Here is a 72,089-nt window from a genome sequence, read left to right as displayed (position 1 = left end):
ACATATTCTTAACATAGTTCATCATAGGTTTTTTCAGTATATTAAATAACTGTATCTTTCCATACTATTAACTTATACTTTACATTTTGTTTACATTGTTTACAACATTTCTGACATGTTTTACATGTGTATTAATTTTAAAAAAAATTGAAAACATTTATTCATTTTTTTTTACTTGTTTTCCCATTTATTTATATGGGTAGGTATTCCTTTTTTTAGTTTCATTTAAGTGGACTTTTTTTAACCACTACCTTCTATTGTTAAGTCTGTTTATCTCATTTTAAGTCTAATTTTCAGGATTAATTTCACGGTAAGCTATTTGTCAGAACACTAAGGTCCTCATTATGATGTTGAACGGAGCTTCCTCCGACCAACACCGTTGCGATCTCGAGAATGACCGACCTCTGGTCGGCGGTCCAAACTCCGCAATTACAATGTGACTGCACAGGGTGCATACTCCCATTTGTCTGTGGGAGCTTGTGCTGTGGATGTAAAACAGATGTAGCACAAGCTCCCATAGAGGAATGTGAGGATCTGTTAATCCAGCACTGTGTGCAGGCACCTCAGGGTGCCTGCAACATGGTTCAGGGATTAACAGGGAAGCCCCCAACTGCAGGCAACAGGGTAAAGGGGGCCCAGGCTTCCATGTTGGAAAGCCCGACATGGAAAGCCTGTCGGCAACTGTCATTGTAATCTCTATGGCGGAAATGCTGCCCATAGGGATTATGGGCAGTTCTCTGACTGGCCCCCTGAACCCATTAGAATCCAGCAGAAATGACTGTCCGATTTGGATTTTGACCATAGTATTCATAATACAGCGGTGGGATTCAAACTGTGGATGTTGGTCGGAAAGCCTCAGGTCGGAAGCTTTTCGACCGACATCCAAATCGGCCCCTAAATCCGTTTAAAAAGTTTTTAGGGTTTTGAGAGTAGAGAGATAGATATAGGATGGAGGTCTAGAGGTTAGTTATAGTTTTGTTTGTGGATTTTTTGTAGATTTAGTTAAATTAATTCTAGTGTTTTCCAGTAGTGTGCTGGGTTAGGTTTTGGTACACTATATTAGGCCCGATTACGACTTTTGCGGAGTGGGAGTGCAGCCACCATGTGCCTGCTAGCTACCACACCACCAAAGCCATGTGAGCACCACCTGTCAGATTGGGAGTTTTCTCGTGTCTGGTGGGCGTTTCTTTGGTGGTCCCACGGCGGTGCCTCTGAAAAAGGGCACCGCAATGGGAGCTTCAAAGGCAGTTCCTGCATGGCATGGACTCTGCAGTCCATGCCGTGCAGGAACTTGGGGTGCATGCATACAGTGGGGCACAACATGTGCCACCCTGCATGCACCTCATGACCCTGAGGCAACAGAGGGCCCTGTAGGGCCCCTTCTGTTTCCTCTCCACCTCATTTTTCATGGTAGGCCATGGAAACTATAGTGGAGAGGAAACTCGTTATAGGCTTGGCAGTGCCGCAGTGGAACCGCCAAGCATATTGCGGACTCAAGAGCACCATCAGGGATCTCTGATCCCTGGTGGTTGCGTTGGTCCCATGGCAGTCCAACCGTCCAACTTGTAACAGGGCAGTTGGAATGGCGCTGCCCGCACCACCATCATGGCTATGGCAGTCCATTGGACCGCCGTAGTCATAATTACGCCCTTAGTACATTTTTGATAAGTAATATTATACTGTATTATTTTAACAAAACAAGATATGGACAGTGGACCACTCCTATTTCAAGCACCAATCCTGATATCCCCAATAACATTTGTATTACTGATTCTAAGTGTACTAGCGTGCAATTTTCAAATGCCCTCTGTCCACAAGAGCATATCCAAAGATTTGGAAAAAGTCTATATTTTTGTGTTGCAATCCTTAGTTGGATTGCAACACGCGTCGGAGATCTGAGACGCCACCACAGGGGTTGGTGTTCTGACCACACGGGCAACTGCCATATGGTGATATTGTTTTGGAATTAGAAAAATAAATGGAGGAGGGACAGTTTTAATCGGCGACAAAGGCTTTGCATTTACTGAGAAGGGTAATACCGGGTTCATAATTGAACATTTTCAGCTCTCTCCACTTTTCGATAACCGATTGATAATATTGAACGGCACGGGTTTATCATAGTGAGGCAGACCTAACCGAATAAACATATATTTTGGATGAGGATTTTGGATTGGATATAATCTACGCCTTGAAAAATTGCGCCCTGAAGAAGTTCTGGTAACAGAACGAAACGCGTTGCCTGGTGTTTGTATGGACTATTAAAAGAACATTGAATTTCACATTTTTCCATCATCATTTTTCATGAATCGGCGTCTGTACATATGTGAATTAACCAACGAGTGATTACTCTCCAACGAACTTTGGATACTTACGATTAGTAGCGGTGCTTTTTCATTTATAACAAAAATTTATACTGTATTATGTTACTTGCTTTTTGATGATTAAGTGTAACATATCTGTACAGGTTTTGCAGGTGGGTTTCCTGTTTTACTTTTCAGGTTTTCTTTATGAATGTGTCCTATGGGCATTTGGCTTTATCATTTATCAGGAGTGTTTCGTGTTTTAATTTTTCTTTTTTTTATGGTTCCTAGATACTTTGGATTGCTCCGATAGATTGCTATTGGATTGGTTTTATTTTTGCATTTTTCTTTAGCTCTTTGGAAAATATTTTTCCCATTTTTGATGGAGCATATTTTTTAACTACATGGACACAGAGGCTGACCTGCAGCTACAGAACATTAATTTTATCACGTATGTAACTGTTATGTGATTGTAATTTAGAATTGTGCAGTTTATGTGTTGTAATTATTTTACGTAACAAATTGAGTTTGTTCTTTGTGCCTTTTTGATGCACTTCCATGCACTGTATGCCATGCAGGACATGGTGCATGGCACATGGTCCAGGGATGTGCAGGAGGCGGCTTGTGCTGTGGCCCTTTTCCTTTGCCGCAGCACAATCTGCTTGATAAGGAGCACTTTCCAACTGCCAGCACTGCATTTGCATCGTAATGCGGCGGTCAAACCACCAACTGCTTGTCAGGCATTTTCCTGACTACCGCTATAGCTGGTGGAGGTCTGGCTGACTGCCATCATAAATGACCCCTTAGTTTGTGTTCATTTTGTTTGTTAGAGTGGGCTTTCTATTAGTAAATTGTAGTGGTAAGCTATCTCTGTGATAGACATAAGCTAGTGCCATAATTTTTGTTATTTCAAAGGCAAATTGACTGTAGCATATTCCACACTTAGGGGCTTATCACGACTTTGACTGTCCGAATGCTGGACTGCAGAAGCCTCACACGCCTCAACATAGCAATGCTGGTGGGTGGTCTTTAGGAGGCCGCATTATGAGTGGACCACCGGGCTGGCGGTCTGATGTCGGCAGTCCGAGGTCGGTGGCATGGCTCAGGCATTAAGTGAAGCCGCAGCAGATACCACTGGGGTGCGGCTGCGTCTGCATGCCTGTGCGATGTGTGTCATGCACCATGTCGTACATGGCACATGTTGCACTAACTTAGGTTTTATTGCAAGGGGGGCTCGACATGAGCCCCCATCTACAACCCCCTGGGCTAAAACGCCCAGTGGCCCTGTTTTTTGGCTTCCTCCTCTCCTTTCTGCCTTTCTACCAGCTTTTTCATGGCAGGCCATGAAAGGTTTGCGAAAAGGCAAGCCGCAACATGGATGGCGGTGCTGTGCTCAGCACTGCCTCCATTCCTCCCCACTTCGCACACCGCTGGAACAATGGGAACCAGGATCCTGGCAGTGCCTGCGGAGTTGTGGCGGACCGGTGGCTATCCGAATGGCAGACTCGTAATCAGGCAGTTGAATCGCCACCACGGGCTCAGCAGTCTTGAGACCGCCGTATTCGTGATAAGCTCCTAAGTGCACATTGCTGGGGGTGTCTCCATATGCTTTGAGTGAAATGGTAGTAAAAACTTTGTGTGGCTGTGTAGGGGTAAACTTTTTAAATTGTTTGAATCATGGCTTGTTCAAAGTCTATGATAATTTTTCGCGTGTAGTAGTTATTTGTTTTATGTCTAATGTGCTTTGAAAGCTTGTAGTAAGCACTACATTTGGTAGTAGGGCATACATAAAAGGGATATTTGTGTTTTGATATTCACCATGTATGGTGTTTATCAGACTGAATGGACTTTGGACACATTTCGAAGGCCCCCTCCATCATACAAATTTGAAAATGGATTTGTTTTATTAGGAATAGGCTATCATTGTTTAGGTTGTCATATAACAGGAAGGGTTCCTCATTATGTGCCATTTTTAAGTGTTCAGGTATTTTGATATCTTGGCATTTTCTAGGGGCAGGAGGAGTATCACTGGTGTTTTTTTCTTTGCTCATACAATTAATCATTTTAAAGTGGGTATAGGTGATAGTTGTCCTGAGATGTGTTCGAGGACTTTAAGGAGTTTATCTTTTAGGTTTTTCATTGGTATGCTCCTGGGAGCTAGTGCTTGCCTCTCTTATGCCATGTAATATCTACCTTCTTTCTATTTCTCTCACGTTTGGGAGTGGCTATGTTCCCTTACATTGATTACAACATCCTCTTTTATAGTGCCCCTCCCATTACGTGCATTAGAATTATATTTGGTACATTTCCAATTCACATTTTCCATTGATATTCTTTCTTGGTTGTACACTATGTGACTTAGGGTCTCATTACGATGCTGGTCGGACTGGCCCCTGCGGTCCTGCCGGAGGTGGTTGAACTGCCGTGGTCTCTTCGGAATTGGTTGGTCTGATCACTGACGGACTGCCGACTCTGTCAGCCTTTCTCCAACCTCTGAGATGGTGGTTGGAGAAAAGCAGCAGCCATAGAGCTGTACAGGGAGTTACGACCGTCGCCTGGATTACGATGTGCATTTTCAACCAGCTGACGTGGCGGTCCGACCGGCTGCCTTGACTGATCGGAAACAGAGGATTTGGGGTGCACACTCACCCAAATCATCTTCTCCACGACAGTCTCTGGCATGGATCCCTTTCTCCAGGTCCGCCCTACACCGCGCCAGCTGAACCTCGACGACTATGAGTCTGTGTGCACCGCAATGCTGTCTATAAGAGGCATGTATACTCATTGACTGGACTGTGCACAGATCGCCATACTCCAGCAATGAGATACATGCAGCACAAGGCATATGCCCACATATTTCATGCATGTATACATATCACATTACTCATGTGGGTTTCAATGCACTTGCAGCAATATATTCAAGGGTATGTTCACCACCGTAGACGAGACCGCCTCAGTACCATTGGTTGCATTGTAATATAGTGGGGGGGACTTTTTCAGTCTCGGTGGTCGGATCCCGATCATGGATGTCAGATGGTTATGTATCTTGCTCTTTCTGGTATTATCTCTGAAAATGGTGTTATTGTATAAAAAATTTCAATGTAAAACATTTTATAAGTTTGTTATTTACATATATGCAAGTACTTTTATTATTTATACTTACATGTATTTCCTTCTTAGATGTTTCACACTTTTTGACAGCTTTTTCATTAGGGGCTTTGCAATGTGCAGCAGTTGCTTTCTTTTCTGTTCAGTTTCATTGTAAAAGTTTTTTCTTGGTCATTTGTAGGGGTTGGTAGATTTTATTTTGTTCAGTTTTGGAGTGAGTTTCTATTTTATAATAATTTACATATACTTACTTTTCACATTTTTTTCTGGTTTCTGATCAGTGTTGTTTGGCAAGTTAACACTTTCTCGAAGTTTTAGTATTTTCTTTTTCTAAATACATGTAACGAGGCGGAAGTTGAAGAGTGTTTTGTTAATTATTTATTTTACCGTTTAATTTTGATTTAAAGTAAGTTTTAGTTTAAATATAGGTTTAACTTACTTTACAAGGTAGTTGTCCAGATGTATATATTTCCGTTTTCAGGGTCTGGTCAGAGAATCTGGCAGAGTTTTCTAATATTGCAGCTTTTGGCATCCGTGCAGTATAAAGTTGATAAAATGTGTGTGCCTTTTATAGTGTTGATTTAATTGTGTGATTTTATTTGTTAAGTTTGTTTATACTTACATTTATTGGTTCATTTAATTGTGGTTTGAATTTTCTTTATCAGCTATGCCCTTCAATGGTAAATGCTAATTTATGTTTTATTTATAATGTTTATCATGTAGTTCAATGCTTTTGAATAGTATTTTATTTATATATTTGTATTATATATTAATATTATTGTACACGTTTGCAAGTTACATAAATATCTTTTGTTCATATTGTCATGTATTTTCTTATATTTATTTGGGGGGTGAATAATAATTATTTCGGTGATGTAATAATTTTTTGTTGAAACATGCATATATATTGTTTAATGTTTATTGTAATTATTTGTTCAACATCAAAAGTAGTTGTTTTTATTACAGATAATGTAATTAGTTTGCCTATACTACACTAGTTGATATTGTTTGAGGTGATGTTTTTGCCAAATCGTATGTTTAGTTGAAGATAACAATATTTTTGTTTTTGATATCTTTGTTTTCGGTATAAGTAAAAATAGATATTTTAAACCTTGATATTTTTGTTCTCGAAATTTATGGTTTTATGGGTTAAGTATAGGAAGGTGATATTTTTGTTAACGATATTTATTTTCTGGTATTTTTGTACATCAATATTGTGTGCATCTATAGTATGTCAGTGATCCATCAGTTTTCTACCCACACAGGTGAAAAACTACCCAACACTACATTTTGAGTGCAACACTGAAACCCAGCAACTAAACAAAATATATCATCCACATACTTGACATCATACACAAAGCAATATCATCAGTAGGCTTTTTCAAGGAATGCTATTGAAGCCATAATACAGTAGGAAGAGACACAAAGAGACGACCAGTATGTTTATTTTTTCACTGGCATATTTGTGTCTTTCGTTTTGAGTGGTCCTAGTAATGTTTATCTTACCACATATGTGCACATGTGCTTTTTGTATCCATATGTATCAGTCTGTATCTGGGAGCATGATATACATAAGCAACTTGGATTTAGATAGTGCCAGTCTCTGGCTACATGGTTCCCACATTGGGCTGCAGCTTTTGGATCAAATCAGACTGGCTACATCTTTTCAATGGATCTTCTTCCAAGGACTCATGATGGATTCTTAGATGAACTGTTGCGAGAACCATGCTCACACATTTCTGTTCTTTCCAAATTTACAGTGGGTTACGCTCTTAGGGGCTGATTCTGATGCGGGTTGGAAATGCTTCCCGACCGAATCGGGTTGGAAATGGTTTCCGACCCACTCGGATCGGGAGAGTCCGACCGACCAAGTACGATGCATCCAGATGCTTCCAGATACGATTTGGTTGGACTCCCATTGACTTCAATGGGAGCACATGTTCCTAACCGCATCATAATTGGGCACTGGGTCGCTCCCGATCCTATTTGGAAGGAGCAAATGCCATTAGGAGGCCTTCCTAACCGCCTCAGAATCAGGCCCTGGGTGGGAATGCTTTCCAACCCACATCAGAATCGGGCCCTAAGTGTTAGACAGCCTAACCACGTGCTGGACTGCCAACTAAGTGGTAGTGGTAGTCTTGACAGGTGACCCTGACACTACTCTACTCATATTCCCACATGGGTTGTAAGTCAGGACAGGCTCTATCCCTGTGTGTGAAGACTAGTAAAACTTGATGTTTAGGAAAGAGTGATGTGCTTTTTCTATAACATTCTGATCCGAAAAGTGGGAATGAAGTGCAGATATGCATCCTAATAGACGGTCCACAGTCCAATGTTCTCTTCATCATAGCACTCTGGGAACTGTACACATTCAGATCCTGGAAACGGACTGTTTCCAAACAAGAGGTCTGTGTTCAGGTCAGTTATTTCTGCATTGACGGATATTTAGGGTGGCTCTGATGATGAGAGACATGAACAGCAGCACAACTCACTGTCCCCTTGAGGTTGCATTCTGACAGTAAGCAATACATTAACTTGACACATTTGGTTGATATGCATGTTTCTGACTTGTGAGGGCAGTTTTTTTCTGAGGTGAATGCCAGCTTAGCAGCTGAGAGCTAAGCAAATTTGAATAGCTCAAAGGCAGAATTTGAGTTTCTTATACTAGTAATCATCTTTTACTGTCCTCCAACAAAATAAATAGTTCACCACAAATTTGAGTGGGATCTCGAGAAACAATGGGAATAGCACAGACACTGGGCCAACCATCCTGCTAGAAACACAGGTGTCCAACCTAACTTAAGGAGGGCTGAACCATGCCAAATTTCATGATAACCTGTAGTTATGCAAATCATTTTCATTTATGTTTATTTTATGCCAAATTGTCTGACGTAGATATCCTAAATATGTGGCACAGAGCAAGCACTCCAGGATCTATTCAAGACACCTGTATGTTAAAACAAACATCAGCACTGGAACATGATGTCTAAACAATGGTTGATGATCTAATCTAGAGGCAGGGGTATTAGGAAGGTAAGTGGGGTTGGCATTCCTTAGTTAAAAACAGTGTGCAGCACAATTTGAAACCTCTAGCTTCACCACCACTTTACCCACTCATTTACTCCCCACACCACCTGTAACTGTGTTTGTATGTACTCCAATGATGATGTGATTGGACGCAGTGTGAGAACCAACAGTAACGAGGTGATTTAGCTAAAGAATTTGCCTTCTCCTGGTATCTGCATCCCAGAAATGTGTGTGTTAAATTTGAAGAATTCCACCAATTTAAATGACTTATTTTCTGTTGCTCTGGCAAGAATGCTTTGTCTCATAACTTAATGCTGCTTCCCATTCAGTCTAATATGATTCATGCACATGCATAGCAATCCGCAGTTTCTTGTCTTCATACGTGTACCTGCAATCAGCACTATAATTGGATGTCTTCTCACATGCCCACAGTCCAGGATTGTTTTTTGTTTCTTTCTTGCCAAATTCCTCTATAACCATTTGCAGTGTTCTTTCCTATATCTTTCACTCTGTGTTTTTTTTCAGACTATCACTGGAGGGTTCTTTTCTGCTGTGTGGTTCTTATACCATTTCCTAAAATGTACTCAACTCTCAATATTCAATTGAATGTTGAGAAGCTGTAACCGTGCTTACAGAGTTGCAGCTTTAGGCTGTTGTGATAACCATCTGACACATCTTCTACATCATACACCATAGCCAGACTCTGCCACCACACCTCTCACCTCTACCACACAAATCGGCACCACCACACTGCTCACCTCTACTACATTAGCCACATTCACAACACTACAAACCCTATCTTTTGTCTGCACAATTGAATCAATCCTTTAGGCCTCCATTACAATGATTAAATTGGAAGTTTCCATACATACTTCGACTTTACTTACTTATGATTTCTACCAAACTAGAAAACCTTCAATTACATGACACCGATCATCTTCATCCACCACTCACCTCATTTATTCCTCATACATTTCCTCAATTACACAAGTCTTTTATAGCTCCTTACTGCTCATCACAATCACACTAAAGAGGTGATGGCTAACAACACAGCAGAGAAAAGAGGCATGATTGCCCTTTATGCACAACAGATGAACAACTATACCATTTCCATTCAAGAGCAAGGGGCGAAGGCTAGTCCAAAAAGGATCAGGTGACGTCCCTGATGCAAGAGAAAAGATGAGACATCCATGTAGGAGGAGAATAGGAATGAGTTCTTTAAGGCAGAGAGAACTCAAAAGGCACCCCCCATATTATTTTGATCACAGCCATCCCTGTTTTGGATGTTGGCTAAAAACCTCTAGTCTAAACACATTATTATAATTCCAAAAAGTATATGTACTTCTGCACTCTTCCTCTACTGTTTCTCCATTCCACCTCCCCCAGCCAGCCACTTTGTTGCCGAGTTCAAGTCACTCTAAAATTGCAGCATTGAAACTCTTCTGGAGGTCCTTTTCACCAGTATAAATAACAAAAACAGTTGGCTCTGCTCCTCCTGTGGATCTCTCCACTGGTTAAACACAACATAACCAAGCACTGGTAAAACCAACAGATCTCGCCTATGTGTGAGCCATTAGCTTTGCCAATGTCTTTTAGCCATGTTATAGAGCAGCGCAGCTGCTATGCAGCAAAGCTAAAAGTTAAAAGCAGCACGGACAATGAGCAAGAAGAAAAATACCACCAGAATCACAGAGCGAGCAGAGAAAGGACAGTAATCAAAACTAAGCAATCAGTACTTCGTCCATGCTCCACATAAAAGAAGAGGAGGTGAAACAGGCACATGCTGGCCAATCCGGAGTCAGCAAATCACAGTGACAATGAAGTCAATGAATGGTACTCAATGGGCATGCTCCAAAGCCCTTGTGGTAAACAATATATTTTGCAAGCAACAGCTCACGTGTGCTAAGACAAGATCTAAAAATCAAATGTGTACCTGATGGATGTATGACGTTACAACGCATGCTTTTACCACACATGCTTTTACAACGCGGTTTTTACAACGCATACCATTACAACGCATAGCGCTTTGGGGTGCTGGATAGTGAATAGTTTAATTTACTATTCCAACTCCAGTCCCCGTGGACACTAGGGAAGGTGTTGGATAGTAAATTAAATCTATTCCCTATCCTAGAGCGCCCCCAGCGCAATGCGTTGTAATGGTTTGTGTTGTAAAAGTTGCGATGTAAAAACACTGCGTGGTAAAAATTGCGTTGTAAAGGATGTTTCCCGTACCTGATGCCCTCTTCTACCGTCTTAGCAAAACACCATAAAGGACTTTTATAATGTTGGAGCTATTTCATATGGGCTCTTTTTGGAATGCAGGCTACTGAAGGGTGTCCTTGCACCAGGTGTTAAAGTAAACAATGCTCTGTATGGGACATACCTCTTCCATTGTCCAGGCAGTCTTTGTCCTATGGTTTTGCTGCCAAGGGCACTTTAGCTACACAGTTGATTTCACTATTCTCTTTCGCTCCCGATTCAACAGAGACAAAGAAGGCACTGTTTTGCATTAAAATTATATTAATAATTTAAAATCCGTGCACATTGAAAAGTACATCATATGAAATTCTTAGGTACAGAAAGTTGTGAAAACATTTTGTTTAGCAGGGGTACAATGTAGTTGGGGGAAAAAAATGTGCAGCCCTGCAAGGACGTTAATTTGACTAGTCTGCCACTTATTTCTGTTTAATAGCTCTCAGGACCATTTAGATATGTACTAGCCTGAGTTAAACAATGCCTGCTCATTAAAAAAATTACAATATCCTAAAAAATGCCTGAGGTAGAAAAACATGGAGGGCATGGTGCGGCCGCATGCAAATGATGGAATCGTTTGTCTTTGGGCCAGTGCCAAATTTGAGATGCGGGCACAGTGATAGAGAAGCCATCACGAGGTGCACTAATAATGCTTACATGTGAAATGGTGCACAGGCAGTACACCCCCAAGTGCTAGGCTTTGGAGGGGAGCACTGGGGTTCCTGGGACCCCTCAGACATTCCCCTGTAGGGGCTGCAGTAACACTCTAAACCCCACTGCTGGTGGATCCATGCTCCTTCTTCAAAGTGAGACCAGGTTGCTGCCTGCAGTCAAATGCAGACCTATGGCTTCAAATACCCAGTCTGCCTTTTACTAATATACTTTTCAAGTGTGAGTTTGGGCCTGCATTGTGATCATTACATGTTTTATAAACAGGCGCACAGGCCAAGTCTTTGGCAAGCACAAAAAGGTTTGGGTGCACTATGGAGCAAACAGGACAGCCCACTTGAACTGTAATTTAGGCCATCGCATGATGTTTCCGCCCAGTCATTTCACCAACTATGATCTGGTAATATTTTCAGACGGGAAACCATTTGAGAAAAGTGAATTGCCGTGGAAATAGTGCGAAGAAACACTGATCCCTGTGGCCAATTCTCCATTACTAGGGGTATCCCACAACTCCAAGTGCCAATCCTGTAAAACCTGCCTTTTGATTGCTAATTACTCTGCCCATACTTGATAAATTTGCACCTATCTATTTAAAAACAAAGGTGAGACACAGATCTCGATACAGTCAGAATTGGCATAGATTCATTAGGGAGCATAGTTATAAGGTGGAGGTCTGACAAAAGAGTGTTTCATGATTAAAGGGGAATCCCCATTGGGCACTTTCTTAGTAGACATTTTCAAAAATGCCTACTCGAATGTCCACTAAAATTGAAAGGCCCTTCGTGTAGAGCCTCATTTGGTGATTTTTCCAGGTCTGGGGAATTTTTGTAAAACCATTTTTGCGAAAAAGTCAAATATATAGCACTCAAGTACTCGTGTGAGTTAAAATTATATAAGGTAGTCTCTATGAGAGTATCGGAAACTTTTGAGAAAACCACAAACATCTTATGATTGGCTGATCATTTTTCAATATCTTCAAGCGAAACAGAATCCGGTTATCTGGAATCCTGAAAATGTTCAGAGTGTAGCGGGCTTGATTTATTCACAGTTGATCCTGGAACAGCATAATTTTGGCTCCACCCTATCATGTTTAACTAGGCCACATATATATGTGTACGTATGGCCTTATATACGTGTGTGATGCAACCCTATTAACATAACGTAATGCACTTGAACAGTTACATAAAGTGCATCTACTGCATAATCTCGACATTTATATGAGTGTGTATAACAATGATTCCTTTACAGTAATGACAAATTGCAGTTCTCATATATATCTATATCTGTGTGGTTTGATTTATACTGTATTTCCTATATGTTCACGTTCTCCTGTAAATAATACTCTCCATTTTTTTAATAGTGCTCTACATCTGTATTGTTAACTGCATATGAATTCGTAATCATGCATTTAAATGTGTGCTGTAATGCTTGCTGTACTAAAGATTACCTAATGCCTTAAGCTTTTGGATTTTGTAATGTTTCATTTTTAGCATGAATGCTTGCTTTGGATGTAATGTTTTTCTTTCTTCTACTGGTGCAGATGCATGATGTCATGGTTAAAGAAAAGCACATTGGGGGATATGTACAAGGAATTAGGGGAGCGGGTCGTTAGCCTTCTTGGCTTAACAACACGCTCGCCCACTTCTGAAACGCAAGGCTTCACCATATTTACAAGAATATGGTGCAGTCTTGCGTTTCCCCCTGCGATGGTGCTAAGCAATTTAGCGCGAACCTAGGCACCCTTACACTAGAGTGGAAGGGTGTCTGCGCGAAGGGGAGAATTTGTTATGTGAAGGAAGGTGTCCTTCATGCACATAAACAATTCTAGAAATGCCACTTTAATGCGTGCTGCTCATGCAGCACACATGAAAGTGACAAAATGGAATTTTTAAAATGTGTGCTGCACAAGGCAGCACACATGGAAAAAGCAAAGACGAGGAGAAATAATGCATTTCTCCTATTTCGCCAAATTAAGACCAGGGTTTTCCTGATCTTAATTTTGGTGCTGCCTATGTACGCCACCCTTGTACATAGGGTGCAGCATCAAATCCAACACCCACTGCATGCCCCTTTCACACTAACCATAGCATGAAAGGGGGCCTTATGTACAAGGCAGCGTAAGTAGCTTAGCGTGCCTTGTACATAAGGTGCAGCCCCTATCACCACCACAACGTCACTATAGGTGACGTTGTGGTGGCGATAGGGGCTTGTACACATGCCCCATTGTGTGAAAGAGATAGCGCGGTTTGAAAGAAGAATTTCTTGGAGAGGATAAGAAGACTTAAAAAAGCAAGGGAGGACTATTGTCTGAGCGGATGTGGAGACAGGAGGCAATAAAGGACATTTTAATGAGTAAACCAAAGGAAAGAAATCTCAAGTTTAGTTGCCAATATTTTTGTTTAAAGATGAGAAATAATTAGACTTGGGCATTGCACTGTATCTTTTTTCAGGCTCCCCTTTGACTCTAAGAGATACAGACCTCTTTACAACATCTCTGTTGTGCTGCTCCATGCAATGCAATATACTTTACCGTTGAAATCTTCTACAGAGGCTTTGCTATGCTGAAACCTTTCTCTGCTTCCCCGATTTAGGGCCCGATTATGATGCGGTTAAAAAAGCATTCCCACCTAAGGGCCTGATTACGATGTGGTTAGGTAGGCCTTCTAACAGCATTTGCTCCTTCTGAAACAGACCGGGAACGTATCTTTCCTACTGGGGGCTAGATTACGATGTGGTTCGAAACATAGGCTCCCATAGAAGTAAATGGGAGTCCTACCAAATCGTATCTGGAAGCATCCGGATGCATCATACTCGGTCGGTCGGACTCTGCCGATCCGAGACGGTCAGAAACCGATTTGACCGAGAAGGTTTCCTAACTGCATCATAATCAGGCCCCAAAAAGGGTTTCCCTGATTCAAAGTTAGAATGAGGTTTAGTAGGTCTCCTTAGACAACCTCATGTATAGGCAAGAGGATCGAAACTCAATCTACGCATCAGACTTTATTTCTTATTCTTTGTGGAAGAGCTACTGAATTTCTCATTTGCTTTCTGTTATTGTGGGTCAATTGTATCTGTTGTTTTGGATATCATTTAGTGATTCTGTATTTTTATACTATGTTTCTGTGACTGGTTTATATCAGCTTGGCTTTGAATTTATAATAAATCCATACTTAATTAGTTGCCTCTGAGCTTTACTATGTGACCAAATTGGTTACACTGTAATTGGTCCATGTTCGATGTATTTTCAGATGGTAGCAGAGGGCGGCTTAGGTCCTGAGATAGAGAGTTAGGATGTTTTATATGAGAATAGTTTGAATCCCAGTCCCATTTGGAGGATCGGCGGAGTTCTAGTGGTTTGTGGTTGAGTGGAAACAGCGGAGGAGTGAGTATGAACAGGTCTGCACATGTTCGGATTATGGTTAGTTTGTGCTGTTATAACAGTTGTGAGATGTTTGGCGGAGGTATTTTGAAAGTTGTGTGAATGTGGTGTTTTATGTGAAGAAGTTCAAGTTGATAACAAGTCCAACGTGGCTTAAGATCCTCGGATGATATTAAAAGTGTAGTTGTCTGTTAAGGTTTTGTGGGTCTGTCGTGAGATGTCGTTGACAGCCCTATTGAGATAGGGACATTATCTTCATTTGTGAAAGAGAGGTATGATCGGTGTGGTGAACCTTTTGGCAGAGGGAACTTGTGCTGATCAGGGTGATTCCCCGCAGGTCGAAGTTTCATTCGCGTGTGTGTCAAAGTAGATCAAATTATTTCTTGTGTGATTGAGTTCTGTCGATTTTTTTAGTAAAGACAATTGTTATTTGTTGCTATTTGCATTGCATTTGTTTGTATGTGTATGGTTGAAGAGATTGTGCTTATGAAGGTTGTAAAGGAGGGTGAAATGCTGCAAGGACTGGTACTGATTTTATAGCATACGGCGCTGGGATTGGTGGGTTGGTGTAAAACCACTCTGCTACTGGTTGTTTAAGTCATGGAGTGCCACACTGTTATTGGTTGTTGTTTTGGAACAAGGATTGCAAGGTAATTATTAGGTCCTGTTGAAATAAGAAATTCTAACTGTGATTATTGGCATTTTATGTGAAAAATGAAGTGTTTAAGGTGATACGAGACCTGATTATGGGAGATGGAAACAATTTCTGTTAGGAAGGAAGAATAAACATCACCTGAAGATACTGCAGGTAATTATGTGATGTTAAATGTAAGACTACACACTTGTATTTGACTTAAACAATGGCACAAGATCACTGAGAAAGAAGGTGCACTGGCGTTTCCATGCTATGGTACATTTAATGTGAAAATCATTGAAAACTTGAGGAGGATTTTATATGAGATGAAACTACAGCTTAGACCTACACAGTTTGAAGTGCTAAATGCTTGGCAGCATGCAGTTCGTGTTGAAGAGAAGGAAAGATGTCAGGGAAGAGCTAGAAGGGCAGCACATACTTATGTTGATGCAAGGTGGGACGCAGAACAGAAGAGGTGGAGAACGGACATCATAGAGAGAGCTAAGTTGTATCCAGTGTTGACAGGTGAGGAGTTTGAGAGGTGGAGGCAAGAGGAGAAAAAGAGAGAGAGAGGGAATGAGGAAAAGGAATTAGCCGAGAGAGGTGAAAACAGTGACAATGACACTAGTGATAGTCTTTTAGTTGTGCTATTGTCGGCGCGTCTGCCTTCATACAATGAGATCCAAACAAGGGGAGGTGGAAGTGCTAATGTTAGTGGACATTCTGGAATTGCTACGGCACCAGCAACTGTGAGCCCTAATATAATGGGGACCACCCCTGTGAATATGTATTAAACCTCAATTCTAAAAATACGAAGACAGAGCACAGCACCACAAAAGTAACAACTGACCAGCAAGAGTCAGTAATGTATTTTAATGCAAAAGTACATCATGAATAAAATCAGTTCATATGACAAGAACATGAAAAAGTATAGGTTAATTTCAAGCAATGGGGACACATAGTTTTAGTACCTAAACAGCCGGCACGTGTTTCGTCCATGAACGACTTTCTCAAGGCTTAAAAGTTGTATCTGTGTGTCATATGGTCCACCAAAACAGATTTAGGTTCCCGATCGAAGTTTCTCAGTAGTAATTCGATGTATATGCGGGTCCGTATGCGCACCTACTTTACACGTCGGGAGTCAGACTTCGAACTTTACGGCTATTTTGTTGGATGGCGAGGCAAGACTGATAAGCACTCCAGGAGCCTTTGACGTTGGCTCTTAACCGTTTATCATAAGGGGGATCTTCAAGCTCACTTGACCTAGCCAATCATCACAGTAGATCTTGCGCACACAGACTGATACAGATTTTCAAAAGATTTCTGTGTGACCTTGCATGAGAAAAGGGCGTTTTTTTAGAATTTTTGGCTCACTGATATTTCTTGGAGCTCTTTGCGCATACGGACCCACATATACATCTAATTACTACTGATGAAACACGTGTTGGCTGTTTATGTACTACAACTACTTGTCAACATTTCTGGAAATTAACCTATACTTTTTTATGTTCTTGTAATATGGACTGATTTTATTTGGTGATTTGGCCCCCGCCTCTTCCAGAGTTCCAATTATTAGAGCCACTCCAAATGTTCCTGATGCTCTCACTGTTCCAGTTACCATTGGCCCTGTAGTACCTATATATAATCGCAGCTGCACATGAAGTGTTACACATAGTTTGTCTGTTCCAACTGATTTGAGAGTCCCAGAGAAGGCTCCTACTAGTTCGAATATGAGATTTATTCTATTGGTCCAAAGAAGCAGACCGGATATGGACCTTTGAGGTTATTTCAAGGGTTGCCAGTTGTGGATTTGATCACACAGGAGCGACTTCTGAGGGCGCATAGCAGCACCCCCCAGAAAGGATAGGTACCAAAAACGTCTGAGGTGCCACATAGACTTGAGGCCCAGGAGCTGGATGACTGGTTGAATATACCACCTCGAACGAAAGTAAAAGCACTGAAATAGGTCAAGGAATGACTAAGTCAACATTGAAAGTGAATTTGGTGGATGTTGTTACATAAAAACTCAAATTAGATGAAAAATAAGTTGAAGTCTTGAATTGGCTTGAATAGACACTTATCAACAAAATTATCTTCTATTTATGAGTAATGATGTTACTAGCAGAGAAAGGCAAGCTTATGATAAATTATCTGAAATAGCTCAGAAATATGAAGTGGATTAGGAGTGAATTATACCTTTTCAGAAAACCCATTGGCTCTCCTTTTGCAATCAGGAATTAGAAAATCTGAGAATACCAAGGTTGAAAATGCAAATTCAGGAAAGAATTCAAAGCATCAGAATTTGGAGTGTGCTGGATAAGTGGGAAGTTAAATGGTCAAAAAGGAGAAGTCCTAATAGGTTAATAGGGGAACTGCCTCCTTCCGGGGAAGGGGGAGCAGGAACAGCAATTCCACATTTATGAGCGGTACCTAGTGGAGGATATGTTCATGTAGTTTGGAGTAGAAGTGATCTAAGCTGAGGAATGGTACAAACAAGTTGAGGGGTTTGAGAACATTTCAAAGGTTTTGTGGACTGATTTGAATACTATATTTGACATTGTGGTTCCAAATGATCTGTGAGCAGCATGTAAGATAGCTACAGTATGGCCCGAAAGAGAACCATTGAGGGATACTTTGACTAATGCTCCATCACCTATAGTAAGTAGAGGAAGTATATTCAAACAGGTGATAAGGTGGTTGAAGTCTAAAGTGTCACCCCACCAATATATTGACTAGGTCAATATTGATTGCACGACTCAGGAACCAAAAGAGACAATTTATGCATATTATGAGAGACTGTCTCAAGCATTCAAACAGTATAGTGGGATGGAAACATTGGAGCCTAAGGACATGGGACATTTTATGTCTCATTTTGTGTCAGGATTGAGACCTGAGATTAGCATGATGTGTCAGCAACATTTGATTTGCTGGCAGAATAAGTCGGTTGAGGAGATCTTGTGATACACTAAGTATTGACATGAGGTAGAAGAAATTAAATGAGAAGTTCATGGTAGCACAGATGAAAGCTGCTCAGAGGGGAAGTCAAGGACCTCCATTTCCTGGTAATGCACTCCCAATGCAGGGAGTGTACCCACATGGTGCTCCTGCTATGCAAGAGGGAGGTGGGTTTCAGACCCAAGGTAGTGGTCAGGATATTCCTATTGATCCAAGTAATAGAACTGATCTAGCCACATTGAAAAAGTCTAACCCATGCCACTAATGTAATCGTTTGGGACTTTGGAAGCGGGAATGTTGTATTAATCCTATAAATGGACGTCCAAATCCAAGGTTTGCATGGTCGCAGAATGATAATCCTATGCAGCCGCAGAATTTACCTAGACCGATGTATCAAAGTTTTAATGTGCCCCAAGCCCCAGTGATGCAAGTTCCACAACACCCAATGCCACAGCAAAATGTCCCTGGTCCCAGATTCTTTTATAATCAAGTTCCGGATGTGAATCAGGATTTTTTGCAGGGTAACATTCCTTACCAACAATATTCCATGTTTGAGATCATTGAGAATTTTGGTTTTGATCAGTCCGCCTGACCGTACCTGAAGGGGGGAGAAAAACTGCGTACTTTGCGCAGTCTTGGTGTGGAAGCAGATTATTTAAAACCCACTGGTGCAGGGTCACCCTTCGGCCACGGGTTCTTTAACAAGTAAGGAGGAATCGACACTGGAGTGAAGTACAAATCAAAGATCATTTATTAGCATTCATGAATGGAGCCTCATCCGGTAGGCACCATAGAGATACTCAAGGAGGAAGCACTCTGAATGATGGTTACACAAGTTTTCATAGCAAAACATCACAAACAAGTAGGTAAATAGGGCTTTGGGAAAAGCACACAAATGAGGTAACGGTATGAATCGACAGCCTTGGTGTCTTTGTACAATTGTCGCATCCTAAGGCTGCACAACAAGATATGCTACCTGGGTAAACTATACTTGAGGCTTTACCATTGTCTGGAAAACCTAGAGCAGATGCCAGCTGTTCTTTTGCGCTGACTCTGCATGTATACATAGCCTACAATACCCTAATCTAGATTCTTTACCAAAGTTTATGCAGGGGCGGTGTCAAGGATAGAGCCAGGGCTGAAAGTAGGGCAGGGGTGAAATTGTCCCCGTGAGATCATCATGGGTAGGGCAATGAGGTTGCCAGCAGTACCTGCACATGCACTTGTGAAAATTACTGATGATCTGGTACTTGAATGCTGTAAAATGACTGGCTGATCTGGTGTGTTTTGTGTCTCATCAGGTTGAAGCTGCCACAGGCCCACGTCGCCAATAGCAGTGCATGACCTCAGCTCCGGTGACTGGTTCCTGGTGAAGAAACAGGTCAGAAAGAGTTGTTGGTGGCCTCATTGGCGTGGGCTGTTTCAAGTGATCCTTGTTACCATGGTTGCTGTGAAGTGCTTTGGTGTCCAAACTGGGTGCACGCTGCTCACATTCTCCAAGTTCCGAGGCCCCTTGATGATGCAACAGCTCTCCCAGAAGTGCCAGTGGTGTTTGAGAAGCCACAGGAGCAGGTTAGTCAAGCTGCTGTTGACCATCAAGAATCTGAAGCAGCATTTTATCAACCTGAGTGGGGTCCTCGAGAGTCTTTTGCCAAAGCTGAAACAAGGGGCTAGTTCTGTGTTTGTGACTGAGCCAGACGTGGACCCCAACAAAAGGCCTAGTGCCGCAGAACTGCAAGTGGCAGTGGAACAACGTTGGCCAATAAGGCAGCAGAGGGGAGGTCTGATCCTGCAGAAAGAAGGTGACCTCACAGTCATCCCAGAGGATGCTGAGGATTCAGATCTGAGTGATGCAGTAGGAAAGGGGAATACACCCAAAAGGTGAAAGCAAGCAAGAGTGCCTTGCGAAGGTTCTCGTCCCCTGAATTGACTAACTTCCTTGCAAATGACAGAGGAATGAGTTCTGGGAATTCTGGAATCATTGTAAAAATTCAACTGAAACTTTGGGAAGTTGATCTTCAGTTTGATCTTACATTTGAATTTCTTTTGTTAGTGAAATTGAGTGCCTTGAGACACCTTATTTTGGATGTGGCCAAGATTCTTCTCTTGAATGCCAATGAATTCCCTGTGCTAGTTGAGGACCTGAAACACGTCATTTTGGAACTGATTGCCAGTGAACTTAAACCATTTATCATTAGAGACATTAACTAGGCTTTGTAAGGACAAAAGAAGAGTCACTAAGATTTTGCATCTACTTTTGTTGAACATCATTCAAACTTGGTGTTGCTGCTTGCATAGGTGGAAGTCGACAGAAAGACTCGGTAGCTGCTACATTCCACCCAACGGTTTAAATTCTAATGAAGAAATAGACGCCAATTCTAATACTAATATGCATAGATTCATTACAGCAGGCACACTAATAGCTGAAGTTGCCTTACTAATTATCGTACTCATAGGATTATATCCAGCTACATAAAAGTCAGTAGAAGTTGAGCCTACTTCTGTTCATACTACACCACATCCTGCTGATAATAGCTTACAGTTGTGGGGGGTTAAAAAGCGCCAGACAGATCTATCCCGAGAAGATTATGCATTAAATGCTTATTTTAGATTGCTGTATGAATATATTGACACTATGAATGTGAGAGACTGTTACGTGTGCACTCAGTTGCCTGTGGGTGTTGCAGAGGGGATAACGCACCATCATATCCCTTTGGCATATGACATTTTTTGTAGCCTTCTATTGAGCTATTTCTATAGACAGGGTAGTTTTCAACATTATGTTTTGAACTATGATTTGCTTCTTTCAGAAGTTCCTATGTCCAAACATTTGAATGAGAATCCTTATTTCAAAGGTGCTGAGATTGCAGGCATGTATTTTACATCTCTTAAGTAACTAGATGCTGTATATGCTCATAAACATAATTTGACCTGTTCCATGTCAGACATAGAGAAGACATTTCTAAATGTGTTGGAGGACAGAAGGACAGATCTAGAATCCAAATCTGAAACTGATAAAGATCTTAAAAAACACCATTGGTGGAATAGTGAAGAAACTGAACATCAGGGGAAGGAAAATGTACCTGCTGTGACCTCAGATTGGCAACATAAGAGAAAGCTGTGTATACATGTTGATCAAAGTTATATAGACTCATTGTTTTTAGGACAGAGTTACTGTGAACATGTTTTTGAGCTGGGAAAGAAGAATGGACTTTTCTTGGAGGGACAAGACCATGTGATTCCTGGAGGGTATTTTATTTGTAGGCATTATGCATTTTTTATCTTGCCCCATGGATGGCATGGGACAAGTTTTCTGGGTATAGTTTTACCAAATATGTACCATGCGGAACAGTTCAATGATCCTGTATCGGAAACAAAATCTAGAACAAGTCGAGGCATTAGTGCAGTGGAAGCAGATGTTTTTGACACTATCATTCCGCCTGTAGGAGTGATTCTGAATGATTTTAAAATTAGAAAGCTGTCTACCATAGTGGGTACACTGGTTGCTAGTACTAAAAATGTGGTATTGCCTGTAAATACTGAGATGGTTGCGATAAGTCTATGGTTTTACAGAAACAACTTGCGTTAGACCTCCTACTCGCAAAGGAGGGCGGAGTCTGCAGGATGCTTAAAGATCACCAAAGCTGCACTTATATCCCAGATGAAAGTCAAGATCTAGAGAAGTATATTTGGAATATATCTGGGTTGACATATGATTTGAAAGAGTTAGAAGTGATAGGAGCTTGCGAAGCCATAGCGAATGGATTGTTGGGTGCCATCTGGAAACCTCTCCCAATAAATGCTCTTTGTGTAATATTACAATTCATGATCTTTAAGGAATTTAAGTATACACAGATTAGAAGGGGAGTAAAGAAGAAGACAGTTGATGTGGAGTTAGAGGAGAGTCAGAGTAAATACTTTGACGACATGAAACGCCTGAAGGATTCTAGGCAAAAGATGGTAAAGACTACAAGGTTTTAAATGGTCCATCTGATAACATCCAATTGTGATCTGTGATTGCTTGACTCACCATCAGAGAGGGAACTGGAGCAGCATAATTGTGGTTGCACCCTTTCATGGTTATAGTTATATGTAGGTTATGACTTATGTACTCACGTGATGTAACCTTATTAACTTAACACAGGGCACTTGAACAGTTACAGAAAGTGCATCTACTGCATAATGTCGACATTTGTATGAGTGTGTATATTAATGTTTCCTTTACAGTAACAACACGTTGCAGTTCTCACATATATCAACATCTGTGTGGCTTGAATGATATTGTATTTCTTATATGTTCACGTACTTCTTTAAATAATACTCTCAATATATTTTATAGCTGGAAAGGTACATATTCAAATAGTGCTCTACATCTGTATTGTAACTGTATATGAATTTGTAATCATGTTTTTAAATTTGAACTGAAATGCTTGCCATGCTAAAGTTGACCAAAGGCATTAAGCTTTTGGATTTCACAACGTTTCATTTAAACGTGAATGTTTGCTTGGATGCAACGATTTTCTCTCTTCTGCTGGTACAGATGCATGATACCATAGTTAAAGAAAGCACATTGTGTGAAAAAGATAGCGAGGTTGGAAATTAGTATTTCTTGGCAAGGATCACAAGATTTAATGAAGCAAGGGAGGACTACTGTCCGAGCGAATATGGAGACATTTAAGGACAGAATATAAATCTTGAGTGTAGTTTCCAACATTTTAGTTTAAAGATGAGAACTAAGTAGACATGAGACCGGGAAGTGTCGAAGGTTCATTTGGTGGATATAATTTGGCATTGCACTTTAGCTTTGTTCAGATTCCCCTTTAGACTCTAAGAGGTACAGACCTCTTTGCACATCTCTGTTGTGTTGCTCCATGCTATACAATATACTTTACCTTTGAGAAGTTCTGTTATGCTGAAACCTTTCTCTGCATCCCTGATTTATTAGGGTTTCCCTGATTCAAAGTTAGAATAAGGTTTAGTATGTCATTTTAGACAACCTCATGTATAGTCAAGAGGATCAAATCTCTCAATCTACGCATCCAACTTCATTTCTTATTCTTTGTGTAAGAGCTGCTGAATTCCTCATTTACTTTCTGTTATTGGGGATCAATTTTATCCATCGTTTTGGATATTCTTTAGTGATTCTGTATTTTTATACTATGTTCCTGTGACCGATTTATATCTGCTTGGCTTTGAATTTATAATAAATCCATTCTTAATCCCATCAATCGACTCTGATCTTTACTGTGTGGCCAAATTGGTTACACTGTAATTGTTCAATGGTAGTTGATCCTAACTCCTTCTATTCCTCAGGCGCCTAGAATGTTCCATTGCATGGGGCCAGAAAGAAGGAGTCCATGTTCGATGCGTTCTCATAAAGGGGTTAGGATAGCATGGAGGAAGCTGCGGTGTGAAAAGTTGGAGAGTGGCATTGCAGGTTCTGATCTGGGCTGCCAAACTAAATAAAGAGGGGGAAATAAATTGAGACTATGAATTCACCCCACTGGGACCCCTTCGCCAGCGTAAAGAGGTCTCTAAAGGATACTGGTTGCTGCCCATCTTAAAAGAAACATATGTTCACACTCCATAGGGGCTATTGGACCCCAAAGAGACTCTCAAAATTAGGAGGAAGTTGGCAGAGGGTCTGCCCGAAATGTGCTTTTGACGATGCTGATGATGTATATATGTTTTGGCGGTGTTCTTCTATCCAGGGCTTCTGGTCCAATCTTGGTAAGACTGTTACAGAAGTAATGGGAAGAGAAATTAAGGTAAGCATGATCTTGGTTATTTTTGGGGTTTTCCCGGAGGAAACTCAGAGTTATAATCTTTCTAAATTACCAGCTTCCTTTTTATTTTTGTTAATTCTACTTGCAAGAAGGGAAAACTGTATAAAATGGATCTCTCCTCAATCTCCAATGATATCTGATTGGGTTTCCTCAGTGAAACGTATATATAAACTTGACCTTGCGAGTTCTTCGAAAAGGAGAATAGAAATGTGGGGGATTTGGGATAAGTGGGTTAATAACTGTTAGACCTGATATCATTGGCTTTAGTCTCCCTTCCATTTTTTTGATTGCCTCCTCTGTTTTTGACCTGTGTGCTGGTTTTAAATGCTTTGGGCACTGTGCCACTGCTATTCAGTGCCACAGTGCAAGTGCTCCCAGGAAACAACCATTACAACGCAACTTTTACAACGCACTACCATTACAACGAAACTTTTACAACGCAACATCCATTACATCGCATGCCATTACAACGCATGACACTACAACGCATACCACTACAACGCATGTCATTACAACGCATAACATTACAACGCATAACATTACAACGCATAGTACCCTTACACTATCCAACACTTACCCTACTGTTGCATCCCCTGGAGTTAGAATAGTAATTTTTACCCCCACACTATCCAACACTTACCCTACTGTTGCACCCCCCTGGAGTTAGAATAGTAATTTTTACCCCTACACTATCCAACACTTACCCTACTGTTGCACCCCCCTGGAGTTAGAATAGTAATTTTTACCCCTACACTATCCAATACTTACCATACATGCAATGTAATGTTATGCGTTGTAATGGTATGCGTTGTAAAGGTAGTATGCGTTGTAATGGAATGCGTTGTAAAGGTAGTTTTTAAAAATTCGTTGTAACGGCATGCGTTGTAATGGAATGTGCTGTAATGGATGTTGCGTTGTAAAGGTATGCGTTGTAAAAGTATGCGTTGTAACATCATACATCCGTGCTCCCTATGTTAAATTGTTGTACTAATTATTGACTCCATGATTGGTGATTTACTTGTCGGACCCTAGTACATTGCACCATGTGTGCCCAGGGTTTGTAAGTCAAATGCTGCTAGTGGGCTTGCAGCACGGGCTGTGCCACCCCCAGAAGCAGCTTGTAAAGTGCGTCTCAGGCCTGCTATTGCAGAGCCTGTGTGCAGTCTGTGACTGCCATGTCGACTTGGCAAGTGCATCCACTTGCCAGTCCCTAAACCTTCCCTTTTCTTCATATCAGGCACCCCTATGGTAGGCCCAAGGGCAGGGAGCATTGTAAGTATGAGGTAGGACAAGCCCTGATGTTTGTGACATGTCCTAATAGTGAATTACAGCCATTTTAGTTTTTCACTATTGCAAGGCTACCTGTTCTCCATAGGCCAGAATGGGCAGTTAGATTATTACATTGTATAATCCTAACTGACTCAGGGAACATGGTAGAAATTCGAGTTTAGTATGCCTGAACTCAGAACGATAAAATACATCTTTTAGTGAAGTTGGTTTTAACATTCTGGGGTCGATTCCGATTCGGGATAAAAAAAAACGTCGTACGATTCGTATTCGTAGCCGTCTCCGTACGAATGAAAAAAGTCCATCCGAATAGCGTAGTACAATCTGAATCCCGAAAATACGTCCGAATATCAGCAAACCGTACGAACCACAATCGAAGACCCGTACGAAATGTCGTCGGAACTCTAACCGTACGATTTGTAAACATGCCGTATGAACTAACAAGTACGATACAGACCAGGGACCAAGTATGCGATTTGTACGGGCAAACGTAGTCGCGCATGAAGCATGATTCGTACGGAAAACATCGCGTATGAGCGAGCCACACCAACAAATACGAACCGCACACCCCTCAATCAAGTGTACACGAACCCCGGTCCCGAAAACGGACCGTAACTGGCAGCTGCGCCAACAAATACGAACCGCACACCCCTCAATCAAGCGTACACGAACACCGGTCCCGAAAACGGACCGTAACTGCCAGCCGTACCAACAATTACGAACCGCACACCCCTCAATCAAGCGTACACGAACCCCGGTCCCGAAAATGGACCGTAACAGCCAGCCGCACCAACAAATACGAACCGCACACCCCTCAATCAAGCGTACAGGAACCCCGGTCCCGAATACGGACCGTAACAGCCAGCCGCACCAACAAATACGAACCGCACACCCCTCATCAAGCGTACACGAACCCCGGTCCCGAAAACGGAGCGTAACAGCCAGCTGCACCAACAAATACAAACCGCACACCCCTCAATCAAGGGTACACGAACCCCGGTCCCGAAAACGGACCGTAACTGCCAGCCGCACCAACAAATACGAACCGCACACCCCTCAATCAAGCGTACACGAACCCCGGTCCCGAAAACGGACCGTAACTGCCAGCCGCACCAACAAATACAAACCGCACACCCCTCAATCAAGCGTACACGAACCCCCGTGGGGGGCGTGGCTAGCCAGGCAGCGAGATGACCGCTCTGTGAGCGAGCTCCGCCGCTGTGGCATTAATCCTACACTAATCTTGCTTCGGACGGACCTAAGGGCACCAAAGTAACTGCCCCGTGGTGCACTTGAACTGCGGCACCTTCAGACCCATTTTCGGCAGCTGGGATTGCTGCTACGGAGCTCCGCCGCCGGATACAGAGTTGACCGGCTTGGCTGGGGCAGGTGACCGCCCCTGTGATCGCCGAGGCCGGCTGCGATCCTAACTCCAGAGCGGGGATGTGAGGCCCGCTCGTGTCCGGAGAGCCCACTTGAGGAATCGACGCTAGGTCTACATGGCCCGCACTAGGAGAATAATCGGAGCTACGGCGGCAGGAGCTTGGGCTGGGGTGAGAGCTACTGCTGGCTGAGGTGGTGGCCTCGACCGCGAGGCGGAGGAGACGGCGCGGAGGGAGGCGCTAGCGGCAGCCGGCGACAGGAGGCAGAATACGTGACGCAGGCGCACGGCCGCAGCCGGGGCGGACACAGCGGGTGAGACAGAGCAGTATTGGCCGCATCCCCTCACATATTTGAGGACACGGGGACGTCCCATGCTGCAGGAGATCTAGGCCAGGCCCAGCCCTAGAACGTTGGTCGCTCATTGCAGACCTGTCGGTGGGGGGACCCTGTGAAGGGGGCAACGGGGGGGCGCAGCTGCGACATCTGGATGAGGTGGTGCAGGGCAGGAGGGCTGGGTCTCAGGCCTTGGCGAGGACTGAGTAGCTGAGTTAAGAAGGCGCCATTTTGTGTGTTGTGGCGCGGCCTGTGCCCTCCTGCGCCATACGCTGCACCTCTGTTGCGGGCGGTCTCTGCCTTGAAGAGCTACATACGGAGACCCGAGTGGAGGCTGCATAGACCCCAAAAGATCCGCAGAAGGCTGCGAGATACCTGCCCCCCCTTCCCCCTCTTCGGGCTGCCTACCAAGATTGGCCCGCTCCTGTCAATGGACGAGGTGCTATCGGGCGCCATTTTGAGCAGCGGAACGTCCACTTCCAGCTCCTGGCAGATAAGACTGGCTGGTACGCTCTGACTGTGCTTACCTGGGGGTCATTTGCCCATTGTTACCCCGCTTCGAGCTGTACGCACCCTGCCTGGGCTGATACCGCTGGACCAAGGAAAGCCCGCCCTGTGGGATTCTTGCCTAGGTGTATTTGCAATTCTGAAGTAGAGATGGGAAAGCCGGACACTCGCCAGCCCAAGATCAACTTTGAGAATAGGCGGGGGGCGAAGCAGACCGGCACTGAACAGGGCGACTTAGATAAAGTAAAGTAAAGTCCACATTTGTAAAGCGCACAATCACCCGTAAGGGTCTCTAGGCGCTGGGGGCCGTCGGGAAGATTAAGCGAGCTATTGCCCAGAGTCACATGGTGCTGGGCTAACCTGCCGCCGGAGCCGGGGATCGAACCGTGGTCCCCAGATTCCAGCGTCAGTCGCCCTGGCCGCGGCGCCACACCTCTCCCCTTGTGAGGCGAGTGGGGGTTCAGCGGATGGCGACACTGGTGCTGATCTCCGGACATTGATGTTAGAAATGCGTTCCAGTCTGCAAAGCATTGATGTCAAACTGGACACTCTGACGTCGCAACTGGAGACAGTGAAATCCCAGGTCTCCACACACGAAACCCGGCTGGACTGCCTAGAAAATCGTCATACGGAACAACATGAATTCCAGCAAGAAACTAGAGAGCACATTTCCAGTATGGATAAGCTGCTGGCGGTTATACAAGCAAAGAACGATGATTTAGAGGCACGGTCTCGGAGGAGCAACGTCCGTATTACGGGCATTCCAGAGACGGCGGCCATTTCCAAAATGGAGGTGTATATATCAGATCTCCTGCACGAGCTGTTTGACCCTCATCTTTCACCTGTCTTCGTTGTGGAACGAGCCCACCGGGCACTGGGCCCAAAACCACCGGTGGGGGGTACGCCCCGGCCGATTTTGGCTAAATTGCTGAACTTTCAGGACAGAGATACAGTGCTGAAGCTGGCAAGGGAAAAAGGTAAAATCACGCATAAAGGTAACCATATTTCATTCTACCCTGACTTTACGCCAACAGTGCAAGCTGCACGACGCGAATTCCTGCCAGCAAAGAAGCTGCTAATGGAAGCTGAAATCCCCTATTCACTATTGTACCCGGCTAAGCTCAAAGTCTCATACGATGGCACGTCACACTTCTTCGCTGATGCTAAATCAGCAATTAAATTTGCTAAACATGTCTGTGGCTCCAAAGCCAAAAAGTCTAATGCAGGGCGGGACAGGACTGATGGCCATCTAAGTGACAATGATTGATATATTGCCCATCTTCAGAGCGTCTGCTGTATGTTGTTCCACATAACTAAGACTGTCACATACTGTTCCTCATTTTCGGTGTTCTTGACTGCTACATCATTTGATTTGCTTGTATCATAGCTCCCTTCGCTGTCTGAGGTGCAGGCCGCGTGTATGGACTCTTCTTACCCCACCCTGCTGTGCCGCATGTGTATTCCTCTGGATGCAGCGCCGCTCCCAGATATTCTTATGGATAAAGACTGTGGTGGCCATATGCTCAATTATCTTGTTGTTAATGCTGCTTGCTGTAATGTGTGTTGTCGCTTAAAACTGGCCAGGCACGGTTTTACTTCATTGCTCCATTAGTTGACGCAGGTGGATGATTGGAAGTATGTAATATCAGTGTACCACTGTACTACACTGATCCCAGCCACCCTGTGAACACAGGGGTATATGCTGGAGCTCCCACGCCTCCAAGGGGAAGTCCCATATGTTTTGGTTCCGCCACTCTGGAGTGGTTTTCGTAAGGGTATGTCTCCACCCAATTGGGGGGTTGGAGTGGGTGGGGGTTGGGCTGGATGGGTATGTTTGGTTTTATTGGGCCGGTCTCCACTATTGTACTAACGCATCATGGTATATACTTGGGTCAACACTATTGATCTATAGTTCATCCTGGGGATCCGTTGCACACCACACTGAACCTCCCCATGGCGGCGATTAAAATTCTTACTTGGAATGTGAGAGGGCTGAATGACTGTAGAAAGGCGCGCTTAGTGCATGCATACTTAACGAGGCACAACATTGACATTTGCTTTCTTCAGGAAACACACCTAAATACAACCTCTTCCCCGAGACTTAAACACAGTTGATGGGCACATGTTCACTCAGCGATATTCTCCAGCTATGCACGCGGAGTCGCAATACTGCTGCGTAGAGGACTGGATTGGAAAGAACACGAGGTATACTTAGATCCTGAGGTCGCTATGTTATCTTAAAAGGGACACTGGGAGGCAAAAAAGTGGTTCTGGCAGCCATATATGGCCCGAATGTTGACTCTCGGAGTTCTTCCGCGAGGTTTGAGCGAAGATTGCGACAATGAACTGCGATAATATCATATGGGGAGGGGACTTCAACGCTGTGCTGAACGATGCACTAGACAGGAAAGGGACTGCTAGGCCGTTACACCCACGCACTGGTGAAGCACTACATGACCTGATGACAGAGGGTGTCCTGTTAGATATTTGGCGTGTTCGACACCCTGGTTTGCTTGAGGGGACGTGTATATCAAATGCGCATGCTGCCTGGTCTAGGTTAGATTTTTGGCTTGTCTCCTCTACCATTGCTGCATGGACGCTGGAGGTGGGCCATCTTGGCCGGTCCCTGTCAGATCATGCTCCCAATCTGATAGTTGTCTTTCTTTCTGACTCACCCACCCGGGCCTTTAGCTGGAGGCTTCCACCATATGCCTTACTTGATGAGGCCTTTAAAGAAGAAATTCGTACTGACATTGTGGACTATTTTACCCTTAATGCTGGGTCGGTATCTACTGAGGCCACTTTGTGGGATGCCTTTATGGTGGTAATCCGGGGTAAATGCATAGCTAGACAGGCCGGGGCGTTGAAGGCGGTGAGAAGTACCTTAACCCGCATTGAAGGTCAGATTCGAGAACTGGAGAGGCAGTTCTGTGCCGACCAGACCCCCCCAGGTTGCGGCTGAATTGAAAGACAAACTTATAGAATATTCGGAGGAAGCCCACTGTGAGGTAAAATTCTTGGGGAAGCATGCTGAGGCCCGGCGATATGGTGAAGGAGATAGGCCGGGAAAAACGCTAGCAAACATGATTCGCAAAGCTTCATCGCCACCTTTCATACACATGATCAATAATCAGGATGGGGATGCAGTAATAGGCCAGGCTGAAGTTCTGAATGAATTTCGTGACTTTTATGCTAAACTATATACAGCCAAGCACACTGGGAACCGTAGATATATGGACCTCTCTGTTTCAATTGATGACATAAAACAGGTCATAAAGAGCCTCCCTCTGAATAAGGCACCGGGCCCAGACGGTCTCACCACTACATTCTACAAAGCATATGTTGAGGAGCTGGCGCCTAGGTTGCACGAAGTATATGGTGAGGCGCTAGAAGCCGATGTGCTTCCAGACTCCATGAGAGAAGCCCTAATAATCACTCTACTGAAGCCCGACAAGGACGAAGTGTTATTAGACTCTTATCGTCCTCTGTCACTTATCAATGTAGACGTGAAAATGTATGCAAAACTGGTGGCAAATAGATTACAACCGCTTCTCCCTATGGTGGCCCTGCCGGACCAGTCGGGGTTTATACCTGGTAGATGTACGACGCATAACATTAGAACGATATTTGCAGTCCTACATTATCTCCACCCTAGTGTAAAAGCTGCCGCCATTTTCCTAGATGTAACAAAAGCCTTTGACACCCTTGAATGACCCTATCTATTCCTGGTGCTTGCGAAAATGGGCTTCAGCCACATGTTCATTAACCAGATTCGACTCCTTTATACCGCCCGAAGGCGAGAGTGAGAGTAAATGGCATGATATCGGAGTCCTTTCCTATTACCCGTGGCACGAGGCAGGGGTGCCCACTCTCACCCCTACTATTTGCCATTGCCATGGAACCACTGGCTGCCAGGATTCGCCAACACCACACTGCTAGGGGTATAGGATTCATCTCCAGAAGTTTACTTATTTCAATGTATGCTGACAATGTCACTTTGTATATTTCAAACCCCTCTGAAAACCTTGACCTTGTCCTCAGTGAATTCATCATATTCGGAGGACTGCCGGGTGTGTCCATTAACTGGACAAAGTCCGTCATCTTTCCTTTGACGGACGGCACACCCGAGGTGAAATTGGAATATCCATTGCGCTGGGAGCCGGAGGAGGTCAAATACTTGGGCATATGGATTTGCAGGAATATACAGGATATTTGGAGCATGAATTTTGGGAGGGCAGTGAATTGGCTCGAAGGTAGGGTGGAGACCCGGTCCCGGCTACCTCTTTCGGTGGCAGGTAATGTGGCACTGTCCAAGATGGTGGTATTGCCAACATTTTTATATCTATTCGCACCTCACGCAACATTTTTTTAAGTGCCTCCGCACGCTGCTGCTGACCCTGGTGTGGTCAGGTGGGCAGGCCAGAGTGTTGTGGGCCCTTTTAACATTGCCATTGAGGCAGGGGGGTTTAGGCGCCCCGGACATGCGGCTATATGCGCTTTGTGCACAGGCTCAATTTTTACATTTTTGGGTGCACCGTACGCCATACCAACCGCATGTGGTGGTGGAAATAGATTCAGTCGCCCCAACTTCGTTGGAGGTCGCACTTTATAAAAAATCGACTTGCCCTAGAGCTGATGTAGACACTGCTGATATGCTAAGGTGGACTTGGAGAGAGTTGCAGAATAGAGCCCGCCTCCCACTGTTGTTTGCTCCTGCAATTCCTTTGAGAGGAAACCCACTGCTGGCCTGCTTCGAGGATGGTGGGGGGTGTTGGAGCTGAATAGATCACAGTTGAGGACATTTGCGGATTTGTACCAGAGGGGCAGTTCCACCCTCTGCCTGTGGGAGACGGAGATGGTGAGTGTCATTTAGAGAAAGGTTTGAGTACCACAGACTGAAACTGGCTTGTACTGCACTGTCAGTGAATTTCCCTGAGGCCCCACCAACGTTAGCTGCACTGCAGGATATACTGGCGAGGGCATCGCCCCGAAAGTTGGTCACTAGATTGTACACAGCTATGCAAGAGCAGGCTCCAGTTGTGACACCTAGATCGTTCCAGTTGTGGAATATGGACTTAGACCCCCAGCTTTCGGATAAACAATGGGAGTTCTGTTGCAAACAATTACTTGAGCTCTCCCCGAATTATAGATTGCGGCTAGTGCATTTCAAGTTTCTGCATGGATATTATAGGACACCGACTAGTCTATACCGCATGAATCTGAGACCTGACGCACGATGTTGGCGATGTGAACCTGCTAATTTTATACACATGGCATGGAACTGCCCCCAGCTACAGGAGCACTGGCATGTGATTTTTGTTGCTGTCAATCAGATATTGGGCAGAGCGGATACCCCCGCCCCGCATCAGGGGCTATTAGGATTTGTGTGGGAAACTGCACCCAATGTGAGGAAGCTACATGCACTCCTGCTATATGCACTCCTGCAATATGCTAAGAGACAGGTCGCTTTGAGGTTGGGGAGGAAAAAGGCTCCTACATTTAAAGCGTGGCTGGCGGATGTGGCATATGGTCAGGTACAACTGGAAACATACTGGGAACTAATACCAGCTACCTCCAGACCCAGGGATATTTGGGAGCCGTTTCTAGCTTGGGCGAGAGCCAGGGTGGACTCCCCTGCTACTGGGGGCTCTATGGGACCAACATAAAAACTGAATAGATATGATGTTTGACTCTAGGGGGTGTTCAAATCAGTGAGCCACCACAATGTGACTGTACTCCAATTGTGCTTCTATACTGTATGTAAGACACTTGATCGGTATCTTTCATGATATGAAATTCGGCTGTGTTGTTATTCCCCGAAGAAGCAAAATGTCTTAAAATATGTTACCCTTGCTACTGCTGATGCCTTGATTGTCTAATTTGCTGATAACTGCTGTGTCGCTCAAGGTGTGTGACCTTTGATATAACTTGCTTTATTTCTTTGTAATTTCTTTTTTCTTTTCTTACTGTGATGGATGGTATGGTGGTCTGGACCGGACCTTGTTCTTTTGGTTGTATTATAGCTCTCTGATCCTATGACTTGTTGAAGCTCATGTGAAGAACATTTGGTAATATATGTCTGTACATCTATGTGAGCTGTATTGTTTGAAAATCTCAATAAAAATAAATAAATTAAAAAAAGCGTACACGAACCCCGGTCCCGAAAACAGACCGTAACAGTAAGCCGCACCAACAAATACGAACCGCACACCCCTCAATCAAGCATACGCGAACACCCCAAAAACGTCCCATATGAGGCAGCAACAACAACAACAACGAACTGCACACCCCCCCACTAATAAAGTGCACACAAACCCCGAATCCAGCACAAGGAGGGTGCAAACGAGTCGCACAACCCCACAAAACAAGTCTACTGTGTACACACCATAGGAAAACAATATCCTGGCCACATCCAAACAGGCAAACAGAGGGCCCAAGTCACACCCACCCCTTATAACACACCCACCAAAAATTCAAAATGAGCCACACCCACAAATGGACCAATAAAAGGGCCCGCACATACAACCCATCGTCCTTTGCAAGATACTTATTTGCGCAAAGACACTGATAGCACACCAACAACTACAGCCATACACCTTCACACATACACCCTATCTCATTCACACACATACCACCCCCTTCACAATCAGACCCACACACCCTCATCCATACACACCTTCACCCCCCAATCACATACACCCCACACCATGGCCATGGGTAGCAGCAGAGACTGTGAGACGCTAGACTTTCAGATCAAGATCACTAGCAACTACACTTTTAATGGACTCCTAATCTACAGACCCCCCAAAGTCTAAATCGCCCCTCATCCATTTATTAAACCCTTTTTAGAATCCAGTGTGAGAGGCGTCGATTATACTATTCTAGGGGATTTCAATCTTCATCTAGAGAAAAGCTCGGACACAGCCGTAGCAACCCTTAACGATGCCATGGCAAATATGGCCATGGAACAGATGATCAAACAGGGCACCCACATGGCAGGCCACACGCTTGATGGGCTATTTACTTCCAACAGGGGGGTAAAAATAATGGAAACCCTACTGGTTCCGGGGTCGGACCATAAGGCGAACATTTTTACCATTAAGGCCACAGAAGCAGTAACCAGGTCCACCTCACAACCAAAGATGGTTACATATCGCGACTGGGCCAAGACTAACACGCAGATCTTACAAGAACAACTCCAGTTGCTAGTCCCTGATTTGACCCCAGACAGTAATGCAGCCACGGAGCAAACTACCAATTGGATAAACACAGCAGTTAGCGCTGCAGTCCCCCTGAGAAAGGTCATACATAAAAGGAAAACCCCATCTCAACCTTGGTTCTCCGAAGCTCTTAGGGCGCAAAAACGAAACTGCAGGAAAGCGGAGAAGGTTTGGAGGACAAACTATGAACCAGGGCCAAGGGAAGATTATAAAACCTCACTGGCAATTCATAAAAAACTCATAGCGACAGAAAATAGCAACTACTACACACATAAAATCAATGAGGCCAGAAACTCCAGCAAGGAGCTCTTTGCCACAGTAAAAAAACTGACAAAATTAGGCAGCAATGACTCAGTAGATATCAGCTCCGAGTTTTGTAACACGTTGGGAGACTTTTTTGTTAATAAAGTCTCCGCAGTGTATGACTCTTTTAAAAAAATAGATTTAACCGCAGGGGCTCAGCCTCCGTTAAATAATAACGATGCAACTAGGGAAGACCTGATAAATGCTGAGACAGCTCTCCCCACGACACAGCAGAGCACTCGGTTTCTCTTCCAGGCACCAACTGAGGAGCAGATTCTGCAGACGGTTATGACCATCAGATCGGGTTGCCCTTTGGATCCATGCCCGCCTAAGGTGATGCAGCTTTTTCCCGAACTATTGAGCAAACAGCTGGAAAAACTGTTTAAGCACATCTTAATATCTGGAGTCTTTCCGGAAGCCTGGAAATCCACGTCAGTAATGCCACTTTTAAAAAAAAAAAAACAAGACCCGGAGGATCCTGGCAATTTTAGACCCATCGCTAGGATTCCTTTCGCGGCAAAGGTGTTGGAAAAACTCCTGAACAAACAACTAGCCCAGTTCCTCTCAGATGGAAACATCTTAGACCATTCTCAGTTTGGTTTTTGAGAGGGACATGGTACTGAAACGGCACTGCTTACGGCAGTGGAAGAGCTCAGAAGTGTTCTCGATGCTGGGGGGAAGGCCGCCTTGGTCCTTTTGGACCTCTCGGCGGCCTTCGACGCGGTCAACCACGAGACACTCCTGACGTGCCTGGCCAAGTAGGAGTTCAGGGCTCAGCCTGTTCGCTTTTAGCTTCATATCTGAGTAATAGATCCTTTACAGTGGAGCTGGGAGAAGCAAGATCAAAACCTTTCAGATCACCATGCGGTGTGCCGCAAGGGTCCTCCCTAAGCCCCACTCTTTTTAATTTGTACGTGGCAACTTTGGCGGCTATCATAAGGGAAAGTGGTTTTGTGGCAGTTTCATATGCTGATGACACACAAATAGTGGTGTCCATAGCGAGCGAGGTCGATGAAACCGCGAAAAAATGTAAGACCTGTATGTTGCAAATCAAGCAGTGGATGCAGAGCAACTGCTTACAATTGAATGGGGATAAAAGTGAAGTAATGTTGCTTGGACCGGACGCTAATGTATGGACACCAGAATGGTGACCAGACAGCCTGGGCAACTGTCCTTTTCCGGTTCAGAAGGTAAGGAACCTTGGTGTAACGTTGGACAACAAGCTCTCCTTTGATGCTCAGGCCAGCAAACTGACATCTGCAGTATGGTACATTTTGAAAATGATAAGGAAGCTTCTTCCATATATCCCGCTTGACACCAGGAAAACAGTGGTAACAGCACTGGCCTTATCAAGGCTAGATTACGGAAACACGCTTTATGCCGGTGCCCAGGCCCAAATCAAAACTAAACTCCAACGTCTAAAAAACGCAGCAGCCAGACTGGTGCTGGACGTCCCCAAGTTTGAGCCAATAGCCCACAGACTAGATCATCTCCATTGGCTCCCGATATCCAAAAGAGTGTAGTTTAAATCACTCTGCCTGGCCTACAAGGCTCTCCACAGTTCGGGCCTGTTGTTCCTCAGAACACGGTTCAAACCCTATGAACCATCCAGAACGCGGCCAGTCTCGACTGCTGCAGGTCCCCAGGTTTAGACAGGCCAGATGGGGAGGAAGGAGTTTCATACTGCAAACGGTCAGGACATGGAACCTACTCCCAGTCACTATCAAAAACAGCACCTCTTTGCTCTCCTTCCGGAAGGAAGTAAAAACCTGGTTGTTCAAAGCAATATAAATCTGAGCAAACCGAACCATGTGTCTTTGGAACAGAATCAGCGCTAAGACGCCCACGGGCAATCACGCGCTTTATAAAATAAAAAATCCAATCAAATCAAATCATGACCACACCAAAGAATCCAAAGTTCACTAACCCGGAGATGGAGATCCTTACAGATGAAGTCATCAGAGTTGAGCCACAGCTGTTTGGTGCATTGGTCAGACAGACCAGCATAGCTGAAAAGACACGCCTGTGGGAGAGGATCGTCGAGAAGGTCAATGCTGTTGCAGCCATTATGCGCACCAGGAGGGATTGCCAGAACAGGTGGTACGATCTGCGGAGGATGGTCAAGTGCAAGATGGATGAGGACTACGCCAACGCTCATCACACTGGAGGTGGCGGTCCCCGCAGACCTGCACAATACCATCCCTGGGAGGAGAAGGTCATGGCCCTGCTACCACCGGTGGGAGTTCACGGAATCGAAGGAGCCGTGGAGCCTGGTGAGTATACAAACAACTCATGTAACATGGGGGGACCAACAGCAGTGCCTAACAGTATGGGGGTGGTGTGGGGGGGTGTGGCTATGACTCCCAGCAGTGCCTTACAGTGTGGGGGTGTGTGGCTATGACTCCCAGCTGTTCCCAACAGTATGGGGTGAGTTGCCATGACTCCCAGCAGTGCCTAACAGTATGGGGTTGGTGTGGGGGTGTGTGGCTATGACTCCTAGCAGGGCCCAACAGTATCGGGTGGGTGGCCATGACTCCCAGCAGTGCCTAACAGTATGGGGGTGGGTGCAAGGGGAGTGCCAGAAGGCTGCAAGGGGGAGGGTGAGAGGGTGCAAGGTGTAGGGTAGGAGGCTGCACTCAACCCATATGGCCCAGGTACACACCCATGCACCATGCTCAATGCACAGGGAGTGTGAAAGTACTGACAAGATAGCTGACACTGGGCCCTGGTGTAGGCAGCACAAGGACCTCCTGTGACCAGTGCAAACACTAACACCAGGACAAGGTCAGATATCCTGCACAGGAGCTCACAACCACTATCATGGCAGCATGATTTATGGGGGGACAGACACACCATGAGGGACGCCCACTTGCAAATCACACTCAAACTACTAGCATGGCCTGTCACACACACCCCTTACAGAAACTGAGCCCCTGGGGACAGACAATGGAGTGCACCACTGTCACAATCGTCATGTAACACAACCTTAAAAATACTGATCTGATGACGCATCCAAGCAAATAAAGCACAGTGCTGAATCACAGTCCATTGTGCCTCTCACAAAATGCTGTTGCCACAGTTTTGTGATGCTGTGGATGCACTCAAGTAGCACCATGGACCTGGGTATTGACAAGGTAATGCATCTTGGAGAAGTGCCACGTCCTAAAGCCCTGTGCCTGAAGTGAGTGTACTGGTCCTGGGGGGTTGGCAGTGGGTGGCCGTCACGGCACAGCAACACCTCTCAAAAGTTGCTGAATGAAATCAGCAAAATTCCACTCAGTCACCATCATAAACATGCTGCATTAAAACCCTGTGCATGCTTGAACCAGGCATAATTATTGACACTGCATTGTGCAGATTGGGCCACACAGAGCGCAGCTGGATCTGTGTGGTGCTGGCGACACAAGACACAGCCATGGCTTTGCCAGTCATCGTAAACAGTACCCAACATGTCAAGCACCCCTGAGCACATGTCAATCTCATCCCACAACATACCCATACACAAGTGAACAATTTCAACAATCCAAAGCAGGTGGAACAGTGCTAACGACAATGGATATAAAATGTGGATGTTGCATGATAGTGCATTAACAGTGTTTGTCTCTCACACCCACAGGGGAACGTGTGGAAACTACCCCAACCAGGGGGGAGATGGATCCCAGTCCCAGGGTCAGCGCGGCCCTGACCCCACCGACAGCGAGGCCTCTCAACACACTGTGGATGACCCCAACCAACCAGGTCCCTATGGATCCCAAACCCGTGCAGCAGCTGGAACAGATACATCTGTGCCAACCACCACACCCATTCCCGCCACATCCCAGCAGACAGCTCGGAGCCCTGCCCATAATCCACAACAGAGCGAGTCTGACAATGAGGGACATGGTTCACCCGGCACCAAGGAGGTGGCAGACAACACCTCCACTGCCAGCACTCATGGGTCCCGTCGACATGATGTGCCCACAAACGCAGGCCCGGCTCGTGTGAGCAGGGGTGGTGGGAGTGGCGCAAGGCGGAGGCGAGAACCTGACCAGCCAGCTGCAGGGCCGGTTATGGCAGAACTCATAGACATCATGGATGTATACCGGCGGGACACCAGGGAGTTCAGCCTGGTAGAGGAGGCCCTCAACAAAATGACAAATCAGCAGGCCCAGCTACATGCCAGTCAAGAACGACACCAGGGACGGATGGAGAAAAGACTGGATGAGCTCATGACGGTGCATAGGGAAATTAACCAATCACTCCGTCTGATCGCTGTCAACATGCAGCACCCTCCCTGTGTCACAAGGCCAGAAACATCTAGGCAAAGACCAACAACAGGCACAGGGAGGAAGGAGGAGGAGGAATTGTCAGACAGAGCATCCCAGGCATCGTCAAGGCCTGCACGTGAGGGTCCCCCAAGGAAGGTGGGTCGTCCACGGTCCAGACGTTGAGAGGCATAGGGCCATGCACAACTCCCAGGTCACCTGGTCTGGCATCTTGCCTTCGTGGGCAACAGCATCACCCTATTGACTTTCAGACTCTCCCACATGGACTTGCTGGTCGCAGTGTGCCCAATGATGCCAAGCACTGTGGCCTGGACTCTGTTGACTCATACTGTAAGGCATCACATCTCCCGCTGTGAACTTTGGATTCCCCCCTTGTTGTACAGCACCTACTCACGTTACACGCACAAGAGTCCAAAATAAATCTAACTAGCACAATATGCATTGATCTATTTGTATGTACCCAGATTCAAATACATTCGTGAGGTGATATGTCTTCAAATGCCACAGTCTCCTGCAAACTCTAGCCATCCACACACTGGGATCTGTAGACACACATAGGTCACAAGATAACTAAAACTACATATATGGATCGCAATACTCACCTGTGATGGTTACTAACTGCAGAAGATGGGGTTTGCTTGAAATACTGCAATGACAGACAGTCATAGAAGAGTGTGTGAGGTGTCAAGAGCATGGCTAATATGTAGGTGTCCACGGAGGGAGCGCCAGGATCTGTTTGATGAGGTATGAGAACTAGCAGCCACATGCTGTTGTACTGTGGATGTGAAGATTGTTGGCCTGGCCAAGGGTGGCAAGACGGACTGCGGGCAACGGGGTGTTGGATGGTAGACGTCCATATCATTTATTTTGCCTGGGTCTGTGGAGTCCCGACTGAGTGTGGCTGAGGAGTATGAAGGTGAACCTGCATTTGACTGTGGGACCATTGTAGGTATCTCAGGCGGATGGTCATGTGGCAGTAGCAGGGGATGTTGAGGATGAGGTGTGTGCATGCACCCTGGATTTCCACAAGTACTCCGGGAGTCAGGTTCTTGTTCCTGTGTAGAGGTTGTTGCTGTAGTTGGGCTGGCTGGTGTTGTGGATGGCAACCAGGCTGAACACCAGCTTGCCAACAGATATCACCATAGCCATACCAGAAGGAAATGACAACTCCCGCCAACACCGCACCTACAGAGTGGTAGGAGGAATTGCCATCATCCACATTAACAATCCCAGAGTCACTACCAACACCAACGACACCCTCCCCACCGCCTAGCACATGCACCTACAGATCCACACCGACACCAACACCACCCTCAGAGGAACACTCATCTACAGACCACCTGGAGTCCTACCACTATTCATCAACTCCATCGCTCACCTCATCAGCACGCACACCCTCGCCTACACGGATTACCTCCTCCTTGGGGAAATTTACTTCCACCGTCATAACAACAATGAAGCAAACTCCACCGCCCTAATGGACAACCTTGCCAAACTTAGATTACAACAACTCATGACAACCCACACCCACACCGCTAGACACATACAGGACCCCATCTTCTCAGAAACTCCATACGTCTCATTCAACCACACCACCTAACACCACTGGACAGACCACAGAAGCGTCCACTTCACCTTCAGGAAACCCACCACACCCCCCAGCACACAGACCATGCCACGCTGCTGCTGGTGCAAGCTCACCGAGGACTAACTGACAGCCACCCTTGGCATGGGACCCCAAGCCTACCCCACCTACCCCCACACCGCTGCCATCTGCCTCAAACAGTGGATCAACGACTGCGCAGACACCTTCGCCCCACTCAAGACCTCCCGCAACTATCACAACAAAAACATTGCCGCATGCTTCACCAAAGACCCAAGGACCTCCAAGTGCACCTGTCGGAAGCTGTAGAGGAGCAGGCTCTGCAAACAATCACCAGAAAGCTACAACGCACACAAGAGTGCCACCCGCAGACATCACCAACTCAACAGGACAGCCATCAAGGACCGCCTAGACAGCAACGCACACAACAGCAAATAGCATATCAACGTCGCTATTCAACTCTCAAAATCCAAATACAGCACCAACGACATTCCACCATCCCAAGACCTGTGTGACTCGATGGCCAATTTCTTTCACCGTAAGATCATCGACATCCACAACAGCTTCTAGTCCACTAGCCCCACATCCACAAACGAGACCACCCCCCCTACGACCAACACCCACACAAATCACCTGATTGCCTGCTACAAAGTCAGCAATGAAGACACCATCATGACCATGGTCTACATTCACTCTGGATCCCCATCTTACCCATAGCATATCCACATTTCCAACCAAGCCAGATAAGCCATCTCACCCCTTTTCCGTAAAAAAAGTCCTACATCTCCTTCGAGACAGCAACCTTCACTGGGAGCTGGGAGAATGTTGTGATCAACGCCTTACTGAATAAACCAAAGGTGGGCCACAAATACCTCTCGAACGTCCGGCCCATCTCCCTGCTCCCCTTCCCAGAACAAGTCACGTAAAAGATTATCAACAGACAGCTGACCCGCTACCTCAAAGACAACAACATCATAGAACCAACCCAGTCTGGATTCTGCATCAACAACAGCACGGACACCTCCCTCATTGCCGGCACCAACAACATCAGCATCCTCATGGACAAAGGAGAAACAGAGGCCCACATCCTTCTGGACCTATCAGCAGACTTCCACACGGTCTCCCATGGCACCCTAACAGTACGCATCCATGACGCAGAAATCAAAGAGAGTGCCCTGGTCTGGGCAACATCCTTTGCCACCGACAGAACCCAGAGCGTCTGCCTCCCACAGTTCTGTTCCAAGACCACTGATACCATCCGCAGCGTCCCACAGGGATCATCCCACAGCCCAACGGTATTAAATATCCACATGGCACAACTCACCCATGTGGCACAACAACATAGCCTCAACATCATCTCCTTCGCCGATTACACCCAGCTGATCATATCCCTTACCAAAGACCCACACACTGCCAAAATCAACCTCCACAGAGGAATGAAGGCTGTTGCAAAATGCAGTAAGGACAGCAGGCTGATGCAGAATCCTGACAAATCGGGGGTACACATCCTTGGCCCCACCAGCTCAGCCTGTGACGACTCCTGGTGGCCAACATCGCTAGGAACAGCCCCGGAACCCACCAAACACGCACACAACCTGGTGGGCATCCTCGACTCCTCACTCCCCATGAACAAGCAGGACAACGCCATCTCTGCTTTCTGCTTCAACACCCTCTGAATGCCCCGCAGGATCTTATAATGGATCACCTCAAATACAAAAAAACAGTCGCCCTGGCCCTCTCCACCAGCTGACTTGAGTAAGGGAACGCCATCTACGCAGCTACAACAACCAAACTCCTGAGACGGCTGCAACGCATCCAGAACACCTCGGCACGTCTGATCCTCGATTGCCACAACACGGCCACATCACACGACACCCGAGAGGCCTGCACTGGCTCCCTGTCAACAACAGGATCAGCTTCAAACTCCACATCCACGCACACAAAGCTCTACACCGTGCAGGACCAGCATACCACAACGACGGACTCAGCTTCTACACACCCACCCGCAGCCTCTGCTCTACCAACCTTGCTCTCGCCACTGTCCCTCACATCCTGAAAAACACCGCCAGTGACAGATCATTCTCCTACCTCGACTCAAAGACCTGGAACGCCCTCCCTACAAGTCAACGACAGACCCAGGACATTCTGCCCTTCACAATACTTCTCAAGCCCAGGGTGTTTTGATCAGTAGCAACCCCCCCAGCCCATTGAGACTGTCACGGGTAGGTAGTGCGTTTAACTAATGAATCAACTGATTGATAGATGGCTTAGCCACATTTTGTGTGTAGGATAGGAGAGCTGTAGATGATAGTTACAATGAGGCTGGTCAGGATGCTGGTGTGAAACTAGCTGTGCAGATGTTTGACAATGCAGCATGTGTCCATGGTGTTGAATGTGACTCTGAGGATGTACCCCGTTAAGTTTGACCAATCATAATCCTGGATTGGCTGTGTGATCCCTGTGGGATTTTGACAATCTGTCTGTGATGGCTAGGCAGAAGTGGTGTGAGGTTGCGTACTACCACTATACAGCATTGGAGGCGATGTGTGGTGGTGTTGTGTCAACGAGGTAATACACTACAATGTGGTGCTGATGGAAGTAGTGTGTGTGCAGTACGAGGCACATGACCTGGTTGTACGTACACGCTCTGTTAAGTGTGGCTGCGTCGTGTTGTCAGTATAGGTTGCACACACAGCCTGAGAGGCTGTCATGGGTGTGTTTGTGGTAGCGTGTTGGATGATTGTCTGGTGTTCACTGTGTGGAGGTTGGCTGAGGCATGAGTCTGTTGTGTCACATGTGTCATCAAATGAGCTGAGTGTCTTGCAGTGTGCATGTTGCAGGTGCTGACGGACCTGCCGTTGTCATGGCGGTTGTGCAACAGTGGCACAGACAAGCTGCGGCATGATTCAATAATGGATGGATGGATGGAGGAGTATCTCATAGTGTGTGTGTTGCTGGATTGGGCCACACGGTGCAGCGTTGTGGCTGGGGATGCAGCAGCCGGGATGAGTGAACACATGACGGCAGAAGGGGCGATAGAACATGCTAAACAAGCACACAACCCAAGGATTCTGGCTAGGCAATAAGTGACATGTGTATGTGAGGCAGGAGTGGCTGGTTACCCATGGGTCACTGCGTGAAAATGTGTGAACATTCACCAAAGATCACGGCCACAGGACGAGTCACCATAATGCCAAGAGGGACACAGGACACTCTGCGTCAGCAGCTGTAGCCTGCACGTTGTGTGTAGCAAGCTACACAACACATACACAACCATGTACATCTTGCACAATATGGTCCATTAGCCATTACGAACAGCATGCTTGTTGTCACTGTACACGTAACCACATATGAACAATCATTGTAAACAATGCCATATTGAACGCATGCAGACTGGAAAGATAATGGCGGTGACAGCAATGAGGCACAATGTACTGTGTGAAACATAGTTCCTACACAATAGGATGAAGTTAGTTGCAAGGCCATGCTGCCTCAGCCAATTTACATGCCCAGTGGCATTGCTCTGACGACAATAACACTCATGCAATGATGTTACCTCAAATGCTGGTGAAACACTCGACTGCCAGGGAATGTCCCTACATGTGATAATCAGAGTGGTGTGATGCTGGAAGGGTTCCATCTCCCAAGATCCCCTTGGTCTGACTACACATGACAGACACATTAGTAAAGTAAAAGTAAAGTAAAGTCCGCATTTGTAAAGCGCACAATCACCCGTAAGGGTCTCTAGGCGCTGGGGGCCGTCGGGAAGATTAAGCGAGCTATTGCCCAGAGTCACATGGTGCTGGGCTAATCTGCCGCCGGAGCCGGGGATCGAACCGTGATCCCCAGATTCCAGCGTCAGTCGCCCTGGCCGCGGCGCCACAGGGCGATCAGGCGAGGGAAGGTGAGGATGGGAGCTGCAGGGAGGGAGATCTGAAACAAAGCAAAACAAGCATAAGGATTCCATACTTTTTGTTACAGATTCACAGATTACCTTGGCACCTAGACTGTACCACTCACACCTGTGTAGTGTAACTACTGCCACTGTGTCCTATTACTGATCACAGATCTTGCAATGAGACAAGATCAGATCCTTTAACACGGACACATGAGAGTTAGTAGAGGTTGTCACCAAAATGGTGCATGTATGACGCTCACTAGGCTGCTACAATGCAATTAGATCCATGCAGTCATCAACGACGTCACAGTGTATGATTGATGCTCGCTATCTCAGTAATTGTGACGTATAGCAGTGCAAATGACACAAAGCCAACAATCCGTAGTCAGCCCTGTGAATCAGTAAGGGTCATGAAGGGAAAGTAGACATCACCCGCAAGAGCGTAAGCAGCTCATCAAATGAGGAAGGAAATAACCTAAACACCAGGAAGCCCCATAGGGGCCAGTCGTTACCTCTTGCAACTGTGCCTTACTATGCTAGACAGGACAAGCATGTGTAACCAAACTCAACAGCGAGTAAATAGGAACAAAACAACAAAAACAACCCTACCCTGACAAGGATATACTGCATGGAACAAGAGATTTCGGGCAATTACCTCACCCGACTGGTGCCACATAAGTGTGAACATTTGCTACAGCCCAATGTTGTGATGTAATCAGCGCAACATACCTGGCATCATGAGAATGGAAATTTAACATAAACTTACTGAGAAGGCTAGGGAAGCAGTGTTCTCCACCGGCACTGAGGTAACGACATGACAGTGACATGACATACAGCCACAAGGGGCAATGAATCCATGCAAACAGGCTCACAGGACAGTTGACAGAAGATGTGGGACATACACTGGCCCACACCGGCACAACATGGTTTTCTGGAAATCAAACTGTACTGGCCCACAAGGTTGAGTGGATGATTCAGACACATCCTGCTGCACACAGTGAGGCTGAAATTCTTCACGGAGCCTGTGTTTGTGATGTCACACACAATGGCAACCCGTGGAATCCGCAATGTGTCAGGGTCAATGTTAACACACATTGATGCATTCACCAAAGTCAAAACTCAACTACAGATGACTGTCAAGAAAGGTGACTGTCTTGTCATGGGAGTGGCGCTACATGAAATTTGATACATGGTAATGTGACATGTATGTATGGGCCTACAACATGCGCATGAACAGTTTCCACACATTTAAAAACCATACCAACAATAAACTGCCTGTTTGGAATCCTTACCCAAACTGACATTTCCACATGTCCATGCAGGGTACGCAGATTCATCCGACGTTGCTATCATCAAGAGGAATTGCAGGAGGACCAAGATGACACGAACAGACAACAGGCAGGGCGACCTGGAAAGGACAGGCACACAAGGGGTCACGTACTGAATATATTCATTCAGACATGGTCATGTACAATACACTAACAATGTAGTGCACTTGTACAGTCAAAGTTCACTCATTGCGCTCATGTGTGTGGCATGACATCGGCACTTGTGTGACACTGCACCACAAACATCAAAGTGACATTGTATACAGTCTGCTGGACACACAGTATGCTACACATGTCACTCTATGGTAGTAGCTTGCACACTATTTTACAGGTACTCACCGTTATGAGAAGAAGTTGCGTATGAGCTGACTCCGGATATCATCCTCCTCCTCCTCATCGCTAGCATCCTGGCCAAGGCCTTCATCTTCAACGGGTGGATGTTCCTCATCATCAGGATCCAGGATGAGTGGCACGTCCTTCTCCACTGCCATGTTGTGCAGCATGCAGCACACAGTGAAGATGTCACACACCTGAGCGGGGCGTATGGTAGGGATCCAACTGTCTTGTCGAGACACCTGAACCTGCTCTTCAGGAGTCCAAACTTACGCTCTATAACACGCCTGGTCTGCCCGTGTGCATTATTGTACCGCTGGTCTGCAGCAGTTCTGGGGTTACGTAGTGGAGTCATGAGCCACGGCATGTTCGGATATCCGGCGTCTCCTACAACAATACATCATGGCAATGAGTGTGTAATGAGAAGCCGTGAGAGAGATGAATTACATTGAGACATACATGGGAAACAGTGTTTACCCACCAACAAGACATGCCCGATGGTTGCGCAGTTACAGCATCATCTGTGGTACCCTGCTCCGCCTCATGATGAAAGCATCGTGGCATGATCCTGGAAACGTGAACAAACATGGGAAATCATCATGTTAGCAAGACACACCACCAGGGCATTTATAGAGTGGTAATGTTTCCTGTTGCGGAAGGCCTTCTCCTGAGCCTGTGGTGGCACCAGTCCAACATGTGTCCCATCAATGGACCCAATTACATGTGGCATGTGTCCCAGGGCATAGAATGCACCCTTGACATTGTTCAACTCTTGTGGAGTAGGGAACTTAAGGAATTCATCAATGTGCTGCAACATAGCAGCTAAGACATCACGTAGTACACGGCTGAACATGGTCTGAGACATCTCCCCCACATCCCCTCTGGTGAACTGGAACGTACCTTTGGCAAAGAAATGTAGGGCTGCCATCACCTTTACCTTGGGTGTCAGCGCAGTTGGATACCTGTGTCGCGGTTGGAGATGTGGTTCCAGCCTGTCCGTCAACTTCTGAATCAACTCTTGAGGGAATCTGTAGCGGCGGATGCAATCACGTTCCCTCATGGCATCCAAGTCAGGCAACGGCCTTGGCAGAGGGGGTGCCCTGCACGACATGTTTGGGTAAAAAGGTGTACAACTATCAGCAAACAACAATTACAATGCACAATCAACACTGCTTCAACACATGAAATCACTTATGAATCTGCCGTGGGCTATACATCATGGACACTTATGCCAGCTAGTTGGCACTCCTACAACAAAACTGATTCACCTGTTGGCTGTGAAATGGACATGACATGCACACAAATGATCATCTGGGCATGTCTGAGTTAGCAGACCAATGTATCACGTCAGTGACACACGTCACATGACCTGCATGAGAAGGTTGTCAACACATCCAGACAGCTGACTGCAAGGAACACACCCACGTCACATGTGCTATATATTTTACATTTCAGTGATATTGTGCATGAGTTGTGCATTTGACAAAACTACACCACAGCCATCCTCTGAATGCAGATCTGTATGTCTGTGGCCAAATGCTCTATGATGCCATCACACACATGAGCTGTAGAAATGCCCCTGTGGCATGGTGTGCGTACATGTGAGACACTTGCAATCACGACACAGACCCATCATAGATGCACCTAAAGAGGATTACGTTTACCCGATACAAACAGCATGTCCAATCTATTACATGGCACCCACATTACATTATCACACAGGGTCATGCAGAGCATCAATTGGTAAAGTGAGACAGTGCCCCTGTCCCTGGCATCATGTGACAGATGCCCGTACTGAAGAGTGTGCCTTCCCAGTGTTCATGTGAATAACAACATGTTCATGATGTTACTCATGTGACAAGTGTCAAGGTAATGTGAACCACATAGTGGCACATCACAAATGTCATGTCTCCACAGCCCATCACACATCAACTGTGCCACTAGATCACATGCCCTCTGCTATATAACTGTGTGCCACACCTAGGGCCTGCTCATGTAAGTATGCCTTGCCAACACATACATGGACATTCTCATAATGACCTCACACCCACATCCCTGCCATGTGTTTTTCTGTTATCACTATAGTAATGGTGCCATGCGTGAGCTTGTGGAACGCACTGTACACATGCATTCACTAGAGTGTGTGAGATGCCCAGTACCCCACTGGTGAGTGCGTGTGTACGGGTCATCTCACTATTGCATTGTAGCCATACGCGTGCCGTGCCTACCCCACTGGTGCGTGCATGTGTACGGGTCGTCTCACTATTGCATTGTAGCCATACGCGTGCCGAGCCTACCCCACTGGTGCGTGCGTGTGTACGGGTCATCTCACTATGGCATTGTAGCCATACGCATGCCGAGCTTACCCCACTGGTGCGTGCGTGTGTACGGGTCGTCTCACTATTGCATTGTAGCCATACGTGTGCCGAGGCTACCCCACTGGTGCTTGCGTGTGTACGGGTCGTCGCACTATTGCATTGTAGCCATACGCGTGCCGAGGCTACCCCACTGGTGCGTGCGTGTGTACGGGTCGTCGCACTATTGCATTTTAGCCATACGTGTTCCGAGCCTACCCCACTGGTGCGTGCGTGTGTACGGGTCGTCTCACTATTGCATTGTAGCCATGCGTGCGGAGCGTACCCCACTGGTGCGTGCGTGTGTACGGGTCGTCTCACTATTGCATTGTAGCCATACGCGTGCGGAGCGTACCCCACTGGTGCGTGCGTGTGTACGGGTTGTCTCACTATTGCATTGTAGCCATACGCGTGTGGAGTGTACCCCACTGGTGCCTGCGTGTGTACGGGTCGTCTCACTATTGCATTGTAGCCATACGCATGCGGAGCGTACCCCACTGGTGCGTGCGTGTGTACGGGTCGTCTCACTATTGCATTGTAGCATACGCATGTCAAGCGTACCCCACTGGTGCGTGTGTACGGGTCATCTCACTATTGCATTGTAGCATACGTGTGTGGAGCATACCCCACTGGTGCGTGCGTGTGTACGGGTCATCTCACTATTGCATTGTAGCCATACGCGTGTGGAGCGTACCCCACTGGTGCGTGCGTGTGTACGGGTCGTCTCACTATCGAAAACTGGCGTTTGCAACGAATCACGCACCATACTTGTGTGTGGATCCCTGGAAATACATAGGGAACACCTAGGGGACGAGTAGAATGCCAAGAATGCAGGCTAGTTGTCAAGGAAACAGAGATTTGAGTGAGCTACCGGTGTTCTGCAAAATTCAGTTGGCCAAAACTATACAATGTTGCAATGTTTGTTGTGTAGCTAGAGCTCAAATTTTAAACCATGCAAATGTTTGTCAGGGCCTTATGTGGAATGGGATTGGATGAAACATAAGATGCAAAGTAATCTGGCCTATCACACTGTCTTCCTGAAACTGACAGCCCCTCAGCAGCACAGATTTAAGGCTGCATGTGGCTGTGAGAGGGCACTTGCCTGCACAACATTGGAGTGGACAACACTGCTGCTGTCTCTGCATTCCCTGGACCCTGATTTTGCTGAGCATGGAGAGGGCACCTGCATTCAGTGAGGAGGAGAACCAGGCCCTGCTGGATGCCCTCCTACCTAACTGCAGCAAGCTGTATGGGAAACCAGGGGATCAGGTGAATGATGAATGTGTGAGTGTCACTACAGCCATTGTGTATTTATGGGACAGAAAGATGCAATGTAGTTTGGAGTGAGTGCCTGGTGTGTGCATTAAGGTATCTACCATGCAGTGAATGAAGTAGCTAAATAGTGTTTACTGCTTACCGGCATTGTGCTAAGTGCATTCACTAGAGCATGTGTGTTCTGCTGAGAGTTCTTAGGTGTAGTGGGATATGTGACAGCATGTCATGTGCTGTCCACCACCCTGCAGTAGCATATCTTGTTCAGTGTTAGCCATGCTCAGTGAGTGGTTTGCACCCCTTAGGGCATCTGTTGCCTTTCAAAGGCATCTAGTGCATTGGTGTTTGCTCACAGGCCACATTCACATGGACAATGATGCAAGTCCTGTCAGCATCCTCTGCCCTGTTGTCATCGTCAATGTGGTGCAAGTGTGTGTCTTTGGGACATGGAGCAGGTGTACTGATGTTGTTTCACTTTGTCTTCCTCACAGGTATCTGCCAAGGAGAAGGGGGAGATCTGGCTGGACATAGCCAGGGCTGTCAGGGATGTCAGGTCTGAGGGGGGCCCTCAGTGCGAGATCCGGAACATCCGCAAGAGGTGGCAGGACATACGGTTCTGGAGCCGCCGTATCGCCCGGGTGCAGCTGAAGCTTGAAGCACCACGCCGGCATGGCGGCACACGTCACCTCACCCCCACCCTGCTCCGGGTCCTGGCCGTGGTTTTTCCAGACCTCCATAGGCAGTTGCAGGAGGTACAGCAGCAAGGAGGGGGTAGGTATATGTCTGTTTGTTGTCATGTGTGTCACATGCTACGTGCAGTGTTCCGAAGCCTGCTAACACTCCCACAGTTGGGGTGGTCTGGTCAGACAGGCACTTTATGGATTGTCATTTCAATGCCCCATATTCAGCAGATGCTCTTTTACATCCTTTCCCCTCCTCCACATTTGTCCCCTGCTTTGGGTATTTCATTTTTGAGCATGTCCTCCTAGGGTGCAATGTATTAGTATGCATATTGCTTACCACATCATAATTTTGGAGGGGGGTCTGTGACACGTGTTGGTACCTTAACTGTTCCGCAACCTGTGCACTGTGGTTTCCCTTCATGATATTTTGGCACTGATCATGAGTCTCAACATGGAGTTCTGCACGGGTCTGCCTCAGTGGCCTTTGTCCCTGGTATACTTTGTATTTCTCATGTGTTAGCTACATGTGCACACTGTCCATGTATACAAAATTTGGCTTGTGCATACTTACACTGGGCAGTGCGTGTGTGCATAATCACAAGAAATGTTGCAGGTTGTTTGGGACTAATATTGATGGGCAGCCACACAATGTGACCTTGGCTTACTTAATATAGCTGTCCAGTTATTGAGACCCAGATTCTGAGTTTTCACTACTTGAGCTGTATCACTCACATTGACGGAGTGATTGGGGTGTTGTGCATGGGAGGTGTGATGGGCCTGCCTGTTTAGCCTTGTCAGTGGTGTGCTGTGTATGTTATTTCTGATGTGAACTTGTCACTATGCACTTAGCCTGTGCTGCTGGACAATGCAGTCATTGTAGGATTTACAGGCGATGTTATTGGCTCACAGAGATGATTGTTCCACATCGTTTTATGCTACATGTATGGGTTGGTGGTGCCACGCAGTTTTGTCTTGGTGTCCACACTACTGTATTCACATTTATCATGTGGTTGCGGATGTGTCAAGAATGCATCAATGTTTTTCACATTCACAATTGTAGGCACATTAGCTTTGTCTTTTTCTGAATTTTGTACATGTGTGCCACTTCACTTGACAGCCAGTGTGTGTTATGTGCTGGCAAGTGTATGATCTGGGGATAGATGCCCCTGTGAGGAGTGTCACTAAAGTGTGTGGAGATGGAGGGAGCCTCTGTACCAATCATATACTCACACCCAGTCAACAGGTCAGGGTTTTATCCATCACCTCTATGTTGCACACTCTGCCCCCAAGTTCAAACATGGTCATGTGCAAATCTGTCTGTCCATGTGCCTCATGGGAACAGTCTAGCCATAATTGTCAACCCATGCCTTCCCTGGACTGGTAACAAGGTTCCTGCAACCACTTTCTGGCATTACAGACGTCTTCAGCCATGCTTGTTTGTATTCACATCTGTGTTTCACACAAGCCTGGCTGTAGACAGCTGTGATGCCAGTGAGAGGTGATGGACAACTTGTTTCAGGTCCAGGGATGGCATCACATGGCAGTTCGGGCAGGCCTGTTCCCATGTGGCACAGGGTCAAACAGATTAGAACATGACCATGTCTGGACTTGGGTGGCAGAGTGGGCAACTGAACGGTGATTGATCAACACCTATCCTGTTGACAGGCAGTCCCTTGCTCATTGCACCATCAGGATTCAAGCAAGCCGGGCCGAAGACGCCTGAAATGGCAGAAACCGGTCCCCGGAAGCTTGTTTCCTTCCCAGTGTAAGAATTGGCTTTTGTAGTCTGGTCTGCCCTGTTCCCATGATGCACTGGGTCAGGGACAGACTAATTTGCATACAGCCAGGTTCTGAAACTGGGATGGTGCAATGAGCTAAAAAACGGTGTTGGATCTAGCCCTGATCTCTTGACTGGGTTAGAGTACTCTGCTTAATTCAGAGACTCTGTCCATCACCACCCCTTGTTGTAAATTATTTTGTCCACCCTAAGCGTGGAAGGGTATACTCAGATGTGAGTCCCTTGCTCATTGCACCATCAGGATTCAAGCAAGCCGGGCCGAAGACGCCTGAAATGGCAGAAACCGGTCCCCGGAAGCTTGTTTCCTTCCCAGTGTAAGAATTGGCTTTTGTAGTCTGGTCTGCCCTGTTCCCATGATGCACTGGGCCAGGGACAGACTAATTTGCATACAGCCAGGTTCTGAAACTGGGATGGTGCAATGAGCTAAAAAACGGTGTTGGATGTAGCCCTGATCTCTTGACTGGGTTAGAGTACTCTGCTTAATTCAGAGACTCTGTCCATCACCACCCCTTGTTGTAAATTATTTTGTCCACCCTAAGCGTGGAAGGGTATACTCAGATGTGAGTCCCTTGCTCATTGCACCATCAGGTTTCAAGCAAGCCGGGCCGAAGACGCCTGAAATGGCAGAAACCGGTCCCCGGAAGCTTGTTTCCTTCCCAGTGTAAGAATTGGCTTTTGTAGTCTGGTCTGCCCTGTTCCCATGATGCACTGGGCCAGGGACAGACTAATTTGCATACAGCCAGGTTCTGAAACTGGGATGGTGCAATGAGCTAAAAAACGGTGTTGGATCTAGCCCTGATCTCTTGACTGGGTTAGAGTACTCTGCTTAATTCAGAGACTCTGTCCATCACCACCCCTTGTTGTAAATTATTTTGTCCACCCTAAGCGTGGAAGGGTATACTCAGATGTGAGTCCCTTGCTCATTGCACCATCAGGATTCAAGCAAGCCGGGCCGAAGACGCCTGAAATGGCAGAAACCGGTCCCCGGAAGCTTGTTTCCTTCCCAGTGTAAGAATTGGCTTTTGTAGTCTGGTCTGCCCTGTTCCCATGATGCACTGGGCCAGGGACAGACTAATTTGCATACAGCCAGGTTCTGAAACTGGGATGGTGCAATGAGCTAAAAAACGGTGTTGGATCTAGCCCTGATCTCTTGACTGGGTTAGAGTACTCTGCTTAATTCAGAGACTCTGTCCATCACCACCCCTTGTTGTAAATTATTTTGTCCACCCTAAGCGTGGAAGGGTATACTCAGATGTGAGTCCCTTGCTCATTGCACCATCAGGATTCAAGCAAGCCGGGCCGAAGACGCCTGAAATGGCAGAAACCGGTCCCCGGAAGCTTGTTTCCTTCCCAGTGTAAGAATTGGCTTTTGTAGTCTGGTCTGCCCTGTTCCCATGATGCACTGGGCCAGGGACAGACTAATTTGCATACAGCCAGGTTCTGAAACTGGGATGGTGCAATGAGCTAAAAAACGGTGTTGGATCTAGCCCTGATCTCTTGACTGGGTTAGAGTACTCTGCTTAATTCAGAGACTCTGTCCATCACCACCCCTTGTTGTAAATTATTTTGTCCACCCTAAGCGTGGAAGGGTATACTCAGATGTGAGCCCCTTGCTCATTGCACCATCAGGATTCAAGCAAGCCGGGCCGAAGACGCCTGAAATGGCAGAAACCGGTCCCCGGAAGCTTGTTTCCTTCCCAGTGTAAGAATTGGCTTTTGTAGTCTGGTCTGCCCTGTTCCCATGATGCACTGGGCCAGGGACAGACTAATTTGCATACAGCCAGGTTCTGAAACTGGGATGGTGCAATGAGCTAAAAAACGGTGTTGGATCTAGCCCTGATCTCTTGACTCGGTTAGAGTACTCTGCTTAATTCAGAGACTCTGTCCATCACCACCCCTTGTTGTAAATTATTTTGTCCACCCTAAGCGTGGAAGGGTATACTCAGATGTGAGTCCCTTGCTCATTGCACCATCAGGATTCAAGCAACCCGGGCCGAAGACGCCTGAAATGGCAGAAACCGGTCCCCGGAAGCTTGTTTCCTTCCCAGTGTAAGAATTGGCTTTTGTAGTCTGGTCTGCCCTGTTCCCATGATGCACTGGGCCAGGGACAGACTAATTTGTATACAGCCAGGTTCTGAAACTGGGATGGTGCAATGAGCTAAAAAACGGTGTTGGATCTAGCCCTGATCTCTTGACTGGGTTAGAGTACTCTGCTTAATTCAGAGACTCTGTCCATCACCACCCCTTGTTGTACATTATTTTGTCCACCCTAAGCGTGGAAGGGTATACTCAGATGTGAGTCCCTTGCTCATTGCACCATCAGGATTCAAGCAAGCCGGGCCGAAGACGCCTGAAATGGCAGAAACCGGTCCCCGGAAGCTTGTTTCCTTCCCAGTGTAAGAATTGGCTTTTGTAGTCTGGTCTGCCCTGTTCCCATGATGCACTGGGCCAGGGACAGACTAATTTGCATACAGCCAGGTTCTGAAACTGGGATGGTGCAATGAGCTAAAAAACGGTGTTGGATCTAGCCCTGATCTCTTGACTGGGTTAGAGTACTCTGCTTAATTCAGAGACTCTGTCCATCACCACCCCTTGTTGTAAATTATTTTGTCCACCCTAAGCGTGGAAGGGTATACTCAGATGTGAGTCCCTTGCTCATTGCACCATCAGGATTCAAGCAAGCCGGGCCGAAGACGCCTGAAATGGCAGAAACCGGTCCCCGGAAGCTTGTTTCCTTCCCAGTGTAAGAATTGGCTTTTGTAGTCTGGTCTGCCCTGTTCCCATGATGCACTGGGCCAGGGACAGACTAATTTGCATACAGCCAGGTTCTGAAACTGGGATGGTGCAATGAGCTAAAAAACGGTGTTGGATCTAGCCCTGATCTCTTGACTGGTTTAGAGTACTCTGCTTAATTCAGAGACTCTGTCCATCACCACCCCTTGTTGTAAATTATTTTGTCCACCCTAAGCGTGGAAGGGTATACTCAGATGTGAGTCCCTTGCTCATTGCACCATCAGGATTCAAGCAAGCCGGGCCGAAGACGCCTGAAATGGCAGAAACCGGTCCCCGGAAGCTTGTTTCCTTCCCAGTGTAAGAATTGGCTTTTGTAGTCTGGTCTGCCCTGTTCCCATGATGCACTGGGCCAGGGACAGACTAATTTGCATACAGCCAGGTTCTGAAACTGGGATGGTGCAATGAGCTAAAAAACGGTGTTGGATCTAGCCCTGATCTCTTGACTGGGTTAGAGTACTCTGCTTAATTCAGAGACTCTGTCCATCACCACCCCTTGTTGTAAATTATTTTGTCCACCCTAAGCGTGGAAGGGTATACTCAGATGTGAGTCCCTTGCTCATTGCACCATCAGGATTCAAGCAAGCCGGGCCGAAGACGCCTGAAATGGCAGAAACCGGTCCCCGGAAGCTTGTTTCCTTCCCAGTGTAAGAATTGGCTTTTGTAGTCTGGTCTGCCCTGTTCCCATGATGCACTGGGCCAGGGACAGACTAATTTGCATACAGCCAGGTTCTGAAACTGGGATGGTGCAATGAGCTAAAAAACGGTGTTGGATCTAGCCCTGATCTCTTGACTCGGTTAGAGTACTCTGCTTAATTCAGAGACTCTGTCCATCACCACCCCTTGTTGTAAATTATTTTGTCCACCCTAAGCGTGGAAGGGTATACTCAGATGTGAGTCCCTTGCTCATTGCACCATCAGGATTCAAGCAACCCGGGCCGAAGACGCCTGAAATGGCAGAAACCGGTCCCCGGAAGCTTGTTTCCTTCCCAGTGTAAGAATTGGCTTTTGTAGTCTGGTCTGCCCTGTTCCCATGATGCACTGGGCCAGGGACAGACTAATTTGTATACAGCCAGGTTCTGAAACTGGGATGGTGCAATGAGCTAAAAAACGGTGTTGGATCTAGCCCTGATCTCTTGACTGGGTTAGAGTACTCTGCTTAATTCAGAGACTCTGTCCATCACCACCCCTTGTTGTAAATTATTTTGTCCACCCTAAGCGTGGAAGGGTATACTCAGATGTGAGTCCCTTGCTCATTGCACCATCAGGATTCAAGCAAGCCGGGCCGAAGACGCCTGAAATGGCAGAAACCGGTCCCCGGAAGCTTGTTTCCTTCCCAGTGTAAGAATTGGCTTTTGTAGTCTGGTCTGCCCTGTTCCCATGATGCACTGGGCCAGGGACAGACTAATTTGCATACAGCCAGGTTCTGAAACTGGGATGGTGCAATGAGCTAAAAAACGGTGTTGGATCTAGCCCTGATCTCTTGACTGGGTTAGAGTACTCTGCTTAATTCAGAGACTCTGTCCATCACCACCCCTTGTTGTAAATTATTTTGTCCACCCTAAGCGTGGAAGGGTATACTCAGATGTGAGTCCCTTGCTCATTGCACCATCAGGATTCAAGCAAGCCGGGCCGAAGACGCCTGAAATGGCAGAAACCGGTCCCCGGAAGCTTGTTTCCTTCCCAGTGTAAGAATTGGCTTTTGTAGTCTGGTCTGCCCTGTTCCCATGATGCACTGGGCCAGGGACAGACTAATTTGCATACAGCCAGGTTCTGAAACTGGGATGGTGCAATGAGCTAAAAAACGGTGTTGGATCTAGCCCTGATCTCTTGACTGGGTTAGAGTACTCTGCTTAATTCAGAGACTCTGTCCATCACCACCCCTTGTTGTAAATCATCATTGTGACTGTCATCCAAGTTGTGGCCTGGTCTGTTACTTGTATCTTTGCATACAATGAGCGTTATTTCTATTACAATTGCGCATTACTAGACTTATATATGTGCAGAGTTATGTGGCATGTGACTCATGATGCATGCCATGATTAGAAATGTCCCCAAATGATTTGTTGCTGATATGTCTGATGTGTACAGGTGACTGATATATTTATCATTTTCTCATTGCCAACAGCATCATCACCACAACCTGGAGGAGACACAGGCACGGACCAGACAGAGGGACCCAGCAACAGTGCCACCAGCTTTGAGGAGTCGGAGGGAGGCAGTGGCACAGAGGGTAAGGGGAGTCAGGCGGCCGAACCTCATGAGCACGACACCTCATACCATGCGGACGGCTCGGATTCGGACTCCCAGGAGGGGGGGCAATATGCAGCTATGCCATCTACAACAACTATGCCTGTCCCCTCCTCCTCCAGACCCATCTCCACCCTCCCAGTTGTTAGGGTCCCTAGGGTCTATGCTACCCCCCATGCTACCCCCCGTGTCTACTTTGTCCCCGGCACCGCAGCCCCTGCTCCTGTCTCCCCTGCTGGACTCAGTGCTGAGTATGTGGACCTCCTCCGGCAGATCCAAGTTTGTCAGACGTCAATGCTGACTGTCCTCCATGGCCAAACACACATCATGATACAGTTGTTGTCATACATGGAGGGCATGTCAGCAGCCATGTCTGGCCAAAGTCGGAGTTTGACAGCAATAGAGTCTTCACTGACGGCAGCACTGTCCATCCTGCAGCGTCAGCCCTCCCCCTCCTTCAGACCCATCCACATCAATCTCTCCCATACCTGTCCAACGTACATGCAGACGCCACAGGTCAGACACCACAACAGACACACCCAGCACACCCACTCCGGCAGTTGAAACGCAAATCTCCACGCACCCAATCTCAAGGGGATGTAGGCACACCCACAGGGAGAGGGGACAGACGTCACACAAGGAATCCACAGACACACGACACCTGACTCACAACCCTCTACCTCCTCCCCCATTGTGTCCCCGGGTTCAGGTAGTAGTTTGTCAGAACTGGCAGCAGTGTGCAGCTCAGAATATTTGTCATCCTTTTGCGCTGCACCGGCCACTGTGGAGGAATCCACCCCACCTGCACCCACTACACCTGCCCTTCCCTCTCCTGTCCCTGCGGTGCCGGACAATTACCCCGATGATGCCCCCCATGTGTCCACAGACATCTGAACTCCACGTGCAGGCAAGTTTGGGTGTGACAGCATCCACAACGCCACCACTGTTGAGGACATTTATTTGGACTGGCCATTGGCCTTCTGTGAGCCTGGACTCATTACTTTCGTATTTTTGATTGTTGCGCTGAATAAAGCTTTTCATGTTTCATTCAGGACTTTTGCTTTTCAGGAAATTACTTTAGCTGCTGTGTGCCTACGAGTTGGTGTAATGTTCATTTTTGGGTATTGTAACATATGTCTATTTCCTGATGGTAATGAGGTGGACCATGGTATGTTTGTGCTATCCCAATGTTGCAGCAAAATGTCTTGATTGGTGTGTGTGCAGTTTGCATGCAGACATTGTCCCAAGGAGTGTCCCTTCCTCAGTAACACACGTGATCTTCACTACTGACAGTTACACAATTGTTGTGATGACGTTTGTGTTGCTTCCCTAAAGATTTGTAGCTTCCCTTCAGCAACGGCCATGCCTGCTCACAAATCAATTCAGATAATTGGTCAGTGCCATCCATGCTACTCACTGTGCTTGGGGTTGTAGTATGTGGTAATGCCTTCAGGGAGACCATCATACTTTATCACACTATGCATGACAATGTTATCAGCCTTGACGTTATGATTCAGATTGTACATTTTTTACATTTGGACACACAAAATACATGTTGGTTCTTTGTATCTAGGCGATTACTACCCTGTTACATCCATGAGGGAGTACATGTTGCACCTCCTGGACATTGACATCATGTCCGGGATGTACATGACACTTTATTAGTCCATTTGTGCTTCATTTGTTTGGTGGTCTGTTACATGACTACACACTATTGAGTCATGATGGAGGGGTGTGTGCCAGCGAACTAGACGGGTGGATATACCTGTGGGATCTGACAATACACCCACATGTGGTGTGTCACCCAGTGTGTGACAGGATACCATTCTCCGTGGAGTAGGTCACTGCTGTGTGTGATGTGTTGATATGCAACTATCATGAGTGTTCCCAGTTAGGGATGTACACATACAGGCATGTACTTGCTGTATGATGTTGGACATGCACACCCCTATGACTGAGCACTGCTGGGAGTCCTCTGCACCCACCTCCTATACTGTTTGGGCACTGTTGGGCACTGCTGGGCACTGCTGGGAGTCCTCTGCGCCCACCCCCTATACTGTTGGGCACTGTTGGGCACTGCTGAGCACTGCTGGGAGTCCTCTGCACCCACCCCCTATACTGTTGGGCACTATTGGGCACTGCTGGGCACTGCTGGGAGTCCTCTTCACCCACCTCATATACTGTTGGGCACTGTTGGGCACTGCTGGGCACTGCTGGGAGTCCTCTGCACCCACCCCCTATACTCTTGGGCACTGTAGGGCACTGCTGGGCACTGCTGGTAGTCCTCTGCACCCACCCCCTATACTGTTGGGCACTGCTGGGCACTGCTGGTAGTCCTCTGCACCCACCCCATATACTGTTGGGCACTGCTGGGCACTGCTGATAGTGCTCTGCACCCACCCCTATACTGTTGGGCACTGCTGGGAGTCCTTTGCACCCACCACCTATACTGTTGGGCACTGCTGGGCACTGCTGGGCACTGCTGGGAGTCCTCTGCACCCACCCCCTATACTGTTGGGCACTGCTGGGCACTGCTGGGAGTCCTCTGCACCCACCCCATATACTGTTGGACACTGCTGTGCACTTCTGGGAGTCCTCTGCACCCACCCCCTATACTGTTGGGCACTGTTAGGCACTGCTGGGAGTCCTCTGCACCCACCCCCTATACTCTTGGGCACTGTTGGGCACTGTTAGGCACTGCTGGGAGTCCTCTGCACCCACCCCCTATACTCTTGGGCACTGTTGGGTACTGCTGGGCACTGCTGGGAGTCCTCTGCACCCACCCCTATACTCTTGGGCACTGTTGGGCACTGCTGGTAGTCCTCTGCACCCACCCCCTATAGTGTTGGGCACTGTTGGGCACTGCTGGGCACTGCTGGGAGTCCTCTGCACCCACCCCCTATACTCTTGGACACTGTTGGGCACTGCTGGGCACTGCTGGGAGTCCTCAGCACCCACCCCATATACTCTTGGGCACTGCTGGGCACTGCTGGTAGTCCTCTGCACCCACCCCCTATACTGTTAGGCACTGCTGGGAGTCCTCTGCACCCACCCCCTATACTGTTGGGCACTGTTGGGCACTGCTGGGCACTGCTGGGAGTCCTCTGCACCCCCCTATACTGTTGGGCACTGCTGGGCACTGCTGGGAGTCCTCTGCACCCACCCCCTATACCGTTGGGCACTGTTGGGCACTGCTGGGCACTGCTGGGAGTCCTCTGCACCCACCCCCTATACTGTTGGGCACTGCTGTGCACTGTTGGGCACTGCTGGGGGTCTTTTCCACCCACCACTCAGATGTGAAACACCGTACCCCGACATTTCAGACGTGTGTGCGGCACGTATCACTGTTGCAATGGTGATATGCGTTGCGTGTGACGCACCATACCCCGACATTTCAGATGTGTGTGCGGCACCTATCACTATTGCAATTGTGATATGCGCTAGCGTGTGGCGCACCGTACCCGGACGTTAATGGCGTATGTGCGGCACGTATCACTATAGCAATGGTGATATGCGCTAGCGTGTGGCGCACCGTAGAGGTATACTTCCGTTGTTGCGGTAGGTTGTACTCACCGTCTGCGCCGTCGTCGGTTTCTATATATGAGGTCGTAGGCGTACAGGGCTGGGATGACACGCTCGAAGGGGTTCATGTCGTGTATGTTGCGTACCGGGGTGCAGTTCGGTCCGGACTCTGGTTTTACGGCAGTTTACAGCTCTCGTAGCAAAAGGGCCGTACGGAGTATCTTCAACACGGATCGTACTTCCTGGTCTGGAAATGGCTGCCTATTTACGTACGGATGTATTGTACAGCGTCACCCGGAGACAATCCATATGTACTTTCTAGTTGTATGGTGTTTGGTACGAGTCGTACGGAGTGGCGCTTTGGGTTAGGATTGTACTTGCCTGTTCGTACGGGGACGTTGCAGATGTACGATTCGTACGGAAAAAACGCTCTGTACAGCTAATCGGAGCGCTTTTTCCCGAATCGGAATCGACCCCTCTGTGTTTGAAAATACCACTTTTAGAGTGTAGGTATTTTCTTGTCTAACTATCCAAAGCCTTCCTCTGCTAGGGCGTGTATTCCTTGTCTGCAGTTTGAGTGACAGGGCTGGGGAATTCCAGGAGACAGAAGGAGTCAGTCCAGTGGTGAATAGAGAGATCTGCATCTAGATGGGTGGGAGGAGTTGCACCTGGGACCGGAATAGGGCTGTGCCTGCCTTCCACAATGCTGGCTCCACCTCCTGTGATGCGGCTGATGTCTCTGCCCTGCACTGAGAAAGAAGAGAAGTAATCATGTTAACAAAGTGCTCCAGGGCTGTGCTTTCCACAATGCTGGCTCCACCACCTGTGGGGCGTCTGATGTTTCTGCCCTGCACTGTGAAAGGAAAGGAGTCTTGCAAACAGAGTATTTTGGGGTATAAATATTGGGACCCTGATCCCAAGAAATTAGATCCCTTTTGGACTACAAGAAGAAACCTCTGCTGAGAAGAGGAACCTGAAGAAACTGAGGAGAGACTATTCCTAAGCTGAAGTGCTGCTTAGGGGATTGGCCTGCAGTGGTTGCCTGACTGCCAAAGAGAGGAGAAAGAACTTTGTGTGCTTTACTTTCAACTTGTGAAGGATCTCCAAGGGCTTGGAAAAGAGCTTGCCTCCTGCTGAAGTCTCAGGGACAATAGACTACACCCCCCAGCTCCCCATAGTTCTTTGGAAGTGCCTGCTGCTGGGCCTTCTGAGGGACTGCGTGTCGCAAGGAGCTGGAAGCGCGACTCAACGAGGAAGAAGAGTGCCGCCGTCGCTGCTGCTGCCGTCACATCTCTGTACAAGGGTGTCCCCGCTGGAGCTGCCGTATTGCACCGCATTGAGAGAAGCGTCTCGCAACGAACAGGAAGCATGTCGCCGTTGCTGCTGCTGCCGTCGCATTCCTGAACTAGGGTATCGCCGCTGTAGCTGCCGTATTGCACTGCATTGAGAGAAGTGTCTCGCAAAGAGGAAGAAGCGTGTCGCCGTCACTGCTGCTGACGTTGCATTTTTCAACAAGGATGTCGCCGCTGTAGCTGTCGTATTGCACCACATCGAGGAAAGCGCCTCGCATCCCCGGAGAAACACGCTGCCGTCGCATTACTGAACAAGGATGTCACCGCTGTAGTTGTCGCATCATGCGGAAGCTTCTCGCAAACGTCGGAGAAGAGTGTCGCAGCTGAAGCTGTTGACGTCGCATCGCTGAACAAGGGTGTTGTCGCTGCAGCTGAAGCATCTAATCGAGACTTCTCGCATCATCAGAGAAGCGTGCCGCATCTGGAAGATCTTCCGTCTTTATTTCTTTGCACTGGAACTTTGCCGCATTTGCATAGCTGCAACATTACTTGTTGTGGAAGCGCAACTCATCGTAAGGTACATTGACGCAAAGTGTCGCATCTTAAGAACTGAACCAAACTAAGCTAAAACTACCATCTTAAGTATAGTATTGTGGATTTTTGTTGTTTGCGGTCTTGTGTTAAGTTTATATAAAGAATACTTATTTTTAATATACAACTGTGTGGTGTCCATCTGTAGCGTTGTCACTGGATTACTGTATGTGGTCACAGATGGCTTTACACACTGCCTCTGAGATAAGCCTGTCTGCTCGTGCCAAGCTGCCAAGGGGGTGAGCAGGGGTTATTTTAGGAGTGTACTCCCTTACCCTGACTAGAACAAGGGTCCCTATGTGTCACAAGTACCTACCTGTGCCAACTAGAGACCCCCAAATCTAACATTCTCCTTTTTGATTTCCATAGTTTCAGCACTCCCCCAGCGAACCACCTCTCCATGCCATGCCAAAGCCATCGGGGGCAATGCAGACTTCCAACGCATTGTAATTGATCTTTTTGCCAGAAGCATCATCAGATTGGCAAACCTAGTCTGCACTCCCTGCTTCTTGCGCTTTTTGCACAACCTCAGTATGCAGTATTCAATTGTATTCCCACCTGTAACCAGAACTACCTCACCAAGAATGTTGAGTACCGTTGTCCAAAAAGAGGTTAGACATGCACATGTCATATGGAGTAAGTCAGCTGATTGTGTGTGACATCTGGGACATATATCTGCTGTGCCTGGGAACATCTTACTAAATCTATGTGGAGTCAAGTACGCTCTATGTAAGAACATAAATTGGATTAGTTTATATTTGGGATTACCAGATATTTTTTCTTTGGGTGTTCCAGTATTCGCTCCCATTCGCACGTCCAATATCATCAGACCATTTAGCTCTTAGCTCCTGGAGCGGGATTGCTGCATGTGCACGAATACCTCTATACAACCACTTGGTTAAGTGTCCCCCATTTCCCATGAGATATAGCATTTATACTAATTCATGTGTCTTAGGTCTCGTACCCTCTGGCGACAAGGTATTTTTAACATATCTACTGATGCTAACGTGTACAAGTAGATGTAGTGGTTTTGGAACCCCTTGTTCCCGGACAAAAGCTTCATGCTCGATTAAAGTATTGTCTACGAACAACATCCCTATTGTGGTAACTCCTTCTTCTGACCATTCTGTTAAACTTCTGGTATTGGCTATTCTGGACGGTGTAGGGATCCCCAGCAGAGGAATGTTAGGAGCATAGGGAGGAAGGCAGTTTGTGTAGTGGATACCTTTCTTCTAGTAGGCAACAGCCACTTTAAGTAGCAGCGATGCTGCCTACAAGGGTTTCCCTTTGGGTGGCAGCTGGGCATGTAAATGTTTTCTGTGACATCACTATTTCCTACAAGTGTCGTCTTGCTATCCAGTATGAAAGCCATTGGAGTTGTCACGCATAGCAATATGCCTTAAAGTCGGTGACCCCCAGTCCCCCCGATCCGTGTGCAGCTGAAGTTTCGCCAGTCCCACCCTCCTACACCCTCTACTCCATATTAGTTCCAAAAAAAGCGTGTTTAGTTATTTAAAAATGTGTGACAGGATTAAGGTTGGTAAATTTGTAAAAAAGTAAAGCAGTCTCTGGAGCATAACCCTTTTTGAAATAATCACTCTCTCCGGCACCGAGAGTGGGCGTGATGTCCAGAAATCTATTTGGGTTTTCAGTGATTTGATGGTACGGCCCAAGTTACCGTCCAGTAGATCCTGTGCCTCTCTGTATATTTGTATCCCCAAGTATTTAAATGTTACAGGGGCTATTGGAAATGTCAAGTGGCCAAAGTGAATGGGTTCTACACACGCAGTGTCCTTGAAATAATAAGCGTACAATTTTTTTTAATTTATTGCTAAGCCTGAGAGTACTTGAAATTGTTAAAACACCATGGGTAGTGGGTCATGGGCACTTTGCAGGTTATTTAGATATAGTATTATGCCATTTGCATAGCCGGAAAAAATATGCTTGGTAGCCCCAGTCCTAATACCTCTGTCCACCACCACAGCACGTATTTTGATGGCTAATGGTTCAATCGGTAACACAAACAACAGTGGGGACAAAGGGCATACCTGCCTCGTGCCTCTAGCTATTGATAAGTGCTGCAAGATATGTGCCCTGGTGCGGGCCCTTGCCGTGGGATCTGTATATAATACTCATACCCACTTTATGTATTCATTGGGTTTTGCAAACTTCGGGAGGACTCACAACATATAGCTCCAGTGTAGAGTATCAAATGCCTTTCTAAGTCTACGTCTAATGAAATGCAGACTGCTGTATCGTCCTCTGTGGCCACACTTGTTAATACCTGGTGTAGGCATCTAGTATTGAGAGAGGTACTCCTGCCCGGGACAAATCTACACTGGTCTATGTGTACCAGCTGTGGTAGGTAGGTAAGTGGTCTATGGGACATGAATTTGCTTAGGATCTTACAATCTGTATTTAATAATGAAAGGGGGCAGTATCCCAACATATCTGTGGGGTCCATGCCAGTCTTCGGGAGGGATGCAACTAATGCCTGTTGTGTAGCAGGGGCTAAAAGCCCTGTTTTCAGTGCTGCATGATATAATTTTTCTAGTTGGGGGACCAATTGTGTCATAAATGTCTCATAGAACTCAACTAGTAGACCGTCAAGCCCCAGAGTTTTATTACGTGGAAGGTCCTTCATCGCATTTCAGTTTTGGTCATGGGGGTTGCAAGTTCTTTTTTCTGTGCATCTGAGAGCTGTGGTAATCCTAGGTCATCTAGGAAGGCCATAAATTCCTCTTCTCGAAGCTCCGCTGGAGCGGCGTATGGTGCTTCATAATATTTCCTAAAGGCCATAGTGATGTCTACTTGTGTGTTCACTATATTCCCCTCTATTGTGATGACCTCATGTATTTGAACAGTGACCGGCGTGTCCTGTATAATCCTTGCTGTCTGGGCACCCGCTCTATCTGCCTCTGCCTGCTATCTTTGGTTGTAAGCACCGTAGTCTATGGTCTGCAACAGTTCTAAGAGTACTGCATGTCTTATGTGAGCTTCTTGTAGGATATCTTTATTCGTATCATCTGACACAGCAGCCTGTTCTGGCCTTCCCAATCTATTTCCCAACTCCCGTAATTCACTATTTAACGTTATGCGTACTCCCACTTTGGTGCTGATGGCCACACCAAGGATGACCGTTTTACAGGCCTCCCACTTCACCTGCCTCGAGCTTGCAGTGTCCTCATTTTCTATGCAATAATTCGTTATGGCAGTGGAGAGGGCGGAGCGGAACACCGGGTCCTCCAATGTTATAGGCTGTATTCTCCATGTGTACTGAGAGGAAGGGGTCCCAGTGTATACAGGGAGCAATTAAATATAATTCAAGTGAGTTAATCAAAAACAATTATTTTGATCCGCAAAGTTTTATTCACAGTGGGATCCAGTGTATTGAATATACATAGCATAAAATACAATCAACTGTATTGAAAGTCATACAGTGCCCCGAGGAGGGAAGGGGGAAGTGATAGTGAATAGGTAAGGGAAGTGATGGGATTGTGTGACAGTAAAATCAATCCTTCAAAAACTTGTTCATGCTATAATTAGTATAGCAACAACTGCCATTAAACATGGCGACATTATTTGAAAAGTGGCATACAACACAAGGTACAGTGTATATACAGAATATTGGCGTGAGGTTGCCGCAATTGAAAAAACAGTCGACGTTTCGACCCTCTGAAGTTGCAGGACAGTTTAACCTTGCTGTGGGGTCTTCATCAGGACCAGGGGGTGGGGCAGGGGACCTAATAGAAGTATAATAAATTAAAGTTAGAGGGTTGCTACTCCTGCCTCGAATTATCACATAGGTAGAGACGGACAAAATCCATGATAGAATCTTTTTGATAGTTAATTATAAAGAAATGGAATCTACTATGTTCCGGCGGGTCCAGAACATAGAACAGGGTAAAACCTTATTAATTGCGGAAATTAGGGCGCCTGAGTAGGAAAACCAGCATGCTACAAGACGGCCCACCACTTGCAAAAGGCATTCAATAAAAGGAACTGCTACTACAAAATAAAGATGGAATCTAGGATTGAGGGCTAACAATTAGCGCGAGTCCAGAGGCTGAAAAAATGAAAAACATACCACAGGGTCAAAAGTCCGCCGTGTGGTCTTGATTGAGGAATGGAAGACAGTGGAGCTGCATCTGTAATGATGAGCGTACATTAATTACATATCTGTATTGAAAGGGGGGCAGACATTCGAGAAGATTACAACAATGTCCGGTTGGGGACAGTGAAATCGTGCTTACCGATGGTAGCGTCCTGTTTGGTATCAGGATTCGGTAAGTTCAGACATCGTGGGGAATGAATCCGTGATTAGTCTACTGGGGCAATAACAGAGGGACCGTAAAGAAAACAGACCACTGTAGAATGATTTAAGGCGGGAGGCGGACAAGGAGCGAAGCCTATACTCACTCGGTAGGAATGAATCTGAGAGCTCCGTACGAGGGCAGCCGATCAATGCCGCGTTTCCTGGTTTGGGGAAGGAGTCATGGTAACAGGTCACGTGGTGACCGTAGACATCATGAAATTGGAAGAAAGACTTTCAATGTCGTCTGCCATAGTTAATAAAACTAAAGGGTGCTGTTGTGGAATAAGGAGTTTAGAGTATCGTTTATCCATTATATTTCATCAAGCAACAATAAATAAATGCGAATGCGATGTTGAGATAAAATAGAAATAGAAAACCACTATAGTCTTAAAACGACATGTTGGTGAATTCTGGGCGTACCTCTCAAACATGAGGGTAAAGGCCCGACAAATAGTGAATCAACAATTACAATCATATATAGTTTGAGACACAGCATTTGGACAGTGGTGTACCTTTCAAACATGAGGGTAAGGCCACATTTTGAATCTCAGAAGCAATTAAATGGAATATGAAACCCTACTTGTGGAAAAAGAAGGGTAGGATACTAATAAATTCAATGATGAAAAATTTAAAACCCCCCTTCTATAAACGTATTCTCCATGTGGGCACTGCTGCAGGAATTCTCCCCCATACCAGCGTTACTTCTAGAGGATTATGGTCCCCAGGTAAGTAGTGTGTGTAATACGTGCTATTAGGGACAGAGAACAAAACACCCTGTCAATTCTTGCGTGTAACATGTGCGGTGGGGAATAGTACGAGTACTCTCTGCTCTTCGGATTGCGTACACGCCAGCCTTCCCCTAGTAACCAACCCCTAGCCATACCCTCAATGCCTCGGCTTGTTTTTTACTACTAGTCCCTATTAGAGACGGGTGTGAGTGGTCCAATTCGATGTCCAGGACAGCATTGAAGTCCCCACCTATACACCAGGCGTATCCCTCCCAGTCCGCTAATATTGTGTTGAGTGCTCCCAGGAATTTGCCCTGATCTAATATTGGGGCATGTATACTACCAAGTATCAAATGTTCCCCATCCAGTGTGCCGTGGAGAAACACATACCTACCATTAATGTCTATCCTCTGTTCCAGGACCACAAAAGCAGTGCCATTTCTGATCCATGTAGCTGCCCCTTGTGTGAATGCCGAGTATGATGTACAGAATAACTGTCCTCTCCATTTTCTCTTTAGCTTAAGGGCATCCGCATTAGTGAGATGTGTTTCCTGCATTAACACTATGAGGGTTTTCCTTCTGCCTAGTTGTGCATAAATTCTATGCCTCTTGTGCACAGACCCCATTCCCCTAACATTCCATGTCGTGATTATGTACTTCCCGGTCATGTCCATGGAGTGGTGTGTGATGCTGTGTCATGCCCATACCCTTGATTTCTTAAGTGATTAGTACTAAAGTTCCAGTAAGTGAGTCTATCTGAACTTTCCCCACTACAAATCCCAATACAAGGTTCCCCCATAAAATGGCAGAGGACGAAACCATGTAAATTAGTAAAAATCTTAAAAACTGATATAAAGGTTGCCATGGGGGGGTGGAAACCAACATCCATGGTAATTCTAGTGGTGCAAAATACCAAACCAGTGCCACAGCTGGCCGCGCCCAGACCCTTACTTAACACATATACCAGTACTGCTAGAGCACTATATGTAGTACAAGAGGTATAGTCTACCTGCAGTTTGCTTCCCCATCCCCTGTGTATACAGACCAGGTACATCAACCCAGGTAGTCATTCACTATTTGTGGCGTGGTAGAAGGGAAGAGAGCCAAACTATTTCAAAGTCCGAATGCAGGAAAACGTCCTCTGAAGAGCCCAGGGATCCAACCGTCGGAACTCTGCCCTTGTCATACAATGCTGCAGCTGCTAGTATTGCCGATTTTTGACCTTCAAGTATTTGTTCCGGAGTTGGGCTCTTCATGGCGTCTGTATGAGGCGGCATTGCATGGTGAGTCTTGTCTCCTCCGATCTTCAGTGGCTTGAGCACTTTCTGTTTTGGAGTTTGAGATGTACTCTGTGACGGGTTCAGCGACAGCGTAAACTCCACCCATTCCGCAGCTTCTTCTGGACTTTCTGCTCGTGTATTTCTTTTAATCTGGCTGTGAAAAAAAGGACATATTTCAGATTGTAGCTTCTGAGCTCCTTTTTGACTTCCTGGAACAACGCTCTCAGTTTTGCACTGCCAGCGTAAAGTCTGGGTATAACGCGATTCTCTATGCTTTTTCTCTGCTGGATCTTAAGAGGGTATCCCGATCCTTGAAATTCGGAATGAGTGCTATTATCGGTCTAGGTGGTGCACCAAGGGGCGGAGGTCGCAATGGTATTCTGGGTGCTCTTTCCACACTATAATGTTTGGTAAGTCCCTTTGGTGCAATTGTATCCCTTAGCCATTGCTCTATATACTGTGTGGGATTCGACCCTTCATTGCGCTCCGGCATTCCTACTATCCGGACGTTGTTGTGCCAAGCCCTTCCTTCTGCGTCTTCAACTCTATCTTGTAGCCCCACAAGCTGCCGTCTTAGTTGTTCAATTTGCACTGACTGAGCTTTGTGCTGTGGAAAGATCTCTTCTAAATGCACTTTCTTGGCTTTAACAGTTTCTGCCAGGTTGCTATGATCAGCTTTTAATAGCGTAAAGCCTGTGGAAAGGGCGCCCATTTGTTGCTCAATCGCCTTTCTTGATTCGACTACTTCCTGTGATATTAAATCCAACTTATCTTCTTGGCTTTCTAGTGCTGTCAGTGGAACACAATCTGACTCTGAGGCATTCATTGCTTCATCCTGCACAGGGTGGGCAGACCCCCCTGTTGCAAGTACCTCTGGTTGCTTTCCCCTTGTGCGCCCCATTTCTTGCACTGATCGTATTATGAGTAGCATGGATTTATCAGTTCATGCTCTCATAAGCCCGCCATAGGTTACAGTGTCCTTTCCATATACTCTTCCTAACTTCCCTGTGTCTGTGCGATACAGTGCCCAATGAATTGTCCCACAGCAGGTCCCAACTACACTCAGAGTACCTGTACTCAGTCCTGGGCAACGGCCCCGTTTTGTCAGGGTGCCGTTTTTCAGGACTCAGGTGGCTGCTGGCACACGCACTATTCTTTGCATATAGGCCTCCCAATAATTCTGATCCAATGTCAGAGGTCGTATTATATCTGTTCTTCCCAGTTATTCACTCAGGCCCCAGGACAATATCTACCATTTTACAGACTCTGCTGCTGTACACTGCGTTGCTTCATGCTATGATCAGAGGGGGGGGGGCGTGTTCCCTGTATCCTCCAGTGCTCTGAGTCCTTATTTGTAAGGTCTCCGGCACCAGAGGGGGGAGCACCGCTACTCACACAGTGTTGTCAGACTCTCTTCGGGTGTCTGCTCATGCTGGTTCAGGCCACTGCTGCCGCTTACTCCTTATATATCCACATGCAGGGCCGCTGAGTCCCACGGTCCCTGCCAAACGGCTCCCCTCCACCACCGCCAGCAGGGCCTCCCAGTCAGAGATGCAAGTCGCCGCAGTGCGCACCGCTTAAGCCAGCACGCCCACTACCGTGGGCTGCTGGCTTCCTGCACGGCGATTTCTTTGTGGTTCTCTTATTTTTTGGGGACTGCGTTATACCTTCCTGGTCGGGTTTGTTGCTGCCACTTACTCCTTGTGTTCAGTCTGGCAAGGCCACTTGGTCATGCAGCCTCTGTTAATCGCCCTCCTCCGCAGCCGCCTACAGAGCACTCAGGACGGAGACACAGGCCTTCGCAGCCCTCGCCTCTCAGATCAATTTGTCCGATCCGGTGTGCCGCTGGCCTCCTGCATTATCTTTCGGCTCCCTTGTTCTTCAGTGATTGTGTCACGCGGTCTAGAACGATCTCATCTTCTGGGCCACAGCGTCGACTTCACTTTCGAGTATTGCTTTTGCCACTGGGAGGGGGGATCAGGGGCCCAGCAGGCAGCACAGCGCATCGGATGTCCAGTCTGTAGTGTCCAGCAGGACACGGTCTAGTTGTTTTCTGTATGCCCTACACTAAACACCCACCCACCACTGATGTCACTGGTCAGGTGACACAGCTTGAATAAAAGAGGCCGGGCCCACGTGCTCTGGGCCAGTTGTACCATGTAGCCCACTGTGTCTGCGTCAGTGATTGCGAGCAATGAGGGCCCAGGGCCCCCATCATTACAATGGCGACGAGGGTGGGATAGCACCGGGCCGACACGACCAAGGACGAGGCGACCGGGAGCCCACCCCGCACCTCCATGCCCAGCATTCGCCTCCCTGCGCGAGGGGAAAGTGCAGCGGACCGACAAGAGCCCACCTGTGCCGGCCGCAACCGAGCGCCACGTGGAGGCGCGGCCTGAAGTGCCTGGGAGTAAGCGGACTGACCGGAGCCCACCCGCGTCGGCCGCAGTGAGGCCCCACCGCGTGGTGACCGAAGCGAAAGCGGAGCCCACCAGCAACGGTCAATTTTGTTTAATGGCGGCCGCCTGGTAGCGCCGCCCGGGACATGCAAAGCAGAGCCCACCCGCTATAAACATAAACTGTGCCCCCAAACAGTGAAAGGGGTGCTCGACAGTGTCCCTGTACCAAAGCAAGACTCGTGGA

Source organism: Lissotriton helveticus, chromosome 8 (assembly GCF_964261635.1).
Source record: "Lissotriton helveticus chromosome 8, aLisHel1.1, whole genome shotgun sequence".
NCBI classification, from domain to species: Eukaryota; Metazoa; Chordata; class Amphibia; order Caudata; family Salamandridae; genus Lissotriton; species Lissotriton helveticus.
The sequence above is the reverse complement of the archived record's forward strand: the minus strand, read 5'-3'. Positions refer to the sequence as shown.